At 44.1% G+C, this 72,089-nt stretch overlaps 1 protein-coding gene and 1 long non-coding RNA gene across 2 annotated transcripts; one reads left to right on the forward strand and one right to left on the reverse strand.

Moving 5' to 3' along the window:
• Positions 1 to 4,994: 4,994 nt before the first annotated feature.
• On the forward strand, positions 4,995 to 18,084 carry RCN1 (reticulocalbin 1). The gene is made up of 6 exons (XM_006937183.4): positions 4,995 to 5,366; positions 9,761 to 9,954; positions 10,961 to 11,139; positions 12,862 to 12,922; positions 15,633 to 15,832; positions 16,940 to 18,084. Exons 1-6 carry the CDS (start codon positions 5,113 to 5,115, stop codon positions 17,045 to 17,047), a joined length of 996 nt encoding a protein of 331 aa, XP_006937245.2. The 5' UTR covers positions 4,995 to 5,112; the 3' UTR covers positions 17,048 to 18,084.
• Positions 17,713 to 21,717, reverse strand: LOC123380559. The gene is made up of 2 exons (XR_006586490.1): positions 21,662 to 21,717; positions 17,713 to 19,142 (listed from the first exon to the last, which is right to left on the reverse strand). It is a non-coding gene; the product is annotated as an uncharacterized LOC123380559 (long non-coding RNA).
• Between the last annotated feature and the right edge of the window lie 50,372 nt (positions 21,718 to 72,089).

Here is a 72,089-nt window from a genome sequence, read left to right on the forward strand (position 1 = left end):
TCATAATCCTTGCCAAAGTTTTTTGGGATCAGTATTTGAGGTGGTTCTGACCCCAGGAGACACCTAGCTGTCTCTTTTCTGGGTTCTCTCTGGTAAATTTGCTGGCTTGTGATTTCATGTGTGTTCTTGTTACTAATTAGCATCCTTTCTTTTCAACTTAAAGAAGGCCCTTTACCATTTCTTATAAGGCCAGTTTACTGGTGAGCTCCTTTAGTTTTTGTTTGTCTGAAAAACACTGTATCTCTCCTTCACTTCTGAATGATAACTTCCAAATTCTCATTTGGAAGTTTTTTTGGCTTGCTGTTTGTTTGTTTGTTTGTTTGTTTGTTTGTTTGTTTGTTTTCCAGCACTCCGTTCTGGCCTGCTACTTCCCTGCTGGAAAATATGCTGATAATCTTATGAGGATTCCCCTGTAACATGTTGTTTTTATGTCGCTACTTTTAATATCCTCTTCTTGTCTTTAACTTCGGACATTTTGATTGTAATGTGTCTTAGTGTGGGTCTCTTTGGGTTCTTCTTATTTGGAATTCTCTGGGCTTCCTGGGTCTGGACATCTATGTCTTTCCCCAAGTTAGGGAAGCTTCAACCATTATTTCTTCAAATCAGATTTCTGTCCCTTTTTCTCTCTCTTCTCCTTCTGGGAGACCGATAATGAAAATGTTACTCTATTTGACATTGTTCCTAAAGTCTCTTAAGGGATCTCCACTCTTTTCTACTCTTTTTTCTTTCTTTCTTTTTGCTGCTCTGTTTGGGTGAATTCCACTGCTCTGTCTTTGAGTTGACTGATTCTTTCTTCTACTTCATCTAGTCTGCCGTTGACCCCTCTAGTGTGTATTTCAGTTCATCTATTGTATTCTTGAGCTTTGTGGCATCTGTTTGGTACTTTCTTACATTTTCCAGCTCTTTGTTGAAGTTCTCACTGTGATCATCCACTCTTCCCCCATTTGGTGAGCATCTTTATGACCATTACTTTGCATTCTTTATCAGAGATAAGTATAAATTCCTTACCTCCACTTCACTACAGCTTTTTCTGAGTTTTTAGTTTGTTCTTTCATTTGGAACCTATACTTCTGTTTTCTTCATTTTGCCGGATTCCCTGTGTTGGTTTCTATCTAGTAGATGAAACAGTCCCCTCTCCCAGTCTACACAAGGAGTAGCCTTGTGTAGGAGATGAACCTTGTCACTCAAGCCTGCCTCAGTTCTTTGTTGTCTTTTAAACCTTTGTGCATGTCCAAGGAGGCTATTATATATTTAATGGCTCCCAGTGGTTGAGGATGTACCAAGACTTGTCAGTGTCTCAAAGGGGTAAGATCTCAGCAGTTAGATTCAGACTTACTGGAAACCAAACCCTCAGGCAACAGCTTTTAAAAGTATGCAAATATAGGGGCACTGGGTGGCTCAGTCGGTTAAGCCTCTGACTTCAGCTCAGGTCATGGTCTCACGGTTTGTGAGTTTGAGCCCCGCATCGGGCTTTGTGCTGACAGCTCAGAGCCTGGAGCCTGCTTCGGATTCTGTCTCCCTCTCTCTCTGCCCCTTCCCCGCTTGCACCCCCCCCCTCAAAAAAAAGTGAATAAACATTAAAAAACATTTTTTAAAAAGTGTGCAAATATATATAGTCCTGTGGGATCACCAGCATAAGCCCTACTGGCCACCAGAGCCAAGCAATGTAAATGTGTCCCCTGGCAACAGCCACCAAAATGGGGCACCGGACATGGGCACCCTCCAGGAAGACACTGGCACTTTGGATTGCAACAGAAGGTGAGACTAAAGATAGAGCCTACCCTCAGAGTTCTCTGGAAAGGATCGCAGTTAGCACCTAGATGCCTGTTTAATTAGAACGTTGCCCCTAAAGTCTCAGTCTGATGATGATTAGCTAATACGCCTCTTTCACAGAAAGACTGAGCTTCTGGGTCTGTCTCCTCTTGCTCTTTCTTCCCTGGGGTGTCAGCTGGTTAAGAACTCTGTCTCCTTTGTTCATAGTCCTGTGGGACCCACTAGCGTAAGTCCTGCTGGCCACCAGAGCTAGGTGATGTAAAAGTGCCCCCCAGCAGTAGCCACAAAAATTGGTGCACCAGATAGGGCCTATGATGGTGACACCAATTATTATGGTTCCATGGGACAAGGGTTGCAAGCTCCCTGGTCTTCAGAGCCACATGATCAAGAGAGTCCCAGGCTACAGCCACAAAACTCAGGGCACCACATGTGTATAAAATCTCCCTTCTGGGAGATTCTGGTGCTCTGGGATGCTTTCATATAAAAAGGTGAACCCCCTTCACTTAAAGTCTGGGTGCAACCAGCCATTCCTGAGCTGGACCCAGAAGCTGATGAGCCTGAGCCCTTGAGCCCTTGAAGAGCAGTTTCTCAGCTTACTCCCAGTCTTGTGGGTCTTGGGATACGAGCCCCATTGGTTTTCAAAGTTAAATGTTTTGCAGGCTTGTCTCTCAAGTGTATGTTGTAAAACTTGGGATGCCTGATGTGGGGCTCACTGTGGGTGAGCTGTTTTCTTTTGTTGTTGTTGTTGTTTTTTACTTTAAATAAATTAAGTTTTTGAAATGGTAAAGAAAACCTAAACTCCAAATAAATAAGGTCTTTTAACAAGTAGTGGGGGATGGGAAGAATAGTTATTTTGACATTTTAGTTTCCATCAAAAGAAACAGAAAAAGTGTATGCCATCCCAGGGGAAATTATATAAGCTCTTCCGGGTTTACAGCAGTGCTGGAATTCTCTGGTGATTCTCACAGGAGCCAAGATTACCTCTGGAACAATCTAACTATTGGAAAGCACTAGTGTCTGGCAGAAAGCCAACTAGGATAGGGCAAAGGATGTGCTGTCCTCAATCCTGAGAGTCTGGATCAATCCCAGGGGCCCAGCCTGCCTGTGGCAAAGCTGTGAATAAGCAAAGCAAAGACTATCTCCAATCCCCACCCACTTTCCTATTCCCTTCCTAATCCTCCTCCTCTTGATCTTTCTGTGCCTCCTCCCACTCCTCTTTCTCCCCCCTACTCAATTCACATCCTGCTTGTGTGATGAGCACTGAAGGTACAAAGCCACCTACTCAGGGCCCTTGCATTTTAATAAGGAGCTCTTATACACCCAGGGTAACGTTTCTCTATTGCTAGAAATTCAAGCCTCTGTACCGGCGGTGGGAAATACATCAGTCTCAAGCACCACACTTCCTGTCCCACGAAAAGTCAGCTCAGGTTTGGTGAGGCACCGAGGACTACATCCCTGCATCTCACTGCGGGCAGATGGGGATGTACAGCATCACCAGGATAATACCTCAACCTCCTCTGCTCTGTGCCAGCTCACACAGAACCTTGTTCTCCCCTCATATATCCACACCCCTGCTGTCTGGCTTAACCCACCTACCTTCAGTCTCTGTTTAGATGTCCCTTTCTCTAGGAGGCTTTCCCCAGTGGATCCCCAAATCTGGGTTCTGTCCCTCTGATGTACCCCCAGAATACTGAATGCCTTCCCCCGCAGCACTTATCACACTGATTTGCTACTTGGTAAACCAGTACCCATCACAGCCCTGACATTTAACAGGTGCTTAGTTTATTGAATGCATGAATGAATGAATGATCTATTCACAAACCCTGTAGCTGCAGAGACCATGAAGGTCTTATCCTGCATCGTACCCTCATCACCCAGGCCAGTAATTAGGCCATGATGGGCATACAATAATTATTCATTAATTGATTGAAAGAAGTCCTCATAAAAAAGGTACTTGGATCTATGCCAATAATGTCCTGGCATCCTTCTTACAAGAGCAAGAGGCACAGCCCAGTGACCTTTTCTAGACTATCAGGATGGGGAGACAGAACAAGATAAAGGAAATGCTCCAGGAGTACCTCTGTCCAGGGGGCTCCTCTCTTCGACCACAGGTTTAATTTTCTAGGGATGCTGAACCTGAGGCACAAGAGTAGGCCTTCAGACAATCCATGAACATCCTGCAACTTTAATCAAACATTCATGTCAGTAATTATATGCACATTTTCCTGGAAGGAGGCCCTTGGTTTTCAATGAGTCTCAAAAGGCTATGACACAGAGTCATTGCTCTAGACCTGTACCATCCAGCATGACAACCACTGGCCACATGTAGCTATTTAAGTTTGAACATAAATTAAAATTTCAAAACCTTAGTTACACTCGGTACATATCAAGTGTCTCAATACCCACTATTGGACAGCCCAGAGATAGAACATTTTATGGCTGCAGAAAGTTCTACAGAACTTCTCTATATTGGTAGCATTACCCAGCATTCAATGTATAGGCAAGATTTGTTTGAATTGCGCAGTGTTTTTGTAAAATGAGTTACCGTGGTTCAGAAATGGAAACATGGACCTCTGAAATCCTGATTTCGCGGGGGAGGTAACGGACTATCTGCCAGGTTGGGGCCTGCACTCCTGGCAGCTGGCATATACAGGACCGCTCAGTTTAGCCGGCCCCTCGTCATATCTACTTGTTGGGCCCTCCCCAACATTTGGGTTTGCGCCCTCGTTTCTAGTGGACCTCAGCCACCCAGGTTTCTTTCCAGCCTCTTGTGTTTGTACCAGACTCCAAGTTTGGGTAAGTGGGGATGAATCTGGTTTAAGAGCGCATCTTGGGGTTGAGGTCTAGGGCTGGGGTACAGGCGCCCAGCTGGAAGTTGGGGAGGGGCAGCGCCTCGTTCCTTTCAATTCTCCATAACTGGAAGAAGAGAAAGGGAATTTTATCCTGAACATCTGTTGCTTGACAAAGAACTTCCCCGTCTTCCTAGGAGCCCGGAGTCCCCAGCCCAGTACGCCTGGGCCCGCCCCTCGCGACGAGATCGCGGGGAGGGGCCGAGGAGAAACCCGAGCCCCGCGCCCACCGCCCGGGCTGGCGACGTGGCTCGGCCTCCCCGGCCTCCCCCCCTCCCCGCGGCCCGGCGGCCAATGGGCGCGTGAGCCGGGCTGCCCGAAGCTTCCCTGCCCGCGGCCCGGGGCGCGCCCCTTCGCTCTGGCGCGGGGCGGGCCCGTCCCCTCCCCCGCCGCTGCCGCCGCCGCCGCCGCGCTGGGAGCCCCCACTCCCCAGTCGCCGTCCTCGTCGCTCGCTCCGTGCCTCCCCGCGGGCCGCTCTCCCGTCCTGACGATGGCGCGTGGCGGCCGCGACCGCATCCTGGGGCTCGCCCTGGGGCTGCTGCTGGCGCTGGCGCTGGCGCCCGGGGCGCTGCGGGCCAAACCCACCGTGCGCAAGGAGCGCGTGGTGCGGCCCGACTCGGAGCTGGGCGAGCGGCCGGCCGAGGACAACCAGAGCTTCCAGTACGACCACGAGGCCTTCCTGGGCAAAGAGGACTCCAAGACCTTCGACCAGCTCACCTCGGAAGAGAGCAAGGAGAGGCTGGGGTGAGGCCGCGGTCCGGGCCGCGCTGGGGGGCGTCGCAGGTGCCCGCGGGGACACCCCGGCGGGAGCCACGCGGGACGCGCGCCGCAAAGCAAAGCGAAAGCGAAATCGGGCGCGCGGGCGGAGGGCGGGGTCCGGCGGGTGCTGCGGCGGCCCGGCTCGCGCTGAATTGCCCGCGGGCCGGGGACCAAAGCGTGGGGACAGCCGCCGCGCCCGGGCGGCGGGGAGGCAGGAACGTGGCAGCGGCAGCGGGAGCCAGGGCGGCGAGGGCCCGCCCCCTCCCCTCGGTTGCATCAGAAGGGAGGGGAGAGTGGGTACAAAAGAAGAGTTTGTGCACAGTGGCCTTTTAGTGACACGAGTTCTTCCCCACCTTCCCAGTTTCCCTCTTCTCCCCCAATTCCCCGGGGTGGAGGCTTTGTGACACTGCTAAGAAGGTCTGCAGGATGAACACAAATGGATCAAAGCTGAAGGAGCAGATGAAGGAGAGGGTGGATTCCTGGCGGGTGTTCTTGGGCCGCGGCAGGGGTGTTCTTGCCTCCTGCCTAATAGTAGAGATAGTAGAAGTGGGGATATACAAACCTTGGTGAGAAGATAGGGACATTAGGGGATAGGGAGTGGGAAGTGGGAATGCAAACCGGTCCCCCAGTTTCTCTTTCCAGCAGATGTCTGCGGAGGCACCCAGTCCCTTGGCAACTGAGGGCAAAAAGCTGGAGGGTGTGGTGGCAGATTGTGAATTTCACAGTTGAAGGCATTTGAATCAGGAACCAAACCTGGAAAACAAAACTTAGGTACATCTCAGTGCACCCTCTCCGGGTCCCCTGGGGACACACTTGGTCATTGTGCAGAGGTATCTGGGAACCCTTCCATAGAGGAATCAGCAGCCATGGCCTGGTCCTAAGTGGAGGCTGGGCGGGGGAGGGTCCCAGTAGCCCTGCCTACTGGGCACCAGGCCTCCTGGAACCTGCTTCCTGGGAGTGGAGGATCTTTCTGTCCTGATACATGAAAAAGAACAGCCATCCCTGTGCTGAAGGGGGCCACCAAAGGCCAATGTGGTTGGTTAAGATATGAGGCTAAATTATACCTATTGTGTGGGTGCACCATCTGCCCGCCCTGATAAAAAGATCTTTGGACTTCAAAGTCACCTCCAAACAATCACCTTTTATTTTGCCGAGAAGTACTTTTCTCTTCTTGTTCGGGACTTCACAATGGGGGCCATTGATGAGTTCAGTCTATTGTATTAGCTTTGAAGCACTTGGAAACTGATTTATTCTGGGACCCTGAGAGGCAGCACTGTCACCTACGAGGAGGAGGGGAGGTTTTGGGATTTGGAGTAGGGAACTCTGCAGTTTGCAGTCCTAACAGCTTCCAGTTTAATGCCTTTATCATGACCATAAGCCTAGTGGTGAGAGCTAGTGCTGGTGAAGTTGCTCTGCATTTGGCCCTGGTAGGGACACCTTAACTTCGTTCATGTATTCATGCAACAAACATTTCCATGGCTATTGTGTGCCAGGCACCGTGTTAGATGCTTGGCAGATACAAAGATAAAACCTTATGCTCTAGGCCTCAAAGTACTTATAATTAAAAGTAGAGGAGGGGAGCCTGGGTGGCTCAGTCGGTTAAGCAGCCGACTTGGGCTCAGGTCATGATCTCGCGCTTCGTGAGTTTGAGCCCCGCGTCGGGCTCTGTGCTGACAGCTCGGAGCCTGGAGCCTGCTTCCGACTCTGTCTCCCTCTCTCTCTGCCCCTCCCCCGCTCACACTCTGTCTCTCTTTCCTTCAAAAATAAACATTAAAAAAATTTTTTTTTAATAAATAAAAGTAGAGGAGAGAAATACAAGCAGACACTAATGTGTAATTGCTATGATGGCGGCAGGTAAAAACCACAGTGACCACACTCGGGAAAAGGAGCCCCTAGGGCTTCAGGTTGGAGAGCGGGGCTTAGGGGTTTGGGGACGTCACCTGATCAGAGATTGCGGGATGGCTCAGAGGTCGCCAGGTGCACAAGCAGAGGAAGGCATTCCTGAAAACAGCCTGCTTATAAAAGTTTTGAAACCTGTTCTGGGGGATGAAGGCTGTTGGGACAGTAAAGGGACAGGGCAGAAGTGGGAGGTGGGAGGGGACCTAAGAGCAGAGCAGGAAGGATCTCTTTGAGGTAGAGATTAGGCGTTATCCTGTACGTAATCAAAATGTCACCATCCCCAAAACTTGTTGGTAATGTCAGACAGGCAGGAGGACAGAGAACATAACTGAGGCGCAGGTGGAGAGACCAGGGGCAGGGGAGTGGCCACGAGTGCCTTAACCAGGCACAGCTAGTCCCGAGGGCAGGAGACTGTGAATCCAGGCACGTGGGAAGTAGAACAGTCAGTGCTTGCTCTGGACTTAACGTGGGGTGGGGAAGTGGTCTCTGGGGGGACATCTGGTCTCTGGCCTGAGCTACCAGGCAGTGGACACACACTCACCTGTAAGGTAAATCCAGGCTAGAAGGTGGGTGGAAGGTTGGGACGTGATGGAACATGAAAAGCCACCTTTCTGCCCACAGCTCCTGGTGCAGCAGTCCCCTCTGCCCAACCCCCCCCCCCCCAGGCTTGGGCTGGATCCAGGCAGTCACCACCTGACCTTAGATTCTGAAAATGTGACAGTTCTAGAGCTTCTGGAGACAGCTAGGCCAAGGGGCTTGCAGAGCGGAGGCCCACAGGCCACACACAGTCACAAACATGCTATGAGCTCTTAGAAAAAATGTAAATTACTTGCCCACATTTAAACTGAGCGATTTCACATAAAGACCCTGATTTCTGGTTTCTCTTGACACCGTGGACTTCTATTCCCATGTGGCATTCATCGTCTGGAGCAGAGATGGGCATCTCCAGGTTGCCCGAGGCTCCACCTGGAGTCTTGGCTCACTTCTGTTACTTCTGTTACCTGCTGGGTGTTCGCTGAGTTCTCCATCCACCTGTGATCTAGACTGCTGCCCTTAGTGAGGCTGGGCACACATTCTCTCCTGTATTTCCCACAACATCCCTTGTAAAGCAGGTGTTCCAATTTATAGTCAGGCAAACTGAGATCCAGAAAGGCTGTGAATCCCTAGAAGGAAGCCTGAGGATACTTGAGGCTTAGTCTGTTAGCTCTGGGACCTGTTAAGATGGCAAATGAGGGGACACAGGAAAGCTGTTTGTAGCACTCACACTTTCCTGAGGAAGAGGGAAACGGGCTCCCCAGGTTCAGGTAGGAGACAGTAACTTTATACAAACTAATAAATTCCTTCCCCATTTCTAATTAATGAAAGAGTAACTGTCAGTTAGAACTTCTGTTGACAGTAAGAAAGTTTTCCCGCTGAGTTGATAGACTGCAGCTCTAAGCAAAGAAATAAATCCCTAAGTAGCCTGGCTGACCGCATCCCAGGTAAATGGACTACTGGAACTTTCTTAAGCATTGGAAATGGCTTGTGGGTGTCCTTGAAGTTCCCCACAGGGACTGCATCTCTAGCTTGGGACCCTCTGGCCTAGAGACGGACACTGGTGAGTTCCCAGCCTGAAGTTTACTTTGGACCAGGGTTTGGGGGTACCTCAGTAGAGTCCAGAGGGCAGTCGCTGGACCCCGGGCTAGCTGTGGAGCAGGAGACCCCCCCCTGGACATAGGTATCTTCGCCCAAAGGGCAGGGTGTAGGCTCCTGCAGCTGGCTCGGCTGGTCAGGCTTCTTGAATAGTTTTCATGATGTGAAGGCTCTTTCATCCCTGACGTTTTATGCTTTGGCCAACAAGATCTGGTCTTCTAAGTGTCGAGTATGAGTCCAAAGTGGCGATATTTTAAAAAGGAAGAAGAAGAAGAAAAAGAAAAGAACTCGCTTATCTTCTGGTTCACCTAGAATTTTCCTTTTTTTCAAATTTTATTTTATTTTATTTTATTTTATTTTATTTTATTTTGCATTAGATCTAGCGCCAGAAGACATGGGTTCTTACCCTGTCATACTAAATACTAGCTGTGTGATCTTGGAAAAGTCGTCTCATTTCTCTCAGCCTCTGTTTCCATCACTGTAACACAAGGGAGTTGGACTGCATCTGGAGAAGACTGTTGGGTTTCATCTCACAATCAACTCTGATCAATTGGTGGTGTCCACCTGCACAGTGCTGTGTTGAGAAGGATTCAGAGGCACGCCTGGGTTTATCAGGACAGAGGGCATGGTCCGCTGGTAGTGTCTGCCATTGGCAATGGGGGGAGGACGCATATTACCCTCAGAAAAGATGAACTTTAAGATCCTTTCCAGCACAATTGGATCATTGCTTTTATTTCACTTGCTTATGCATTTTAGATTCTGCGGTGTTTGATCTTTTTCTGCATCAGGATCACACAAGCCTTGATAATAGCCTTGTGGGTTGTTTTTTTTTTTTTTTTAAACTACAGGAAGATTGTTGACCGAATTGACAGTGATGGGGATGGCTTTGTTACTACTGAGGAGCTGAAAACTTGGATCAAGCGAGTGCAGAGAAGATACATCTACGATAATGTCGCTAAAGTCTGGAAGGATTATGATCGGGACAAAGATGATAAAATTTCCTGGGAAGAATACAAACAAGCCACCTATGGTTACTACCTAGGTAAGAGGTGCTGCCTGAGCATTTGCACAGCTGGGGCCCACATAACAAGCTCCTTGCGGGAGCCTCTCCTCTCTCAACACATCTACTGCCTCCGGGAGATGTCACAACCCCCTAAGTAGAGCCTGCTTGTATAACATCCTCCTCTGCTTACTAAGAATGTACAGAGCTCCTTACCCTGAGTGAAGCTGTGGGTGGTGAGTAGCGGGAGGGGTCCCGGGTCCAATAAAAAGTGACTTAGGTTGCTGCCCAATCTGAGCTTACAATCTCAGAGGCACAAAGAACAAAGAGAACAGAGCAGAGATGAAGTGTGCCTGTGCTACAGTCTCAAAATGCTGCCAAGTTTCAGACAGCAAGGACCGAGTGAGCTGAAGCAGTCAGGGAAGGTTTCCTGGTGGAGGGTGGTCTGGGAGCTGGGCCTTGAAAAATGGATATATATTTGGAGAGATAGAGGCAAGTGGGGAAGGTGGGTCCATTGGAGGAGCAAAGGTGCAGCAGTGAATTCAGCAGTGGGTAGGGTTTGGATGTAAGACATGCTTGTTTGTGAAGGTAGAGGGATGTGTGCAAAGCGTAGAGTGCAGCCCCACTGGGTATGTGGTAGAGAGAGCTAGGAGATAAGTCTCAGGAGAGCTGGTGGAGCACACACTCGTGGTTACATTAAGGGAGATTATGAAGGCCAGACAGAAATGTCTAGACAGAATATTGCAGGTACTAGGGAGCCTGTGCGTGTTCTAGGTCAAAGAATGATATTATGAGAGCAGAGTTCTGCGAAGAAAAGCCTAAAGCCAGCACTCCTAACCACTTGCTATAATGCCCCCAATAAGCCGTTGGGGCCTGGATTATAGGAGGGATGAAGGGACAGATGCTAAAGGTAAAATGCTTCAAAGAACTCAATTGGTCAGGACCTTTTTTGTCCTGTGTGTACCATTTGGGTATGAAGGATGACTGATCTGGAAGGAAATGGTTTCCTTAGCAGCCCAGTTTAAATGTTTCTGCACACATCTTGCAGGAAACCCTGAAGAGTTTCAAGATCCTTTAGATCATAACACCTTTAAAAAGATGCTGCCACGTGATGAGAGAAGGTTCAAGGCTGCAGACCTCGATGGTGACCAGATAGCCACTCGGGAGGAGTTCACCGCCTTTTTGCACCCTGAGGAGTTTGAGCATATGAAGGAAATTGTGGTTTTGGTAAGATAAAGAGCCCGGACTGGGAAAAGACCAGAGCAAAATCTGTACCAAAGTCTTGTCCCTTCTTCTAAAGAAAGAGCATTCTTCATTCAACCTGCGGGGAATTGGAGAAGAACTCTGAAGTAGAATACAATGGAATACTTGTCTACCACTGTGAGTCAGGGCAGGCTAGCTGCTGTAACAAACAGCCCCAATCCTAGCCATGTAAAACAGAGCTTATTTTTGCTTATACCAAGTCCAGTGCAGATGGCCTGAGTCAGGTGGGTCTTCTGGGCACTTCTCCAAGTACTTTCAGGCTACTTACATCTTACACTCTGCCATCCTGTGGCATCAAGGTCATCCTGGCAACAACCAGCTGGGAGACAAAGGAAAAGATAGGGAATGAGGAGAAGGCAACAGTCTACCCTTACTATTCTGGCCAGGAAATGAATCATCTTCCCTTTTACCTTCCACGGACTGCTTCTAGATATGACAAGGCAGGGAAATACAGATGTGTGCCCGAAAAGAGCAGAAGGGTTTTGTGAGCAACTAGCTAGTCTCTGTCCATTTTGCACCCTTGAAGGAACTGGGAAAAGACTCTGAAATGGAATGCATGGTTGTTAAAACATATAGAAACTTAAAATAAAACTGTAGCTGGAAGGACACTCCTCTTCGGGCTGGGTCTTTGGAGGATGAATGAGTCTGACCCTAGGCTTTGAGAGATGCTTATAAGGCCTCTCTGAGTGTAGGTGCTTTCCATAGTGGCTGGCAGGGTCCCAAATGTCTTCATTTGCCATGACAGTAAAATAAATGCCATCATCTCTTTCCTGGGCAGATATGCCAGGCCAGTTCTGACTGCTTTGATGCTGGGAAACAAGTGGCTAAAGTTTTTGTTCATAATCGGCTCTGGACTATGTTTTAGTTTTCCAGCTGGTAGGTGGGATCCACTCTTGCTTTATTCTTCCTTCTCATGGCCACCAAGACACTAAGGACTGGGCAGTGGCTCTAAGAAACATTTCTTTTTACCACCCAACATCCATTTAGCCACACCTAACTTGCCAGAGGCAGATGAAGATGAGGGAATTGTCCACAAGAAGATTATGTGCCTCTGGATTGACGCTCTGCTCTTGGGTGGCTATTTTCTTTAACCCAGGATATGCCTGTGAGTTGCTGTGACAATGGACAGTAAATTCATTTAATTACTCACCCTCACAATAAACCTAATTAAGAAGTCTGATGGACTAAACATAGAACATATACATTCGAAAGTCAGATACACTTTTATTTTTTAGTTGCTCACTGTTTCGTATTTTTATGACACCAACCCAGCCTTCATAGTCCAGTTAGCACTGGAATCTATTTTTTTGTGATTATCTAGGCTGGTGGTTCCCGAGCTGGGTTCCTCACAGGTACCCCCGAGGATGATTTGGCTGGATGATGGAGATAGTTGGCCTGGCATGGCTTCTTGATAAAATCAGAGTCCCTCTGGGCTTATACAGACATTTTCATGTGAAGAGAGTGTTGTGCTGTTACAATTATGGGATGGGGGAGGAGGAACCCAAGCCACTGCCTATTGTTTTACAGATAAGAAACTTAACGCCTGGGGAGGAAAAGAGATGAGCCAAAAGTTTCCAAGCATTTTCAGGCCAGAAAAGCCAGAGAAAGGAGGACAGTAGGTAGAATTCTCAGACTTACTTAGAGCACATAGCCATCTTGCATTCTCTGTTCCCCTCTGCTTCCTAGGAAACTCTGGAGGACATCGACAAGAATGGGGATGGGTTTCTGGATCAGGACGAGTATATTGGTGAGTGTGGCCTGGGGTCTTGTTCTTCTGTCCCAACTGGGCAACACTCTTCCACCCACATGTCTAGCTGCTTTGGTCAGACGTCTCTTTTAGCAACAGCTGCAAGCCTGAAGTTGCCATTGTTGTGCCTTCCCACCGGGGAGGGCCTTGTCATTACCAGTCCCTAGTGGTACAACCTCAGGGAGGCATTTATGAGAATTCACACAGCGGCCAAGAGCGGGCCCACGGCTCTGAGAGGTGCCCTCCTCCACACTGTGTAGTTTTACCTTTGCAGAGTGAACGTGGGGATCCGACGGATTTACAGTTAGGCTAGAGCAGACTGACCCTGAAGGACCCTGAAAGACACACTGTGGGTCAGTCTGTGGGATCTAAGAGCACTAGGTAGATGGAGCTGTGTTGAACACCCAGGCATCTGCAGAAAGGTGCCCCTTCTTAAAGAGGTACATCCTTTTACGGAGCGCACGGTTGCCCCTTGATTAGCCATTGTGTGCCTCTGGGTTTTGATCCTTTGATTGGGAGTACCGAACCTAGCATTTTGTGCTGATGGGCTCCCCTTCAAGCATCAGGAAGTGTGTTGTCAGGCGCCCGAGCACTGGTGGAGTGGGGCTCCGATTAATGCCCCCGGGTCAGAAGTCACCTGGCTGGCTAGAGCCCTCCCGAGCAGCCTGTAGGTCTCCAGGCATAAAGGACTGGGGCAGGCAACATGGCAGCTTCCACTCGACCCTTGTCACTGCCACTTCAGGGCTCTGCTACTTGGTTCCAACAGCAGGCTACCTTGTGGTGGTGGCTCTTCTCCCAAGTGTCAATAAAGTAAAGGCTGGAAAATCATTTGAGGGATGGGATGCATATCATTTTTGTACTCCTATTTAATAGAGGCAGTTAATTATCTTTCAGCATAAAACAGGAGCCCGAGTCGCCATCAGTCTCTAGTCTGTGGTTGTATCACTTTGCCACCCCAGGCACAGGAACAAGTGCCTTCGGTAATGGAGAGCAAAGTTTCTTCTAATCATTAGAAATTATATCTGATCTGCAGGACCGAACACTGTTCTTCGTCGGCCTGTGGTAACAGACAGGTGGCTCTCACTACAGTAATTAAAGTGATCTTGGTGGCTCTACCTTTGTGGGATGACACATGCTGACAGGCTACTCGTCCGTGCAAGCCGCAGAGCCGTCCTCCGGCCCGGTGCGTGCGCGAGGGACAGTTCAGAGCTGCGGACGCCTCACCTTGACAGTGGTGATGGAATTAGACAGAAAAGGCTGACGGATTGAAACAAGCAATGTAGCACTTTTGATTAAGTGTGTGCTCTTCCTGGCCCTCCTGAACTCTGCATTGAAACGGTGCAAAGTCAGGGGCAAAACTCCGAGTGGCTTTGCCTAAAAGAAACATTCCATTCTTCACACTGGGCAGGGAGGGAGGTGGGGGGCATTGTGCTTGAAAATCCAGTTCTGAGCAGCTCACAGTCAGAGAGGCCTGACGTGTGGACTTGTCCTGCAAGTGACTTCATTGATGGAGAAGCCTTCTTTTCAGGTGGGAGGAAGTGGAAAACCAGTGGTGATGTGGTGCACTGGGAACAGCACTGCACTTGGGAGCCCTGGCTTCTCCACTTACTAGCTGTGTGACCCAGTGGGAGTCGTGTAATCATGAAAAGCCTCAGCTTCCTCATCCATAAAATGGGAATACATAGCGCCCAGGCTTGTAGGATTAGACGATGCCCAAGTTAGCTAATAAATGTGACAACTCTTTCTCAAAAACAGTCTGCAGATTTCCAGTGTGGGTCCAACGTGTGCTGAAACAAGAGTCTTGCTTCTCTTTTCCCTTGATTCACTACCTGCTCTCTCTACCTCCTGACATTTCCAACTTGGGTTTCCATCAAAGAGAAAACTGCCCACAGAGTAGCTGTGTTGTCCAAGAAGATCTAGTGACTTAGCAAACAATGCATATGAACATTGCCTTCTTTTTTCTTTCCCTGCCATTTTGTATAATAAGGATAATAATCCATCTGATATAATTGTTATAAGGGTGAAATAAAATGATCCGTGCAAAAGCCCCTTGGGAATGATACCAGCAACGAAAGGAATAAGCGGTAAAGGCCATGGGTTGGAAGCAGAGTGCTCCTGCTCCTACATTGTCTTGAGCTCATGCTAGCTGTGGGTCCTTGGAGTAAGGCTGTGCCTCAGTGTTTTCATCTATAAAGTGGGAATAATAATAATACCTAATTCATAAGATTGTTAAGAAAATTAAATGAAAAAAGTGTATGTAAAATATTTTTTATATAATACCTGGACTGTCGAAAGTGCTTGATGTTGGTCCTTATTGGTTTTTCACTTAGATAGTGCCAATTTGGGTTGTAGAGTGTATTTATAGAGAGTATCCTATGTAATCTTCATAATAACTCTTGTGGTATTTAAATATTACCTCCATGTTATAGACAAGACAATTTAGGACTCAGTCACTGAATTAAGTAACTTAATCCCAGTCACTGAACTCACTGGATTCATCTTCTGATTCCTAAACTCCGTTCTTTCTATTCTGCCAAGCAGCTTTCACAGTGGATAAATCATTCTGTCATTATCCCCAAGAAACTGCCCACGAGACTTCTGGGTTAGGTCTCTTGATTGGTCATCATCCTTCCAAAAACTCAGGAGGTCAGGTTTTCCTTGACTTACCTTCCCACTTGTCCTCGTAACTAAGAACAACCTTCCCTTCTAGCGGATATGTTTTCCCACGAGGAGAACGGCCCTGAGCCTGACTGGGTTGTGTCAGAACGGGAGCAGTTTAATGAGTTCCGGGATCTGAACAAGGACGGGAAGTTGGACAAAGATGAGATTCGCCACTGGATCCTCCCTCAGGACTATGACCATGCTCAGGCCGAGGCCAGGCACCTGGTGTATGAGTCAGACAAAAACAAGGTATTTCACGTTGTTCTGGAATCGTTCCTTGAAGGGAGACAGTTTACATAAGATTGGTTCTGTTTGCTTCTTTAGTGATAGCATTTGGCCCGTGGCCCAAGCAGCCGTGTCATTCTTGACCTACATTACAGACTTGTAAACTTCAGCCAGACCTTGATTTTTAAAATTTTTTTTTAATGTTTATTTATTTTTGAGAGAGAGAGAGTGAGTGGGGGAGGAGCAGAGAGAGAGGGAGACACAGAATCCAAAGCAGACTCCAGGCTCCAAGCTGTCAGCACAGAGCCGGACGCAGGGCTCAAACTCAGGAACTGTGAGATCAGTGACCTGAGCCAAAGTCAGACGCTTAACTGACTGAGCCACCCAGGCGCCCCTAGCCAAGACCTTGGTAACCCACGGTGAACTCAATTGGCCCAGACATTCCTAGATAGTCTGCTATGGGCCACACACTTAATTCACTGCCGTCTCCTAGGACTGCAGAACCGGTAACTTTGTTTGCTGTGGGCAGGGCAGGGATTTAAGAGATATACCCTGAGTTGCCCTAGGACAGGTTTGTTCATTCAGCCAGTCACTCAGCAGATAATTTACCAAACATCTGTCATGTGTCAGACGCAAGGATGCCATCCCGTTACATCCCAGGCATCTTCAAGCATGCACTTACTGCTGGCTCTGATGCCGAGCACTTCAATACCTGTTGGTAAATATCCAAGTAAACAAACAAGATTTAGAAAGAAGTCCTGTGTCTTCCAGTTGGATCACTGTTGCAAGTTCTTGGGACGCAGTAGAGTTTTGCAGTCAGGCTATAAAAGGGGAATGGAATTCTTTGGGGCCTGTTTGGAGAATGTCAGCACTGTGTGTAGACATAACTGGATTCTAGCTTCTGAATTCCTCGAGGACTTGGCCTGATGTATTTTAGCACAGGTTTTAAGCCAGGGGGCTGTTTTTGCAGGGCAGTGTGACGGTGACTGCTGGAGGTACCTAGCAGCTTCTTCATTATGACCTGTAATATTTTAGATGTTGAAAACCCATGAAATAACATGAGCTTCATGCTGAACTATTACTCAGAGTTACCAGAGCTGCTGTGACAGAGGTCTTTCCTCTCTCTTGCAGGATGAAAAGCTAACTAAAGAGGAGATATTAGACAACTGGAACATGTTTGTCGGAAGCCAAGCTACCAATTATGGGGAGGATCTCACAAAAAATCATGATGAGCTTTGATACATACAGCAGACTCTGGGAGGCTTTCTTTTCATGTCTGGGATGGTTGCTACAGTTGTCTCATTCACAAAAAAAGCAAATTTATAACCTCAGATTGGGGTTAAAGTTGTTTTTCACTCAGTATTTACTGGAAAATCATTATTGCTATTCTTTCAGTGAGACTTCTCTCCAAACACATTAAAACCTGGGTAAATTGCTTTGGGGATACTTGCTAAAACATGATTTTTTAGCTTTTTCCATTAAACGTAGACTAAAGGGGAAGAAAATTTGAAAGAGCCCCTATATTCAGAAGTTGGGTGGGTTGGGGGCAATATATGAAGCGACTGCTATGTTATTTTAACCGCACGTTTTTTGCATTTGCCACTGTTCAACGGCTGGTGAGAGAAAGTTCTGATGAAACTACAGTGGTGTCCTCCTGTGTAGGCTTATTTCAGAGCACGTCTAATATTCCAGATTCTTTCTTCTTGACTTTGTACTCTGAGCTGTCACTGTAAATGGTATATGAAACCTCCGTGCATTTTTCTGCACGGACCTGCTAATGTGCACAACAAATCCCTATCTTTGTGCTTTTTGTTTTTACATTAAGAAGCAATCAAGAAAGATAATGTGAAAAAGAAAGGAATTTTAGAGGTAGGGAAAACATGAATGCCAGGCATTCAAAGAGCTATAGGAAAATGATAAACACTTTATTTTACTTGAGAACATTTTCTTGACATGTAAATGAGGTAGGTCTGATCTTTGAAAAAGTGAATAGAAATACCATCCATTTCCTCGCTGATCACCAGTAGGAATGAGGCTGTGGGGTCCTGGGGAAGTGCAGTGTGCGGAGCTTGAGCTCTGGAACCCGCGCCGTCTGGTCCCCGTGAAGCTGCGACCCTTGGATCTGCCCCCCCGGGACTATACACCGTGGAACGAGGACACGATGATGTTCCAGGCCATTGGCTGAACTGGTAGAAACAACTTTTACAGGTTGACATTTCACCTTGTAAGTAGCAAGTGAACAAAATAAAGGATCCCGCTGAGGATTTTCTACTGTGTCTGTGGTGTTTGACCTCACATGTTCTATTTGTGACATTCTTATTCATATTGAATTAACAGTGGGATGGGATTACATGAGGAAGATTATAAAGGTTCTGGGTTTTAATCCGATTGCTACAATGTTTGGCATATACTCATTATTTAATCAGTCCGTACGTCTTTCTCTGCTTGTAAGGGCATCTGCAAGTCATTATAAGTGTTAGGTCTCTCTGAGGTTACAAGGCTCTACAGGGTCTGGTTCCTTCCTGTCTCAGCATCTCCCTACCACTCTCTCCTGCACCTCCCATAATCAGCACCACTCACTTCCTGGTCTTTGCACACACCAAATTAATTCCCAGGTTAGGCCCTTTATACTTGCCCCCTCGCCCTCCGATTCAGAACACCCCTCTCCCATGTCCTCAGGGAATTCAACTGGTACATCCTAATTGGGGCCTTCCAGACTCCATCATTTATAGTGGTCACATCTGAGTCCCTGTTTATATTTTGTCTCATTTGCCCATCTTATTTTCTTCTCGGTACGTGTTACCATTTATGCTATTGTTTCCTAGGGTTGATGTACAAATGCCCACAAAGAGGGAGGCTTACAACAACAGAAACTTAGTTTCTCACGGTTCTAGAGGCCGGAGTCTGAAATGAAGGTGTCGGCAGGGCCAGGCTCCCTCGGGGGGATATAGGGCAGAATCCTTCCTTGCTGCTTCCAGAGTCTAGTGGCCCCGCACGTTCCTTGGTTGTGGCTGTATCACTCCACTCTCTGCCTCCCATTTTATGGCCTTTTCTTCCTCTCTGTGTCTCTTCTGTGTGACTTGGAAAGTCACTTGTCGTTGGATTTAGTGACCACCTTGATAATCCAGGATGATCTTCTCTCAAGATCCTTACTTACATCTGCAAAGACCCATTTTTCCAAGGAAGATCACATTCACAGGTTCCGGGGGTTAGGAGGTAGACATAGCTTTTGGGGGGCTGCCTTCAGCCAACTGCACCATTTGATATGTTCTTGTTTGTATGCTGTCTTTCGCGCTCTAGGATGTGAGAGCAATGGTCTGGTCCATCTTAGTTGCTGAATGAATGAGAGGTAGTTAGCTTTCATCAAAGAGGATATTCTTCAGGGGGAAAAAATTGTGTAAATTATTTAAAAAATTAGCTAACATTTGCTGAATGAGAAGTTCAGTAATTCGCCTGACTCCACTAAGTGGCAGGGCTAGAACTCAGATCCAGGTGTTCCTGGCTACAAAATGTCCACTGGTGAGTGCTAAGTTTTACTGCTCCAACCTTTGGTTCTGATATATGTTCCCTTTATTTCTTTGCTCACCCACGGTGTATGATTATATGGTCAGGAAATGAGAATTAACTCCTCTTACCCAGAAATAAGCTGACACCTTTTTTTTTTAAAGCAATGAAAACCTGTCTTTTGAAAAATGAGAAAATAATATCTTGTAACCTAATTAGAAGCATAACACTTGTAAAAGGTGCTAACATTATTTTTCCCCCAAAAGGGAATACTGGTTGATTTATTAAGTTATGCATAGTAAAATGTTAAATATATTTTGAGCACTAAATTTTTCCTTTCAAGTCAGTGCACATAAGAAGAGAACCCTCACAGAGACTAGTGCTTCTGGGGCTGAATTTAACACTATTTAAGGAAAGAAAACCTTAGCTAGGGGACATAACTGTTAACATGGTGATTTGTAAAGCCTTAGATTTCTAATAGGGTCTGACTGTTTCAAGGAAAACATATTTTGTTTCTAGGTAATATTTCAAGTCGGATTATGGACAAATGCTACAAAATTGATCTGTAATGGGAAATACTGTAATGTCACAAAGCATTATTTATATGCTTAATGTGACTGAAAGCATTAATTGCTAGGAGCCAAAATCTGTCCAAGCAAAACATGAACACACATTTCGTACCTCTTGTCTCTTATGTAGGTTTTTGAATGAATTCGAGTGTAACAAAAATGTGGTTAGAGCAGCAACATCTGAAGGTTTTCTTCACCTGCTTGGATTATTGTAGTTGTTTCTTGTTAGCAAAGGCATGAATCGTATCTGCTTAGAGGTGCCCAGCAAATCGTAGCTGCATGGCTACCTGTTAGCCACCCAGGCAAAAACATCTTGTGGAGGTAAGTGGTGAATGGCCGACTGGATGTTTTTAAGTCTTTCTAGACGGATTTTGTTACCTTTATGATAAAATCCGTCTTCCTCCAAGTATACACAGCTAAGATTTGCCTCTCTCTGGAGTCTTAAAACAAGTTTCTAGTGCTAGAATTTCCCACTAAAAACCAGTGAGGGCGGTAATGTTCGCTGCTTTGGCTCAAACTGAAGTATTAAAAATTTGAGCCGTGGAAAGACTCTCATTAGAACTTAAACTCCTGGATTTACATGAACGTGGAGCTATTTCCACAGAACCTATGTGCACTCTCAATTCTGGTCAGTTCCAGAGTCCGAGGCTGGCTAAACACACCCTAGGAATGATGCATCCCACCATCCCATGTGTTTTCAGTACCTCTATCATTTTTCTTCCATAAAATGGAAAACAGCGTGCAAGTCCCCACGGAGGCACAGAAAAGAACGGGAGTGTGAGGACTGGCTACTCTCCTATCTTGGAGGTGCTTGTATAGCAGAAGCACATAAGCATTTCTTTTCTCCTACACTAATAGCCAGCCACTGTGTCAAGTTCTTACATACATTTCTCCTGGAACCCTCACAACAACCTGTGAGGCTGGTACTTGTAAGAAAGAGGGATAAGCCGCGTCATGCTGCGGTTAACAAACAACCCTACCGTCTCAGCGGCTTAAAGCAACACAGGTTTGTTTCTTTTGCAAAGTCCACTCTAGGCCAATGGTGCACGGCGGCTGTGGTGTGGGGGCACCGCAGTGTGAGAGTCAAACACAGGCAAGCAAACGTGGTGACCCCTGACAGTACCCCAGGTCAGATCACGTTCTTCTAGAAGTGGCAGAGCCAGGATACACATCCAGGCTTCTCTAATGGGGGGCCTGCCCTCTTAATCACCCCACCATGTTGTCCTCCATTAAAGTGTCTCTTGGTGAATATGCCGCTAATTTTAAAAACTGGTGGCAATGCATGGTGTCATTTGAAAATTCAGGACCCCTGGGATGAGAGGCAGAGTTGGCGGCAAGGAAAGACAGGTCTAAAGCCGTGGCTGGATTGAATTCTAGCTCTGTACACAGAAGTTCTATGATCTCAGCCAAGTCACCTTCCTCCTGAAAAGCCTGTTTTGACTGCACAACATGGACAATAATGACAACAACAATAATACCCAGCTCTCAGAGTAATCACAAAGATGAGGTGCAATAATGTACATGCAAGAACCACATGGACACTGAAAATTTTTCCTAACAACCTTTCTGAGCGGGTCAAATGTTAGTGGTCAGAGACGTCATGCCTACAGATGCTGGTTAATAGTCTTTCCTTCGTGCATGAAGTGTTCCTAAAGCTTCAAGATCCATCTACTAGTGGAGGAAACTGGATCAAATGACAAAGGAATCACATTCAGCACTGTTTTCATCATGGTGAGGGAGTTCCAAAGCTCTGTGTATGTGGCAAAGATTTGGAACTTACTTCAAAAGCAGATCAAAAGAGGGGCGCCTGGGTGGCTCAGTCGGTTAAGCGTCTGACTTTGGCTCAGGTCATGATCTCTGCCTGTGAGTTGGAGCCCCGTGTGGGGTTCTGTGCTGAGGGCTCAGAGCCTGGAGGCTGCTTCGGATTCTGTTTCTCTCTCTCTCTGCCCCTCCCTTGCTCATGCTCGGTCTCTCTAAAATAAAATAATAAAATTAAATAAAATTAAAGTAAATTAAAAAGCAGATCAAGAGAGTCTGCATAAAAAACCTCCAGGGACCCAACTGCAAAAGGTCACACGGGGTCATGTTTTCAGATGGGGAAACTGAAGCTCAGAAAGATTAAGCTTGTAGCTTGCCCTTCCTCGGGACTGAGACAGAGGTTAGACTAGAACCTCTCTCTCCCCTTACTCCAGCTGTTCACTTTAAAGCCTCAACGATTTCATCTGAAAAACGGCGAGAATAATCCCAACCTTCTAGAAGAGGAATAAGGATTGGTCAAGGAAATGCCTGCAAAGCACTTTGTGAAGGCAGTGCTCCCTCAGTAAATGGTAACCACGTTTATTGTTACACCTAAGGAGAGTCCTTTCGGCATCAAACATTGTATTTATTTGTGGTTACTTTTAGGCTTCAACCATGGCATTAGTGAAGGAGGTTGTGTTTTTATCAGAACATCGTCAGAGGCTTGTTTGCTGTTTTAAATATACGAAAGAAAGGTGTTGTTGTTTTATAAAGGTCACATCTTTAAAAAAAAAAAAAAAGATGTCACATGATTATTAACTGTAAGAAGCTGAGGAGATTTATCAGATCAGTGATCCCAAACCAGGGAAGTATGTGGCTGTGCTAAGATACTGGTGATAAAGTTGTACATAGAAAGCACAGACGGGTGACTGAGAGTCTGCTGGACCCCCCACTGGAGGACACTCAATTACTTCCACTCTGCAAACTTCCTTTTCCTCTTCTGAAAAAGGCAGTGAGAGTGGTACCTGCCCCATTGGCTGAGAGGGCTCAGGGAGACTCTGTAAAGCCCTCTGCCTCTGGCCGGACACAAGCAGATGCTTGATCAGTGAAGCCAGGTGACGCTTGTTATAAAAGCTTGTAAGAAGCTGACAGTCATTTCAAGGGTTAAAAAATATGCTAAGGAATCAAAAGAAATCGTCTAGAGAATAATCTGAAGTTTATTTTCTGACAGGCAACGTCCTACCTACAGAGGATTCACACTGAAGCTGGGCTCACTAGCCTCAGAAGGCCCCTCCTGAAGTCTTCTGGAAGGCCCGTTGGCTTGCGGGGGGCTGGAGTCACAAAGACATGGACGGAAGACCCGTTAGTACAGGCCAAAGAGTCAAAATGGACCAGCTTGGGGTGGCCAGAGAAAAAACCATCCCTGAGGTCCCAGTGATTTACAGAAGGCAGCTCCTTGGTGGCCTTAGGTGGAAACAGAGCAAGGTGGTAATTCACGCTGGAGTGACCCACTTTCTCCGCAGCCAAAGCAGCCACCGGGACCTGAGGAAAGCTGATGGGTTTGTGGGAAGTGCACTGATTGGTCACCATGAACCCCACCATGGGGGACGTGAGCAAGCTGGTTCTCAGGCCGCAGTATCTAGAAGGTTGAATCACAACGCTTATTCCGGGGCACTAGGACCCTCTCTCCCAGCCCAAGGATGTGTGTTTCAGAGTAAAGGGCTCTAGCGTCAAAGGGCCACCACTGGCTAGCTGTGTTACCCGGCCAAGCTATTTCACTTTGCACCTCAATTTACCCAACACGAGAAAGTTCATAACCGTAATACCAACCCCATGGGCTAACAGGGAGAATTAACGATGTGTGCCATTTAACACAGTGTGCCATTTAATACACGAACAGTTCCTGGACCTAGTAAGCTCTCATTAAACATGAGCTATTATTAGCATTATCATTTCCATCTTATCCTTAATTCTGATTGTGAATAGCCAAGTACTTTTGTGTTAAATTGAGAGAGAAAACTCATTTGTTATAGTTAGTGTGTCTCTTATCTCTGCTATTAGATTATAATCTCTTCAAAGGACAGTGGTTATGTCTTGTTTATTTTCTAAGTTTGTTGACTAGAAATGAGGTTGCATTTGAGATAGATTTGGTGGTTGAACAGAATGGGAAATAAAAGCATAATGCTGAGTTACAGTCCCCCCACCTCCACCCCCTGTCACCTCAGAGGCCTATTTATGACCTAAACATTTTCACTGCACTTACTGTCTTCTTTCCTTGAGAGAATTAACATTGAACATGAGAATTCATTGTAAGGGAACAATCAGGGGTTGTATAAAGGCTTGACTACAAAGTCGCTCACTGAATCCCTGTTCACAGAAAGAAGCTACCCAGGGAGGGTCTCCACCCAGGGAGGGCACGGTGAGTGCCTGTGTCCAGCCCCCCTGGGCACCTGACGATGTCACCCATTGTGACATTAGATAACGTTCATTTGCTGACATGGAAAACTGTTCCGTGAGAAAGATCAGGTTACAGAACAGTATGTACCATTTGATCTCATTGGTTGTACAAGACCTATCACTGGATGTACTTATTGCCTAGAAAAAACTTTGAAAGGATAGACTCCAAAATGTTTCCAGGAGTCCTGTAGCTGTGGAATTTTGGATAACTTTTTTCTTCTTTTTGTTTGTATGAATTCCCCAGAATGAACATGATTTGCCTTTGAAATAAGAAAAAAAATTATTTAAAAAATGTCTGAATATGATTTTTTTTTTAAGCACTGGAGTGTTGAACAGCTTGGAGAAGCAAAACTCCTTCTGCCCATTAGGATCCTCCCCCCTGAATGCCTGAGTGGCTCAGTCGGTTAAGCGTAGGACTTCGGCTCAAGTCATGATCTCACAGTTCATGGGTTCAAGCCCCGCGTCGGGCTCTCTGCTGACAGCTCAGAGCCTGGAGCCTGCTGCAGATTCTGTGACTCCCTTTCTCTCTCTGCCCCTCCCCTGCTCATGCTCTGTCTCTCTCTGTGTCTCAGAAAATAAATAAACGTTAAAAAAATTAAAAAAAAAAAAAAGGATCATCCCCCTGGCTACCCTCGCAGAGGAGGCTTCCCCAAGAACACTGGAAAGGGAAACAGAACACATGGAAAGAAAAGCCTTTGCTCTTCAGCGTGATTCCAAGATCCAGTGAAGATCTAATTCTTGCATTTTCATTCCCATGCTTCTTTCTTGCTACTGCTTTCCTATTTCTCTGCCACCGTTTTCATTCTTTTAGGACACTGACAGTAAAGAAATAGTGCCTCTTCCCACGGGGAGAGCAGTATTTCATGAGCTCCCTGTACCTCCAAACCCAGCCACCATACTTTAAATAACTGAAATGCAGAGGTACTCTGAAACAAGGTCATCTATGGGCACCTGGTCACCAGGGCTGTGCTGGGGGGGTTTACATTTTATATTCAGTCTTCGAAACAACCCTGTAAGGCAGGTCTCATTTTCCCCATTTTACAAGAAAGAAAGTCAAGTGGAGAAGCTAAGTAAATTTCCCAAAGGCATGTGTGCAGTAAGTGGTGGCTGGAGCCCAAACTTCAGGCTCTGTCAGGCCAAAGTGCATACTTCCTCCTCCATGCTGGCTTACTAAGGTGGTAAAGCCAAAATCTACTTTTGAGTCCAGTGCATGAATTGCACATTTTAAGTGTTTCTATGACTTTAAGCATTACGTTTTCTTGAGGCGCCTGGGTGGCTCAAATGGTTAAGTGTCCCACTTTGGCTCAGGTCACGATCTCGCAGTTCTTGGGTTCGAGCCCCGCATCAGGCTCTCTGCTGACAGCTCAGAGCTGGGAGCCTGCTTCAGATTCTGTGTCTCCCTCTCTCTCTGCCCCTCCCCGGTTCTCTCTCTCTCAAAAATCAATAAACATTGAAACAAAAAATGAATTACATTTTCTTTAAGTGTTTGTCACGAGTCAGCTTTATCATGTTTGGACAACAGAGCTCCTGTTTATAAGTTCATAACCTAAGCTGATTTGGTTGGTGGTAACAACACGGTCCTCAGTGTGAAATTTTTCTATTATTATTTTTTTTAAGGTTTTAACTTTTATCAGTGTTTATATACATGTACATACTCTAAAAAGTCAAGTTGTTGCTCACGACTTATTCCAAAAAATAGTTCTCTGACTGGTTATGCTCTGGGTGATAGTCCATATCCAGAAGTTCTTAGAGTGAATTCATTCTTTCAGCAACCTCCACAGCACATCTACTGTTTGTCAGGTCCCTGAGGATAGGACACTGAAGACGAGAACTCCTGCCCCTGTAACTTCTCAATGTCAGGAGACTAGGGTGGGGGATGGGACGTGGCAAGCTTCATCTTCCCTTTGGCAAGAAGGAGGTACCAGTTGTGTTCATTTCTGGGTCTCCTTCCATCTTTCCTCCTCCTTTTTCTCTCCCTTTCTTCCTTTCCTCGGCACACACTGTGTGTTACTCTGCCCCAAGCATGTGCTAGGCATTCAAAGAGAGCAGTGAACAAGGCAGATGGTGACCGTCCCTGCACTCCCTCGTGCAGCCTGGCCCTAGAGAGGATGCGATCCTGATGCAGCTCAGCAAGGGTTGTGCCCAGGGCAGGGGGGGGGGGAGGTGCGGGGGTGGCTCTGCAAGCTCCTAGCAGGGGGCCTGATTTGATCTTGGTGTCAGGGAAGAATTTCTCAGGAAGTGACAGCTAGATGGGACACGAAGAACAATAGAAACAATTCAACTGAAGACTAAGAGGAATAAAAGGTGCCTGGGCGGCTCAGTCCATTAAGCGTCTGATGTCAGCTCAGGTCATGACCTCACAGTTCCTGAGTTTGAGCCCCACGTCAGGCTCTGTGCTGACAGCTCAGAGCCTGGAGCCTACTTTGGATTCTGTGTCTCCCTCTCTGGCTCTCCTCCCTCACCTCACCCCTCACACTCTGTCTCTCTCTCTCTCTCTCTCTCTCTCTCTCTCTCTCAAAAATAAATAAACATTTAAAAAATTAAAAAAACACACACACACAAAGAGTAAGGGGAAGAGTCCTCCAGGAGAAGGAATGGCATACATGAGGGCCCGGAGGCCAGAGATAGTAGGGCACATCCAGAGACAACACAAGCCCCACATGGCCAGAACACAGAGTGCCAGAGGAGGCTGGGGAGGAGGTCAGAGCCAGACTGGGGAGGATCTTGCTAGGGAATTTGGATTTTATCCTGGGCCAATGGGAAGCCAATAAATGGGCTGTACACAAGGCAGAGGCAAGATCAAGTTCATTTAGTTAAATGAGTACTGTGACTTTGAATTGAGCAATGGGTTAGATGGAAACAATAATGTCTGCAGGAGAATAATCAGGCAACTACCACAGTCCTGGCAGATGATGATGTTGGGGATGGAAGTCCCCTTGGGTTTACCCGCTACGGGGCTCTCCAACACTGGTGTGTCTCAGAATGCCCTTGGGAGCCCCTGAAACATCCAGATCCCCAGTATCATCCCAGACCTCCCAAATCAATCTGCATCAAGCTAGGATGGCGACAGTGAGATGCAGCAAATGGAACGGAATCAAAAGAGATTTTGCACAAGATCTGATGACAAGTCAGGGTGAAGGAGACGAAAGGGCCCAGGATAGCTCCCAGTCTTGGGCACTTTCTGGTGATTTTATTTGTGGAAAGAGGGACTGTGGAGAGGCTGGGGGGTGAAGGGGAGGAAAGTACTGGGCTCTGTTTTGAATACTGTAGGTTGAGTTGAGGTGCCCACAAGACTCTGGGAGGAGGTGCACAGTAAGAATAATAATATCACTAATGTTTACTCGGCCCTGCACTACGTGCCAGGTCTTCCATTAAGTACACAACTGGATTCTGTCTCCACGAGGCATGTGGATATATGGGCCTGATGCTCAGAAGAGGTTCGGGCTGGAAACAGGAGCTGAGACACTGCATTAAATCTAAACTCACGGTCTAGACAGGTAATGTAAAGGATTGAAGCCGGATGGGTGTAACACACTCGGGTGTGGTGGGCCTATGGTGAGCCAGAAAGTAAATACCCAGTCTGACCCCACATAAATTCAGACCTTAAAAAAGTACTGGGCAGACCAAATAAAATTCATGTGTGGCCAGACCAGATTTGTCTTTCTGGCCCCCAGTTTGTGTCCTCTGCGAGACATGGTAATTAAGCTGTGGGAGAGGGAGGGGTTGCCTAGGAGAGAACATACAACGGGGTAAACTCACACATGAAAAACTGGCTTTGACTAAACTCCCAATTGGTGATTTCTTGGGGGCAGCAAGAGACTGATGAAGTGTCTGATTCTGATGCTGCCTAATCACTGTGTGAGACGAATGCCTACCACGTGTGCTTCCATATCCCTGACTGGGTAAACTTTAGAATACAGGGATATTGAGGATGGAAGTCCCCTTGGGTTTACCCAGTACAGGGCTCTCCAATGCTGGTGTGGCTCAGAATGTCCCAGGGAACCCGTGAAACATCCAGATCCCCAGTATTGTCCCGAATCAATCTGCAATGAGGGTTCCAGGCATCTGGATTTTGACAAGCTCCCAGGTGATTCCCATGCACACACATGGCGTAGGAGTTGTATCTCTAGGCCTACCACTTTGGATGAGGAGAGAGCTCACCGGCATGCAGCTAGAAAGGGACATGGCCTGCCTATGCTCTACTGGTCACCCTAGCCCTTCCTGGGAGTCCATTAACCCCCCACACCCAGACTAAGTCCCAGCCCAGGGTTGGGGACCAATGGGTCTTTGGTGTATTCATGGCTCAGGATCAGATCAGCAATGCTCCTACCCTGACTTTGTACCCAATTCTAATAACTAGATTCAGTCTCACCTCACTCCCCTCTTCCTAAGCTCCTGCCTCCTTCCTTGAGTCCATAACTAGGTTCTACCTTGACCCCTGTGCTGAAGCCCTGCATTGGTATCTCCCCAGGCTCTGGGCGCCCCTGAAGCGGGAGATGAACGCACCTGAGGAGCATGGTGCTTCTGGGTCTGTGTCAGAAGCTCTTCTGCCATCTGAGCCCTGGAGAGAAGCATCTTTCAGATGGTAGGAGGCCAGTGGGCATATGGCACAGGCACACCTTTCAAGGGATGAGGCTATTTTTGTCACTCACTATAAATAGCAGAATAGGCCATAGCATGTGGTCAGTTACCTGGAATGCCAGAGTAGGATTCTGGCAAAAAGTCTCTCCCACACTCCCGAAACTAAGAATAAGCACAAGCTTGGCAGCATGTGCCCATGACCATGCCAAGTCCTCAAGGAGTATCACATGGGCAGCAGAAGGGGATGTCAGCTCTTGGGAATCTGTACAAGGAGGGAAAATAGCCTGGGTGGTGTTAGTAGGTTATGGTTACAAGGAGAAACACATGCATTTAGAAATATAGACATGGGAGAAACACCTTAAATGTGACCACGTATAAAATTAAAAGACTAAGATGATAAAACTAACACTTAGGAATGAAGCGTGTGTCTTTCTGTAAACAATTTATCTTCAGGCAAGCCTACTTGGATAGCACCTTTACAGGATGATTTTGGACTACAGGGCTAATTGAAATTAATTGTATGCAAGTCCCTGTATCAGCCATTCCTACCGATAGTGGCTGGCATACGGAATACTGGTTAAGAGCTAACATCTTTATTTTTATTGTCTTTAGACCTGGGTTTGAATCATGGCCCTGCTGCTGTGTCAGTGAGTCACTCGATGTCCCAGAGCCTCTGCTTTTCTCGTCTCTAAAATGGAGATAACAGGGGCGCTTGGGTGACTCAGTCAGTTGAGTGTCCGACTCTCGATCTCAGCTCAGGTCATGATCTCACGGTTCGTGAGTTCAAGCCCTCTGTCAGGCTGTGTGCTGATGGTACGGAGCGTGCTTGGGATTCTCTCCTTCTCTCTGCCCCTCCCCTGCTTGTGCTTGCTCTCTCTCTCTCTCTCTCAAATAAACTTTAAAAATAAAAATAAAAAATAAAATAGAGATAACAACAGAGTCCTGAGGGTACTTTTATGGCAATTAAATAAGGTGATGCATATTTTCTACATCTTGGCTGATTTCTGGAACTTGAAGTTTTTTGTTGTTATTGCTGCTTTTTTAGTTTTGGAACTTTGTAAACAGTTTTGGCCTGTAGGGATGGAGACTTACATTTGTCTTTGGGCCAAATTTTTCCCTTATTTTGGGAAGACTCTTTGTGTTAGGACCCTGGTAACCAACTGGTGATCTACCAGGGGGCCTATCGATAAAGACCCCTGCATTGTTCCTTCCGGCAGCTTCACAGCAGGGAACATGAGAACCAGCCAAGTAGCAAGAAGGAAAGCACAGGTTGGATGAGGTCTAGAGACTGCTACAACTTTAGGGACTTCAAGGAAGAGCCAAAGCATGCTTCGAAGGGGAGAGAGGACAGGTCCCGCAACTGAGCCAGCGTAAGTTTGAACCAATGTAATTGTCATAGTAAATCCAGTAAAACTGAACTAATGTTTATTGCATTGTTATAACAGACAGGAATTTACTCAAGAGGCACAAAGTCTTGCTTGGTGTCTTTGTGGCAGTGACACAAGTGCACCCATTGGCGGTGCTAATTCTCCTCAATGGAAACTGGTAAATCAATCTAGACTTCATCTTAAGTTTTCCTGACTTAACCACACCTCGGGGGTTGGTGCTGGTGACATGGCAGTGATTGGGTCCCTTCTCTAGCAGAGCTTCCACTTAAAGAGACACAATAATGAATATGTTGATACAAACTGTAGGTGAGCATTCAGCAGGAGAGGGACACGGCTGTATGAGATGCTATAACAAAGAAGCCTCCCCCAGGTGGAGGCAGGTGGGAGTGCAGAGCCTCTAAGGAACTGAAGGGAAGCCAGGGAGGCCAGTGAGGTCCCACCACAGGGCTAGACGGGAGAATGGCAGTGGGTGATGTGGAATAGGAAGGTTGGGCCCATCCGTGTACAAACTGCATTATAGCCCAATAGAGTGAGGAAATACTGTGGAGGTTTAAAGGGGAGGCAGGGTCATGGTCACCTCTGCATTTCAAGTGTAGCCCCGTTGGGAACGGACAGGGACAGACAAGAGTTTGTGAAGAGGTACCAGTGAGGAGATGAGGAGATGATGAGAACGAGGCTAGGTGACAGTGGTGGGATGAAAACTCGTGGCTCCAGAGATATTCAGGGAGGGGCTCAAAGGACCAAAACCTGGGCCTTGCTGGCCAGTTGGCTTCCAGCCTCCCACAAAGGTCAATGTTTGATAGTAACAGCCCTACAGCAAAAGCAGGGCCTCCTTCAACTACTTTCTAATCTTTGGGGCTATTTTCCCACTTTTTAGCTGAGTATAAATTCAGGTCCAGGTGGGGCTCAGTCAGTTAAGCATCCAACTCTTGACTTCGGCTCCCTCAGGTGATGATCCTGCGGTTAATGGGATCACCTGAGCCCCATTTTGGGCTCCCATGCAGATCCTGCTTGGGATTCTCTCTCTCCCTCTCTCTCTGCCCCTCCTCTGATTGCATGTGCACTCTCTTTCTCAAAATAAATAAATAAACATTTTTTAAAATTTAGGTCCAGGTTTTTCAAGTACTTCAGGAAGAATATTATTCCAAACCTAAAGGAAATGACCATGCAAATAAATTCATTTGCAAAGTTTTAAGCCGTTTTGCTTCCCAAAGGGCTGAAAGGGATATTTTGAACAACAATGACCTGAAGAATACTGAGTTTTTCCTTTGGTTAGTTTCTTGTGCTTTTTTAGCACACACTGGCTTTGTTTTAAAGGATAAATGATGGGCATAGATAACAAGAAAGATCCCTTAGAACTAAGGTCAAGGAAGACATGAGACTAAGCAAATATCTAAACAAGACTTTACCCCAAGCTATGTTTATCTTGCTACTTGGTAATATGGACAAAAATAAAAATAAATGTGATATTTCTAAACCAGGTTGTCTATATCCAAATATAAGAAACTGATGTAATGAGCTGGTGATAGCTCACATTAGGGAAATGCCCAGACGCTCTGGACTCAGATCATCACCACTGCAATTTCCACAGCGTATGCATTGGGTCCCCAAACCGAGCAAAACTAACGACAATCATCTGCTGTCAGAGCAGAACAATTTCTTCGCTACAGTGTTCTCGCAGGAGGTTCATTCTGGTAAATCAGTGTCAAAATGACAAGAAAATCCAACATGTCTCAAGAGGTACAACATATAACAAGCAAAAATCTCCAAATCTATGTTCAGAAACTGAACGTTAAAGGGCCTGATGAAAAATTCAAGACAAAGTGAAGGGCTTGTAACAGATTCATTAAAACATTTTGAATAAAAACAAGAAGACCGTGACATTATGCTCAATTAACAGGAAAACAACAATCTTAAAGGGTAAATGTGGCAGACGATGATCTGATTTTTTTGGACATCCAGAAGCCGAATCAACCATTAGAGATGACTCTGCAAGAGAGACTAGGGTAGGGAGAAACTTTTAATTTGCACACTAATGATACGGTAGCTGTCATGCCTTTGTCTTCACTGGGGTCGCTCTCGCAGTGAGAGATTTCAAAGAAAGCATCTCTGAAGAGTTACTTTTCCATCTTCTAAGCCCTCACATTCAGCAGGCCAGGGGTGTAGTGATCACTCAAGCACCTGCTGAGAATGACTGAGAGTGGAAGGGAAGAAGGTGAGTGATGCTTCCCCTCACCCCCACTGCCCACAACACTCAGTGAGGTCCCCAAAATCCAGCATCTCACAATTAGTCATGGAAATGTGCAGGAGACTGGGAGGAGCAGCAGTTGAAAAACCTATCTTAAATCCACCAGGTAGCAGAAAACACTTAGAACCCAAGGAGAGCAATCTAGAACCCATGCAGAGCAATCTAAGTATACCAGAAAAGACTCACTGCGGGCTCTATCTAGAGAAGGCATAGTTACAGGAGACAGAGGACAGAAGATGCAGAATTTTTCTTTTTATTTATTTATTATTTTTTTAATTATTTTTTTAAGTTTCTTTATTTTGAGAAAGAGAGAGCACGAATGGGGGAGGGACGGAGAGAGGGGGAGAGAGAGAATCCCAAGCAGACTCCACGCTGTCAGCGCAGAGCCTGACGAGGGGCTCGATCTCATGAATAGTGAGACCATGACCTGAGCCAAAATCAAGGGTCAGACAGTTAACTGACTGAGCCAGTCAGGCACCCTGATTGTTTGTTTGTTTGTTTTTAATCACCACAGGGTGATGTTGGAAGCGGACAGAACGTCAAGCTTCTGCTCTGGAAAGAGGATAATGCAGGGACCCCAGCTCCGGGGGCCCTCATCAGTCCATGCATGCGTGTGGTTTTAAAGCTTTTTTTGTCACTTGTTTCTTCATAATACTTAGTAATTAATTTTATGGCACAATTAATGAATGCACAGTGTAGAAGAAACAGAAAATATAGCTAAACACAAAGAAGAAAATGTAAATTACCCTTTATTCCCTAACCCAGAAATGACCAGAATCAACATTTTGGCACACGTCTTTCCAGACTGTTTTTTAGAAATGGAGATTTTTGTGTTGTTTTGAATAAAAACAAGATTGTACTGCAACATGCTCTCTTCAATCAATTATATATCATACACTTATTTCCACATCAATAAATATAGTTCTTTTTTTAAAGTTTATTTATTTATTGTAAAACAGAGAGAGGAAGAGAGAGAGCACAAGCAGGGAGGAGCAGAAAGAGAGGGAATCCCAAGCAGGCTCCATGCCTAGCATGAAGCCGGATGAGGGACTTGATTCCATGACCCTGAGAGCATAACCTGGGCCGATACCAAGAGATGGACGCTAAACCAACTGAGCCACCCAGGTGCCCCTCAATAAATATATTTATCATTATTTTAAATCACTGCCAAGTATGACCTCATAACATTTATTGAATCAATCCCCTGACAATTTTAAAGACTTTTTAGTCTTGAAGTACTTTACTGCTTAATGAAAAGTCTGCAAGAATAGTACAAAGGATTCCTGTACATATATTTTTAAAGTGTTTAATGTTTATTTGAGAGAGAGACAGAGACAGAGAGAGAGAGAAAGAGAGAAACAGAATGTGGGCAGGGGAGGGACAGAGAGAGAGGGAGATACAGAATGTGAAGCAGGCTCCAGGCTCTGAGCTGTCAGCACAGAGCCCCACGCAGGGCTCAAACTCACAAACCATGAGATCATGACCTGAACCGAAGTGAGAAGCTCAACCCACTGAGCCACCCAGGCACCCCTCCTGTATATCTTTTATACAGAATCAAACATTTGTAACACTTTGCTACCTGTGCGTTTTCACTAACTTCTATTACTTCTGAACTATTTGAGAGTGCGTCATACATAGCATGGCACCTTCCCTCCAAATACACAGTTCTGGGTGTAGTTCCTAAAAACAAGGATAATCTCTTCCATAAATTATCACACTCAGGAAAAGAAATACTTTTTATAATCTACAGTCTATATTCCAAATTTACCAGTTGTCCCTTGAAGAAGAAGAAGAAGAAGAAGAAGAAGAAGAAGAAGAAGGAGAAGGAGGAGGGGGAGGAGGGGGAGGGAGAGGAGGAGAAGAAGGGGGAGCGGGAGCAGAAGAAGAAAGAAACTTTTTTTCTGGTGCAGAACCTGACCCAGGCTCATGTATGGCATTTAGTTGTTATCCCAACCGGTGACAGTCCTTTAATCTGTGCTTATCTTTTATGACATTGATATTTTATGAAGAATACAGGCCAGTTATTGTATAGCATGACCCCTGATTTGGGTCTGTCCGGTGACTCCTCATGGTTAGCTTGAGCTTACATGTTTTTGCTGGATGCTATGGACCCTTCTCAGGTATCACATCCAGAGGCCCATGCTGTCCATTTGCCTTTTCTCAGCAATGTTAATTTTGATCACTTGATTAAGGTATTTATTGTCCAGTCTTTCTACTGTATAGTTTTTTCCCCTTGTCAATTTTTTTATCATGGTAAAATATACACAACATGAAATTTACCATTTTAACCATTTTTAGGTGTACAATTCAATAGCAGTAAATATATTCACATTCTTGTGAATATATTCATACATTCACATTCTACTCTATAGTTTTTATTTTTCCTTGTAACAATTTTTTTGTGCAGAAATATTGAGATCATCTTAGTCTCATTCTCAGATACTGTCCTTAATAACCTTTCCATTCATCTCTTACCTCCCTATTTAGTATCCACCAATGATTCGTGCCAAGACAAAAGTGTAAGGCCTTATACTAACTCCAGGCTTCCCCTTTGCCTTTCCCTCAGTCCTGAGAAATGGGTGGAAACTTCCATAGTCACTGGCTCTGAACCTAGGTGAGGAAATACTCACTTGGATGATTTCTAAGAGCCATTGCTGCACTGAACCATTACAATTCTTCATAAAAATAGTCATCCCTTGTCTGGTATCATGTTTAGATCTTCAAATAACTGTTGGTTCTACTCTGAGCCAGACTCTAGGCTAGATGTCAAGAAATAAAAATGCATAGGGGCGCCTGGGTGGTGCAGTCGGTTAAGCATCCGACTTCAGCCAGGTCACAATCTCGCGGTCAGTGAGTTCGAGCCCTGCATCAGGCTCTGGGCTGATGGCTCGGAGCCTGGAGCCTGTTTCTGATTCTGTGTCTCCCTCTCTCTCTGCCCCTCCCCCGTTCATGCTCTGTCTCTCTCTGTCCCAAAAATAAATAAAAAACGTTGAAAAAAAAATTAAAAAAAAATGCATAAAGCAACACTGCCTTTTATTGAGCTGCTTACATTTTGATGGGAGAGGCACAAATGGTACTTACCGTGCAATGTGGTAAAGGCCACATGACACTCTGGGCATGGAGGTAGCTCCTAGAGCACAGTATGAACAGAGAAGTAGCAAGTCTCACAGCTAGAGTCAAGACTCATGGAGGTGAGCAAGATGTGTTTGTGGGGACTCAGGGAGTCAAGGGGTAGGGAGGGAGTGGGTTCCTGCACGTAAAATATCAGCAGGGAGCAGGGGAGACGAGGCTAGAGTGGCGTCAGGGCCGGAGCATGGAGTGCCTGGATGCAAATCAGAGAGCTTAGACTTGACCCTGAAGATAATACAGGGTAAGCAGAAGATAACACAACCAACAAGGTTTGATGGATCACCCTGAAGGCAGCAGAGAGGTCAGGTCAGAGGGCAGCAAACCCAGAAGCAGCAATTAGTCTAGATGGGAAAAGAGCCTGGACTAATGAGGAAAATAGGGGTAAGGGTCGTGAGGAGACACCTGATTCAAGAAATACCTAGAAGTACCTGAGTGTGGCAATGATGGTGAAGAAAGAATCAGGGTTGACTTTCAAGTTGAAAAGTTTGAAAGTTGAAAAAGTTTCCAACATTTCACAGAAAAAAAAACCATGAGCAATATTATTTATCTCAAGATGAATCTCTAGAACAACCTTGTCACATAGATAGGACCAATAACTATGATCCCCATTTTATAGATTATTAAACTGAGATGTGGAAAGTCAAAATGACTTGTCAAAGGTCACACAACTATTCAATGGCACAGCAGATACCAAGCGCATGTGCAAAAAAATGATATAAAATTATTCAAAATCCTGGAACTGGAGAACCATATGCAAAACAAAAAATATGAACTTGGATCCATATCTCACATCATATACAAAAATTAAAAAATGGACCACAGATTCAAATTTAAGAGCTGAAGTTTAAAAGTCATACAGAAGAAAACACAGGAGAAAGTCTTTGTGGTCACGAGTTTAACAAATATTTTCTTAAACGGGACGCAAAATGTACGAGCTATCAAGAAAAAAATCAATAAACTGGACTTCACTAAAATTAATATCTTTTGCTCTTCAAAACTCACTAATACAGAAAATGAACAGGCAAGCCACAGACTAGGAGATGTTGGACAAACCCTCCCACAAAGGGCTTCAATCTAGAATATAAAGCACACTGACCACTCAACAATAGGAAGACACACACTATACTTTTAAAATGTGCAGAAGATTTGAACAGATGCTCCACCAAGAAGACACATGAATGGCAATAAACACATGAAAAGATGTTCAATATCATTAGTCGTTAGGGAAATGAAACTGATGGAAATGTAAAATGATACAACTGCTTGGGAAAATAATTTGTCAGTTTCCCGAAGGAAAAAAAAAAAAGTAAAAAGTACACCTACCATGTGACTCAGCCATTCCACTCTTAGGTATTTACCCAAGAGACATAAAAGTATACGTGCACATAAATTCTTGTAGATGAATATTGTAGCAGCTTTATTTATAATAGCTGGAAACAACCCAAATGTCGGTCCACAAGTCCACAAAGTGTAGAACATTCATACGGTAGAAGACCAGTCATCAATAAAAAGGAATGAACACACAACAATGTGGATGAAACTCAAAATAATTACGCTGAGTGAAGGAACCCAGGCAAAGAAGAGGACATTCTGTATGGTTCCACTCACGTAAATTTCCGGAATACGCAAACTAATCTCTAGTGGAAGAAAGTAGATCAGTGGATACCTGGGGGTGGGGAGGATCAGGAAACTTCGGGGTGATATTCGTTATCTCAATGGCAGTAATCGTTTCACAAGTGTGGAAACTCATCAAATTGTATGCTTTAAATGTGTGTAGCTTAGTTTATGTCAATAATACCTCAGTAAAGCCATTTAAAAAAATAATAACAATGGAGGGACATATACCAATATCTTTAGCAATAGCAAATATACCAAAATATTAACAAAATCAGGCTCTGATTATGGGATTATGAATGATGACCCCTTTATTTTTTATCTTTTTCTGAATTTTCCAAATTGCCCAAAATGATCATGATATATCATCAAAATCAAAAAAGCTAGTTTTGAGGAAAAAGAAAGAATTGGGTGTACAGGGACATTTGGGGAAAACAGTCTGTGCTTATGAACCTTAAGACCATTGGTTACAAAAATCAAAGACATGACATTTTCAAATGACAAATATCCTCTATTCTTTCCAAATCTATGGTAGGCCAGAGCAGACTATGAGGCGGTTTTATATGTTCCACAAGAACAAAAATATCTAAATCTAAAGCAACCTATGGAGAAGGCACCACATTAACACAGGGTCTCATTCAGCTGGACTGTTCAGCTTAAATGTTTTTCGAATACATGAGTGGGAGACAGATGCAGGGAACAAGGAAAAGAAAGAGACCATGCTAGAGATCAACAGAAGATGAATTTTTATGTGATGCCATTACCCATCATTTCTAGAGTTCACTCAGGAGTATAAGGTTTAAGGAATAATCCAACATAATTAGCAAGTAGTCTACACTGTATATCCTTAAAAAGAATACACGCTGTAAAGTACAAGCTAGACCATGGAAAATGCTATTCCACATCTGACCAAATATGGTGAAGAATCATTTATCTGGGTTTCCACTCTCGGAAATATTTGCTAAATCTGTCTGTTACTGGGCTTAGGATTCAATTCTGGATTTTTATTAATAGTGAAAATAACAATGTTTTAAAAGCTTTCAGGGAATGCATTTCACTTACTTAGATGGTAAACAATTTTTTAAAGCCCTTGGTGCATTAATCATTTAGATATCAAGTATTGAGTCTTATCAGGTCATTTTTTATGTCCATTTACTCAACAAAAAGTCACTGTTAGCAACTGTGCTATGTCCTAGGAGATAAAGAAGCAAATACAACCCATGCCCTTGAGGAGTTCTTAATCCAAAAACTAGGAAATCTATAAACAGTTGCCATACAAAGTGTCTGTGGCTTGGGAGGATAAGAAAGAAGTCAGAGAAGCTATTGAGAGGTGGTAACATTGAAGCAGGGTCTTGAAGGCTATGCACAAGTTCTCTGCTTAGGAAAAGAGACACCTTCTTGGCAGAGAGGCCAGCACAAGGCAGGGAGGCACAACAAAGCTTAATTTGGTGAATGGTGAGAGCTTCAGTGAGGGTTAGGAATAGGGTCCCCTTGAAGGTGACAGGACTTGAATATGAAGCTCCTTTATCCCGTGCTGGAGAGGCTCAGGCTTTATCCTACAGGGAATGAGCACGTGTGTTGGTTACAGCTTTGCATCTTAACAGAAAGGAATTCATGTAAAAGAGAGAGAGATGGTCCCGTGTCTTTAGAGACTTCAAGGTCCGCATGCAGTCAGGCCTAGAACGGGGCTAGAATTGAGGGCTGGAAAGCTAGAGGAACTCCCCTCTACCTTTTGTCTTATTTTTTTATTTCTCTCCTCACATCTATTTGATATTAGCCAGGATTCTTTTGGCCATAAGTGACAGAAATATAACTCAAAACAATCCAAGCCCAAAAGGGAATTTATTGGAAAGGCTAGGCATATGCTTCGACACAAATGCATCTTAAAAGACATTTGGTATGTGAAATCAGCTACTCACAAAAGGACAAACATTGTAGGATTCCATTTATATGAGGTACCTAGATCTGTCAACTCCACAGAGACAGAAAGTAGAATGGTAACTTCCAGGGGCTGAGGGGATGGTGGGGAGTTGCTGTTTAATGGTTTCAGTTTGGGAAGATGAAAAAGGTCTAGACAGATGGTGGTGATGGTCACCCAACAATGAGAATGTACTTAATGCTACTGAACTACATTTAAAAGTGGTTTAAATGGTAAATTTTATGTTCTATAAGTTAACACAATAAAAGTGGGGAGGGGGCACCTAGGTGGCTCAGTCGGTTAAGCATCTGACTCTTGGCCTTGGCTCAGGTCATGATCTCATAGTTCATGAGTTCAAGTCCCGCATCCGTGCTTGGGATTCTCTCCCTCCCTCCCTCTCTCTCTCTCTGCCCCTCCCCCGCTCACTCTCCCTGTCTCTCTCTCAAAATAAATAAATAAACTTAAAAAAAAACAACAACTGGGGACTCTAGGAGTAAACACAAGTTCAGACACTGCTAGATGCAGGAGGTCGAGAGACATCATCGGGATCCTGATACTCTGTTTCACTCTCCTTTCTTCTGTGCTGGCTTCATTTTCAAAAGTGGAAGCAAAGATGGCCACTCTCAGGGGCGCCTGGGTGGCTCAGTCGGTTAAGTGTCCGACTTCGGCTCAGGTCATGATCTCGAGGTTTGTGAGTTTGAGCCCCGCTTTGGGCTCTGTGCTGAAAGCTCGGAGCCTGGAGCCTGCTTTGGATTCTGTGTCTCCCTCTCTATCTGCCCCTCTTCCACTCACACTCTGTTTCTCTCTCTCTCTCTCTCTCAAAAATAAATAAACAATAAAAAAAATTAAAAAAGATGACCACTCTCAACTGAAATTATCTGTGGAGCTAATGCCACACCCAGAAAAGAGCCTCTCATCTGAATGTTCCAGCAGTTCAGGGGGTGACTTGGCATGGGGCCATGGACTGCTTCTGAACCAATCACTGTAGCCAAGGAGTAGAGTACTCTGATTGGCCAAGCCTGGGTCATGTGTCCAAGCAAACATTGCCATCCCCAGCCCAAGTTCTGCTTTCTCTTTGGCCAAGAACTTTCAGCCTCAATTCAAAACCCCTGGGCGAATCTGACTAGTGCCGCTTGTCCAATTAACTGTGATGGCGAGAATGGGGATAGTCATAGGGATAATATGGCAGCTATAGGCCCATTTTTGTGCATATAGGGGTAAGTTACAAGGGTTACTGAGCAAGACAGATACTTCAAGAGGTGTCTTTTACAAAAGATAATAGACAATCTTTACAGGAAAGTGGTGTAGGCAGTGTGTATGAAAATAGTTCTGGCAGCTAAACATAGGATAGGTTGGAGCAGGAGAATTTGATGACAAGAGGGTGAATCATAGGGCTGCTGCAGAAAGATGACTCTGAAATGTCTAGCTTAGGAGAATGGAAATATAGTGATACTGTCCACCAAGAATGAAACTATAAAAGGAATATTTGGTTTGGGGTGGGGTAGGAAGGAAAGGATGATGAGTTTAGCTTCGGAAGTATTTCCTTCAGATGCCTATGGAACAGCCCGGTGGGGAGGCTCAGCAGGCAGTGGAAAATAGAGTCCTGGAACCCAAGAAGGAGCGTGTAGCTGGGGCCAGAGATGTGGGAATTGCTGGTATACAGATGGGTGTTCAAGTCATAAAGCATCTGGGATTGCTCATGGAGAGCACTGAGTATAGGCAGAAAAGAGAACAGAGGGCAACACCCTGACAGATGCCCTCAGAGCCCTGCCTGTGGCTGCTCAGCGCTCACTGTTTCCAGCTGTGCCAACGGCATCTTCCTAAAGCTCTCTTTCCCAGGGTTTGCTTTCAGGTTGAGCTTGCTTCAGGCCAGAAATGCCAGGGTTAATCGCCCTCAGCCAGTGACAGGTGGGAGGCAGAGCGTAACTAGCCCAGCTTCCTCACTCCAGTGTGTCCCACCCCATCTCCCAGAGGTCTCCCTGGGATGAGCCCTTGTTGCCCATGGAAGTCACCTCCTCCTTCCTATCTGCCCTGGCTCCCTTCACGTCACACTCTCACTTGTCTAGTCTACTTGCTTGTCCTAGCATCACCTCCCAAATTAGCCACTTCCACCCAAACTCACTTCAAGGTATGCTTCTAGGGGAACCCAACCTAAGACACAGGCACACAAAGAAGAAAGCTCCAAGAAGAATAAGACTGGGGGGGGGGGGTCCAGGCACTGTGAGGAAATCTAGGAGACAAATGGTTTCCTAGGAGCAAGGAAGGAGAGAATGAGAGGCGAGGTAGGGCTCCACTGGAAATACTTGAATAGTGACAGATCCAGGAGGAGGGGGCTGTTCCCAAACATCAAAGCCAAATGTACCTGAATCTCTACATCTCCATGTTAGAGATGAGAAAACTGAGGCTTGTCTAGAGTCACATAACTAGAGGATTGATAGCCATGAAATGCAAGTCTATTTGACTCCAAAGCCCATCCATTGAGACTGCCTCATGAAGAAACCATGTATTTTGGTCAGAAGAACATAGGGAGTTTGTGAATGAGCCTTGGTTTGGAAATGGGCTAAAAGATGCTTGGGGAAATTCCAAATGAGTCGATACCTAGGGGAAGATCAGGCAGGCAGGCCTATGAGAAGGGAAGGGAAAGCTGTGACGGAGGCACATGCACAGGTGCAGATTCGAGAGGTGGCTGACAGGGAGCACTTGGACACAGAGGTGGGGGTGGGGAGCTTCCTGTGTGCTGCAACAGACAGCCCATTTCACCTCATCAATGATAGTTTGTAATGATGAAGAAATTGTGAGTGCAAGCATCTATGATCCAATTAAATGGTTTTGTGATAGGAAATGGAGCATACTTTTCAAGTGGTATCCAGTCAGAGATTAATAGGAGGCGCTGGACCGTGGCCGGAAATAGTGCTAGTGGATGGTAAGGTACATTGCATCTGTGCTGAGGTTACAGCTTAGGAGGTAAGGAAGGAAGGCAGTGGCAGGGGGACTCAGAGCCCATGCCTACTTTCTGGAAGAGCGTGAGTAGCAGCAAATAGAACATCACTGTGGCAGCACCACTCCTACATGGGGCCCTTCGTGGCCTCCAGTAGCCAAAAGGCCGTGGCTGGAAGGGTGGTCCCTGGGACCTAAACCTCACCCAAGTACCTGCCTAGAGAAAACTGAGCCTCTTTTCCTCAAGGCTCTTCCAGTTACAAGTGATAGAAAGCTCAAAAGGCTTAAGCAGAAAAGGAGAATTTATTGGCTCATGTAACTGGGAAGCTTAGGAGTAGCCTAGGACGCTAGGGATTGGAGTCTTGTTCTCAGAAATTAGCCCTGTCCCGCCTTCCTTTTTTAACTCTGTTTCTGTTTGCTCCTGCAGACATGTCCTCCTGCAGCAAGGCTGCATCAGCCCAGCCTCACACTCATCCAGAAGGGAGCAAGCTCCAGCCTGCCAATATCTGAATATAAATCCTCACTGGTCCACCTTCACTCATGTGCCCATCTCTGGTCCAGTCAGTGAGGCCAGGCAGGTGGGTATCATGACAGCCCAGGCCTTGGTGTGGTGCTGAATTGGCAGCTTCGCCAGAACCACATGGAAGAATGAGGCACTTCTCACCAAGTAAGGGGGTGCTGTTACCTAAAGGAGGAAAGGGATGCTGGATAAATAGAAGCTGAATCCCTTAATTAGCAGAACTTGCCAGGGGATTCTCAGACCCAGAGCAATGGCTAATATCAAGGCCACACTATTATGAGGCCAGGGCTTTAGTGTCTTGACAAGACAGTGAAGAGGGAAGAGTCAACTACTGTGTGAAGGACAGTTGGTGGTGGTCCACACACTGCCTCATCTAGTTTTCGTAACTATTATCATCTTCATTTTACAGATGGGGAAACAGAGGATCAGAAAGTGAAGCAATTGTCCAAAGTCATTCAGCTAGTAAGTGTCAGAGCTGGTAAATGGAGGCACAGGTCTTCTTCATCCTCTGGCGGTGAGGAAAATGTTGTTTCCTGGTCCCCTTTCTTATCAAACTTCGCTGTCAGAGCCCTACACATATATCTTGTGACCCTTCAACCAGATTTTCTTTGGGCTGTTTCCAAAGCTCAAGATGTGAAAGATGTCTCCGTTTTCATCTCTGGTTTTAGGAGGGTGGGACATGCCATGTCGGTGTCCCTGAACAGACACAGAAAGCAGTAAGAAAAAGGGGAAGGATGGTGTTGCTTACACTGCCAAAGTGGTCACTAGGTCCCTGACTGAATTAACCAGCACTCAGCCTGGCTGTCAAGCCTCCCCTGTTCTTATACCTCGTGTAACAAATAGCACGGATGTGGCACAGTTAGCACATCAAGTGAAAAGTAAGAGATTGTAGTGAGTCCCAACGTGTCCCTAGTTCCTGCCTCTGATACTTTCTCGCTATATGACCTCTAACAAATAATCTCCATTAGCCTCAGTTTTCTCATCTGGAAAATGGGTTCACACCTGTTTTAAAGATGCGGTATCCTCATTCTAGTTGTTTTGCCCATAACTTCTGTCCCTTTTGGCCATGGTGGATGAGTGGTATCTTTCTGACCCAAGGGAAGAAAAATCACTAGCTGATAAGAGACTACTGATGTTCTACAGAGAATTTCAACTAAAAACAGTAAGGCTGCTGCCAAACCAGTGGTGGGTGCCTCAGGTGAAAGGCCCTGGGTGAGTGGGGTGGGCACAGCTATTTGGGCCGAAGCGCCAAAGAGATGAGCAGAGGAAGCCAGTCAAGAAAGAGAGCTTTGATAAGAGAGAAGTAGAACGAGAACACTGGCACGGCTCCTGAATGGTAGCATAACATGGGAGAGCTGCCCTTGGCTCCCTCCTCTTTGGATTGAGTGACATCCCTATTGCTACTTCATCTGAAGTTTCCATTCCTTATAGCAAACCGGTATAGATCACAGCACTGACAGGAGCAAAGAAGCGGGTGAGAGTTCTGTGTTTCTGACACATAGTAGGCGCCCGTAACTTTAGTACAGTTTTTCCCCTGGACTTAATTGAGGGAGATTAAACTCATTCACACTAGCCCCGTGTGACTACCGCCAGGTCTGTATTTGGGTCATCTTCCCTTCTATTCCAAAAACCATGGTCAAACTAACTCTGCAAGATATACTGCACAATTAGTGTGCACCTCTTAGCCTTGGCTAATTACCTCTTTTATCAATTAAAAATATTTTCCCATTAAGCCAAGGAGTTGAGAGGGAGAAAGGAGTCTCCTCTATTTCTAAAGCCTCTGAAAATCCAGCAAGATAATGTCACTGATTTGGTTAATTTCAGGTGCACATCGGGCCATTCAACCTAGGTGAATTTAATGACTCAGGACAGGCCGGGCGATGAATGTCCCTGTAAATCATTTATAATTGCAAGCATAAAAATTAAAAATCAGTCTGAAGAGCAAGATAACGTAATGCTAATGACGGAGGGCAGTAATCTGAAGATAGAGGTTCCCCGCTTTAATCAGGCCCATTCGGATGACGGAGCACTAAGCCTCTAGGGGATTGTTCTGGAAACAAAAGACTGGGAACCTACTTCAGTCTTTAATGACTCACCATGATAAAAGAAATTAACTGAATTTTCATATTATAATTATAAAACTTAATAGGGAATTTTTTCCCCTTCATACTTTTTATTTTTCTCCTAGTCGAGATAAACCAACATACAGTCTATTCTCCTTACGAGGATGACTTTAAAAGGCCAGTTATGTTCAGCTATGTCATGTTGAAAGTCCAGTTAATAAATTATGTCCAGGAAGAGGAGTTGCCGTTGCTATAATGGAAACAGTTTCTAGAGGTCTTAAGAAACTAGAAAATTCTTTGCCTTATTTTCAGTGTTTCTGTAATATACCTCCAAGTCAGTAATATACCTCCAAGTCAGTCAGAATCAACAATGGGGTGAGGAACAAAATATCACATCTGTCCCTTGGAATACTCTCAAATCACCAGTTAAACACCCTCCTTCCCTCACCTTTTCTGCCTGGTGGATACCTAATCATATTTCCAAGTCTTGCATTCAGGTGGAACTTCTTCCAGAAAGCCTTCTCTGACCATCATCCCTCCTTCCCCTTTTCCCCACTCTTTTCATCACTCTCTTCTGGGTTTCCTCTGAATCTGGTACACAAACTCAACCCTGGACTTATCACACTTGTTATAACATACAATACAGTAAGACTGCATTCTCTCCTATAAAACTATAATTTCTTTGCGAGGAGACTGTCTGGAAACCATGACCAGTTGACTCTGAACACTTGGCACATCATAGGCATTCAATAAATATTTGTCAGCTGACTGAGATTGACCTTAACTGCAGGCTAACCTAGGACAGACAAGTGACAGAAAAGTCAAGAAAACACCTTTAAGCACTGATGAATAAAAATTACAAAGAGAGATAAGGGGGGAGGGAAATGTGTTTTAGTTTTTAGTAGATAAGCTTCTGTAAATAGACACACACGCACACACACAAATTCTTGCTCTTGATAATAAAAACAAAAAGTGGGTATTTTACCCGGAGGTTTCAAATATTTCCAATAGTCCTTGATAAAATTACAGTCTTGGGGGGAACTGAATGGTTCAATCAGTAAAGCATCTGACTTCGGCTCAAGTCATGATCTCGTGGTTTGTGGGTTCGAGCCTCACGTTAGGCTCTGTGCTGACAGTGCACAGCCTACTTAGGATTGTCTCTCTCTCCTTCTGTCTCTGCCCCTTCCCCACTCACACTTTGTCTCTCACACAAAATAAGTAAATAAACTTAAAAAACTTTTTTAAATAAAATTACGGTCTTTTCCCAAGCAGCTGGGATGATATCACTCCATATAATTTCTTCTCTGCATGAGTTGTATATAGTCCTATTGTGAGGTGAATGAGTAAGGAATTACCTGCGAGCAAAAGAAACTGACTTCAATCAACTTAAGGGAAAGGAGACATATTTTGTTAAGGGAAAGGGCATATTTTGTTATTAGGATGTAGAAGTGTGTCAGCAAAGGCAGAAGAAGGCACCTGGCCATCTAGGCATCAGGAGGAATGGAACTGAGAACTGGGACATTACCCCATCCACAGGAACTCTCTCTTTCTCTAATGGATCATATTCCCTCAGTCTCTTTCTCCCTCTCTACCAACCTAGTGTGTGTCAGAATCACCTGGAGGACTTGTTAAAATGCAGATTGCTGGGCTCCTCTCCAGAGTGCCCAAATCAGTAGGTCTGAGGAAGGGCCTGAGAATTTGCATTTTCAACCAGTTCCCAGGCAATGCTGCTGCTGGTCTGAGCACCAACTTAGAGAACCACTGCTCTATACTGGTCAGTGCACAGGCAGGAAGATGGCCACTAGAGCTGCTACATTGGCAGGTCACAGCTCTAGCCACCAGGAGAGACTCACTCTGGTGCCATCGCCAATTTCCTGGGAGACAGAACTGACTGGCTAGGTTGCAGTGAGATGTCTACCCTGGGCTCTCAGCTATGGCCAGACACATAGCCGATTGTGGACATGGGGGGCAATTCCCAGGAAGGAGTTGCCGGTCAGACAACCCAGGGGGACTGACACCAACATGAAGAAGTCTTTCGTTTTTACTGGACCAGTAGAAGCCTGGGTGCCTTTATCACAAGAAAATCTCAAGATTCAGGAAACTCACTCTCAACTGAAATAAAACTTGGAGTTGCTCCCACCTCTGCAAACAATCGCCCCTTGTCAATGTAGAGAGTCAGGAAGGAAGTGAGACTTCCATCGGGCTGTGTGAGACACTCCAGCAGAGGGTGGAAGAGCTTGATCTAGAGCATTTTCTTTTTTAAAAAATGTTTACTTATTTATTTATTTTGAGACAGAGAGACAGAGAGAGACAGAGAACAAGCAGGGGAGGGGCAGAGGGAGAGAGAGAGAGAGAGAGAGAGAGAAGCCCAAGCAACCTCTGCACTGTCAGCACAGAGCCCAATGTGGGGCTCAAACTCACAAACCTGGAGATCATCATTATCTAAGCCTAAACCAACAGTCAGGTGCTTAAGTGACTGAGCCACCAAGGCGCCCCTAGAACAGTGGTTCCTAACCAGGAAAGACTTTGCCACCCAGGGACATTTGGTAATTTTGGAGACAGTTTTGTTTTTCACAACCCGGGCTGGGGGGATGAGGTGATTATGACAGCTAATGGGTAAAGGCCAGAGATGTACTGAACATCCTATAAGGCACAGGACAGCCCCCACAACAAAGAATTTTCTGACTCAAAACGTCAATAGGGTCAAGGTTGAGAAATCCTGTCTAGAGCCTACAGGATCCACAAAAACAACAAACAAAGACACAAACAAACAGAAACGTACAGCCTTTATACCCACAAAAGGGGCAGCCATGCTCCCACTGGCTGAATACCAGTCCCACCTGCTCAGATTGGGGTACTACACTGCTGCTTGCTGGCTGAGTGAACTTGGATAAGCCACAACACCTCTCAGCTTCAATTTCCACATACATAAAATGAGATAACAGTGGTGTTGGAGGGAATTCAATGACTTAATAGTTGTAAATAATTTAGTCCCATTCCTGGTACATAAGTACTCCTTATATGGTTGTTACATATCAATACTCTTATTCTTATTAATTTGTGAATGGAAATAAATCTATTAACAGATTTCTCAACAGAAAGTTTGCAGGCCAAGAGAAAGTGAGATGATATATTCAAAATACTAAAAGAAAAACAATGTTAACCAAGAATATCATACCTGGCAAAGCTGCCCTTCAGAAATGAAGAGAAAGATTTTCCCCTAAAAACAAAAGCTAAGGGAGTTCATCACCACTAGACCTGACTTACAAGAAATGCTAAAGGGTGTGCTTCAAGCTGAAGTAAAAGGGTGCTAATTAACATTGTATAGAGAGAGCCCAAATCACGCTCTGTACTGACAGCTCAGAGACTGGAGCCTGCTTCAGAGTCTGTGTCTCCCCCCTCTCTCTCTCTCTGCCTTTCTCCCACTCACTCTCTCTCTCTCTTTCAAAAATAAATAAACATTTTTAAAAAGCAAAAGTATAAAGTTTTTGTATGCTATGGAAGTTAACATGTTATCAGCTTAAAATAAAATATTTTAAATATAAGATAATTTATGTAAGCCTCCTGGTGACAATAACAACAACAAAAACCTGTAGCAGATACACAAAAGATTATGCTAAAAAGGTTAAAGCATACCACCACATTAAAAAAAAAATCCTCAAACCACAAAGAAAGGCAGCAAGAAAGGAAGGTGCAAATGATCCTACAAATCACTTAACAAAATGGCAATAGTATGTTCTTGCCTATTCATAATCACTTTAAAAGTAAGTGGATTAAATTCTCCAACCAAAATACACAAATTGTTGGATAGGTAAAAAACAAGATCTAATAATATGCTACCTATAGAGACTCACTTTAGCTTTAAGGACATACAAAGACAGAGAGTAAAAAGATGGAAAAAGATATTTCAAGCAGATGGTAACCTAAAGAAATCAGTGGTACCAATACTTCCATCAGAAAAAAATAGACTTTAAGCTAAAAATGATAAAAAGAGACAAGAAAGTCATTACATAATGATAAAGGGGTCAATCCATCAAGAATATATAACAATTCTACATATTTATATGCCTCCAACATCAGCACACCTAAATATGTAAACCAAATACAGAACTAAAAGGAAAAATAAAGAGTAATACAATAACAGTTAAGTACTTTAATACCCCATTCTCAGCAGCAGACAGATTATCCAGAGTCAGTAAGAAACGATGGATCTGAACAACACTATAGACCAAATGGACCTATCACACATATATAGAACATTCCACCCAACAACAGCAGAATACACATTCTCCTCAAGTATATATGGAATATCTTTTAGGATAGATCATGTTGTTGGGCTACAAAACAAGTCTCATCAAATTTGAGAAGACAGGAACTATATCAAGTTATCTTTTCTGGCCACATAGTATGAAATTAGAAATTGGTAACAGGAGGAAAGTGAGAAAATTTGCAAATACATGGAAACACACTTCTGAACAACCAATGGATCAAAGAAGAATAAAAAAGAAAAAAAAAATACCTGAATAAAAAAAATAAAAAAAAAATACCTGAGACAAATGAAAATGAAAACTCAACCTATCAAAATTTGTGGGATACAGCAAAAGCAGTTCTAAGAGGGAAGTTTAAATTAAAAGAAAGATCTCAAATAAACATCTCCAGGAACTAGAACAAGAGCAAACTAGGCCCCAAATTAGCAGAAGGAAGGAAGTAACAAAGATTGGAACAAAAGTAATTGAAATAGAGAACAGGAAACAAAGGGAAAAGATTAACAACACAAATGAGAACTAATAAAGGGATTCAGTAAAGTTGCAAGGTATGAAAATTAACATACAAAATCAGTTGAGTTTGTATAGACTAACAAGGAACTATCAGAAGAAGAAATAAGGAAAACAATCAAAAACGATAAAATAATTAGCAATACACTTAACCGAGAAGATGAAAGATCAACACTGAAAATTATCAGCATTGATAAAATAAATGGAAGAAGACACAAGTAAATGGAAAAACATACTGCATTCATGGATTGGAAGGGTTAATATTATTACAGTTTCGTATTACCCAAAGCCATCTCAATGCAATCCTTCTCAAAATGGTTTCATGTATATAAACAACAGAGTACAAGCAACAAAAACCAAACATAAACAAGTAGGACTACATCGAACTAAAAAAAAAAATCAACAAAATGAAAAGAGAAGCTGGAAAATATTTGCAAACCACATATCTAATAAGGACTTAATACCCAAAATATATAAAAAACTACAACTCAATAGCAAAACAAACAGGAAAAAAAAACCCTAAAAAGCAAAAACCCAAACAACTGATTTAAAAATGGGCAAAGGATCTGAGTAGACATTTTTCCAAAGAAGACAGATACGTACATGAAAAGGTGCTCAACATCACTAATCATCAGAGAAATGCAAATTAAAACCATACTGAGATTTTACCTTATACCTAAGAGAATGGCTATTATCAAAAAGATAAGAAATAACAAGTGCTGGTGAGGATATGGAGAAAAGAAAACCCTTGTGCACTTTTGGAGGAAATGTAAATTGGTATTGGTGTAGCCACCAAGGAAAACAATATGGAGGTTCCTCAAAAAAAAAAAAAAAAAAAAAAAAAAAAAAAAAAAAATATATATATATATATATATATATATATATATATATATATATATAACTACTATATGATCCAGCAATTCCACTTTGGGTATTGATCTGAAGGCAATTAAAACACTAACTTGAAAAGATAAATGTATCCCCATGTTCACTGCAGCATTATTTACAATAGCTGAGATATGCAGACAATCTAAGTCTTTATCTATCCATGAAGGGATAAAGAAAATGTAGTACACATATGCAGTGGAATGTTATTTGGCCATAAAAAAGGCAATTTTGCCATTTGCAACAACCCTCAAGGTTAATCCATGTTGTCACATGGGGATGCATTTATCTTTTCAAGTTAGTGTAAGTGATATCAGTCAGAGAGAGAAAAATGAACACCATATGATCTCATGTATATATGAAATCTAAAAAAACTGAACTCCTAGGAACAGAAAGCAGATTGATGGCTGCCAGAGGAGAAAAGCAGGAAAAATGGGTGAAGGTGGTCAAAGGACACTAAGTTCTAATGATAAGATGAGTAAGTTCTGGAGACATAATGTACATAACTGTGACTATAGTTTACAATATTATATATATATGGAAGTTGCTAATAGCGTAGATCTTTGTTTGTTTTAAATGTTTATTTGAAGAGAAAGAGAGAGTCGGAGAGGGGCAGAGAGAGACGGAGAGAGAGAATCCCAAGCAGGCTCAGTGCTGTCAGCATGGAGCCTGACACAGGGCTCAAACTCACAAACCGTGAGATCATAAACTGAGCTGAAACTGAGTGTCTGCTCCCCAACTGAGCCACCCAAGCACCCTGCTAACAGTATAGATCTTAAAAGTTCTCACCACACACCAAAAATTATAACTGTGAGGTGATAGATGTGTTAAATAATCTGTGATAATCGTTTAGCAATATATACAAATATACAAATGCACACCTTCAAGTTACACGATGTTATTTGCCAATTCTGTATCAATAAAGGTGGAAAAATCCAATATTAAAAAAAGAAGGTTAAGCTTTTCCAAAAACGAATAAATGGGGTGGGAGGAGGCTCTCATTTTTTTAGAAAGGAGACACTAGACCTTGTGAGCGGCATCATTCTGCATTCTCTCTCCATCTCATAGCAAAGTGTTCTTATGTTGGCACTTTTCATACTGAATTAGGGAAAGTGAATATTAATCTGAGCTGATACTAATCACCCATGACAGAAAATTCCCACTCTGATCAAACTTTCATAACATATTAGGAGTAAAAAGCCCTCTCTCCTGCCTCTCACAGGTCAATCTCCACGCTGCCTATAAGCGTATGGTAGTAACAAGCATCTGTCCATCTGCAAAAGGCTCCTTAACATAGGTCGGTGACAATGTGAAAATTGAGACTACAACTGAAACATTACATGGCCCAGTGACAAGGCCAGCCTCCATTAAAGTGGACAGTAGGATCCAGTGTTCCCTTGATTCTCCAGAATGCCAGCATAAAGCTCTGCCCACAACGATGCCACATTGGGAGAATATTAAATATAGGAACTTTTGAGCTGAAAAGACCTTAGGTGTCTTCTAATCAAATTCTCTCACTTTTGAGCTATCAGTTCAGGAAAGAGGCTACTGGAATTTATCTCACCACAAGACATTAAATCTTCTGCAGGAACTGGACATTAACCAGAGCAGAGAAATAATCTGAAAGTCTTTGCCTTCTAATGCAATTTTTGATAGATAGTCCTTTAAAATTTGGGGCCCAAATCTAGCTGGGCTTTGTGGTGTTTTATTTTTACGTAGTCTTGATCCAATATGGTAGTCTTTGTCATTTAATGGGTTACATTTCTTGTGATTACTGAGTTGTTTATGCCTTCATATTTTGTTTTTTCCATTAGCTAATCCATTTTCCTGGCTTATCTCCTTTCTTTTTCTGGCTTCTTTTAGATTGACAATTTTTTTTTTTAATTTTTTCATGTTTATTCATGTTTGAAAGACATAGAGAGAGCACAAGCAGGGGTGGGGCAGAGAGAGAGAGGGATACAGAATCTCAAGCAGGCTTCAGGCTCTGAGCTGTCAGCAACTCACAAACTGCGAGATCATGACCTGAGCCAAAGTCAGACGCTCAACTGACTGAGCCACTCAGGCGCCCCATAGATTGACAAAATTTTTAATAATTCCTCTTGTCTATTCAGTGGCTTAAAACCAATAGATTGTATTGTTATTCTTCTACTGGTTATCCTCAATATTTTAGCCTACCCACTTAGTTGTATATTTGTACAACAAAGTCTCAAATTATTCAGTATTTCTATCTTCATCCCAAATGTGACACAGATATTATCATGTGAAAATGACTATATGGCCCTGAAGACTGAAATATTTACTATCTGGCCCTTTCAGAAAAAATTTGCAGAACCCTGCTCTAGAGGAATAGCTTTGTGGGGTAGAAAAATTTTAGGTCAATGGTTATTGTCACTCAACACTTTGAACATATTATTTTAGTGTCTGCTGGCCTTTACTATTGCTTACAAGAAGTTAGAGTTTTTGTATTACAGTTTTACTATGATGTATCTAGATGTGAGTTTTTCTTTATATTTACTGCTTGGAATTTGGTCATGCACTTTGAACCTAAAGAGGTCATGTCTTCAGTTTCTTTTCAGATACTATTTCTGTACCAATTCCTATATTGTAGTCCTTGGTCTATCCTCCATGTCTGTTAACTTTTTTAAAAACCTTACTGATTTGTTTTATTAAAATGTTCTCCCTCTTCATCTACATTTTGAATTATCTCAGTGCTATCTTCCAATTCATGAATTCTGTCTTCAGCTGTTATAATCTAGAGTTTGTCCTGTTACTTTTTTGATTCAGTGACTATAATATTTTATTTCCAATACTTCTTATTTGTTATTTATTGATTGCCTTTCATTGCTCCCCTTGTCTGACAGCTTTCCAATTATCTCCACAAAGTCCACCCCAAACAGATCTTTTATTTTTTTTATTTTTTAATTTTTATTTTCAGAGAGAGAGAGAGAGAGAGAGAGAGAGAGAGAGAAACATGTGTTGGGGAGGGGAAGAGAGAGAAGAGACAGAGGAGCCAAAGCAGGCTCTGTGCTGACAGCAGAGAGCCCAATTCAGGGCTTGAACTCACAAACCATGAGATCATGATCTGAGCTGAAGTCAGACACTTAACCAATTGAGCCAACCAGGTGCTCCCCAAACCATCTTTTAATGATATCTCAGAGCTCCTGTACCATGTGCTATTGCAAAAACATAGATTCAGTCATGAGGCAGGGGGCAACCTGGCTAAGTTCTTACTTGGGAGATTCTGTGTTCTCCAACCTCCATCACTTTATAATCCAGTGGTTTCAACTAGGGCTGATTTTCCCACAGGGGATATTTGGCAATGTCTGGAGTAGTTGTCATTGTCACAACAAAAGATGGGTGTTTGCTATTAGCAGCATCTGGTGGGTAAAGGCCAGGGATGTTGCTAAACATCCTACTGTTAGAGAACAACCCTATTACAAAGAATTATCTGGTACACAGTGTTATTAGCATTAGGGTGAGAAACGTTGGCACAGCCCCACGCAGTGGTCAGCACTTTTAGTCCCTTCCACGAAGGAGCCACAGCCTAGCTCCAGGCTAGCTCCACAGCCTAGCTAGCTAGGCTAGCCACTGAAGCAGCAGTGAATGTGGCCCAGTGAACACTATTAATCTTTTTTACCCCCAGAGGTGGACCTCCTAACCGTCCTTGTTGACTTCCAGACCCAGAGTCACCAAGCCCAAGGACTCCACCCCATTCATGTTGCACTTCTTGTCCACAGAATTATCTTATTTCTGAGCCTGGCCTTTTAAATCTTTTTGGTTTTCTACTTTAATATTTTATCTCTCATTACTATGGATTTGGAGCAGAGATATTGGGTCAAAGCATGAATCCACTCAGCCACCTTGACCCAAGCCAACTTCCTAATGGGGTAAGTCTACCTCAATCAACGAGTGTTTTTTTTTTGGGGGGGGGAGGGCTTTTCACATTTATTTGTTTGTTTGTTTGTTTGTTTTTGAATAAAGATATTAGATATATGAATATGCTCTAACACAACTCCTGATACGAGATAATACCTCTCAGATAGAATCTTCTCAGTTACTTTTTAGCAGCTAAAATAGGCCTTTCAACAGATCTCCATCTAAAAAGCTTACAGCTGGCAGGTAAAAAAGATACCCCTGGGGTGCCTGGGTGGCTCAGTCTTCAAGCATCAGACATCTTGGGTTAGGTTGGTCAGGTTCCACACTGACAGTGCAAAGCCTGCTTGGGACTCTCTCTGTGTCCCTCTCTCTCTGTTCCTCCCCCCACTTCGGCTTCCTCTCTGTCTCTCTGTCTCTCTGTCTCTCTGTCTCTCTCTCTCTCTCTCTCTCTCTTAAAATAAATGAATAAACTTAGGAGGGAAAAAAAAGGTACCCCTGATGAATGCCTGCACCTTTCACAGGAGCTTCTCCTACATTTATAAGATGCATGGGTTTTAGGGTGGAGATTTTTGAGGACTGCATTTCAAGAAACAGATTCCTCCCCGTGACATATGTTCCTGCTTCCTGTGTCTTGTTGATCCCGTGAGAACTGCTGTATGGAAAGGAGACAACTATGAAATGCCCATGGCAGGGGTCTACATCTCAGACGAGATTGTAGGAGCAGAGTGTGCAGAGGATTGATGACTTTATCACTATATAGTGACCTCCTCTGCCTCTTTTCACAGCAGACCCTAAGGTTTTCTGACACTGGACATTGTCATCCAACTCCCCCACTGGGGTCTGAGTGGGTCTGAGTGATTTAGGGGCAAGACCAGGGCTCAGGTACATGCCGCATTCCACACAGCTTCTGATTCAGATGCCGCACATCCCCTACAGCGTCTCCCCTCTAAGGAACGTCCAGCCCAGGCAGCGGTGCGTTTCCTAGAGATGTACAACGTCTACCCCCAGAACAGTATTTATCATGGGTCTGCTTCTCACTCTCTCTGGACACATTCAATTGCCTTCATGGGACACTTGGCCCAACTGACTTCTCTCTCTGAGGAAACTGAGTTTGAGTCATTAAGACATGGTCATTGCCCTGTGGGAAATCTAACCTTCTAGAAGGTCATGTGGAATTGGGAGCTGAAGACATCATGTTGGGTTCACAAAGATAAGGCCACGTGTACACAGGGCCAAATGTACGAGAGCACCCAACTGAGGGGCAAGTGAGCACCGAACCCAGCTTGCCACGCTGTGTGCCCGGGAAGGGGCACTTTCTCCTAATTTGCACAAAGTTGTCACATTGGCTAGCAGTGGCTCTTCTGTGCAAGTGGATGAGTGTGGACAGACACATGTGTTCTGCAAAGATAAGAATGAAGGAAATGAGCATCAGTGATGAGAGATATGTAGCCTCAGGGAGAAGGCAAGAGGGAGCCATTGCCTGGGCCCTGAAAGTACCAAGTGCTTTGTTCCAGTGTCTATAACAACCAGCTCTACTTCCTGCCCTTGGCTTGCAGGAGATGTCCTAGTGTCTTTCTGAGAAATCCCCTTAATTATCTTTAATGAGTGGACTTCTGTCTCTTGCAATTAAAAATATCCTGTTGTAAATATATATATACACATATACACACACACATACACACACACACACGTGTGTGTGTGTGTATGTGTGTGTGTGTGTGTGTATGTGTGTGTGTATACATATACACTGTTGTGACTAAGCTGCAGGAGGGCAGGGGCTGTATCCCATTCACTACTGCATGCTCAGAGCCTAGCACAGTGTTCTCACATAATAGTTGCTCAATAAAGATTTGCCAAATAATGAAACTATATATATGTGAGTTTATCTAAGTTTATTTGTCTATTTATTCTTAAGTAATCTCTACACCCACCGTGGGGCTTGAACTCACAACCCCGAGATCAGGAATCACATGCTCTTCCAACTGAGCCAGCCAGGCGCCCTAAAGTTTGCCAAATAAATGCCTGGATGAGAAAGTAGTGACATGAGTGGTTTAAGAAAGTGGCAGCATTTGAGACTCCTCACCAAGTGCACCTGGAACAACAGAAGGATGAAGGTTTCTTCAGGGAAGTTAAATCAGTAACATTTTTCACCCGAAGCCACTGCCAAAATTTCAAGAGTCTAAAGAAAACACAGTGTGAGCCCCAATATTCAGAGGGCTATGATGCCCACTTAGCAAAAAGAAAATTTACCTTTGTGGTGAAATAAAACTCCTGAAAATGTTTTGCAATTTAAAAGCTCAATACCTAAATTGAAAAAAATTTTAATCCTTTCTGGAATCACAGATATTACAGTTGATATGCTCTACAAAAGATCGGCCTATCTAGCACTATTGTTTGAGGCAGGAGCTCAGGGGCGCCTGGGTGGCTCAGTCCGTTAAGCCTCCGAATTTGGCTCAGGTCATGATCTTGAGATTCGTGTGTTTGAGCCCTGCGTCGGGTTCTGTGCTGACAGCTCAGAGCCTAGAGCCTGCTCCAGATTGTGTTTCCTCTCTCTTTGCCCCTCCCCCACATGCTCTCTCAAGCTCTCTCTCTCTCTCTCTCAAAAATAAACATTAAAAAAATGAAGCAGCAGCTCAGAGAGGTTCAATAGCTTGCACAAGGTCACACAGCAAACGTAGGGGAAGACAGCCTAGATCTCATGTCTTTGCCCTCTTCAGGCAGTGTTTCTAGTATACCAAACTGTCCTTGGCAAAGGAGGTTCTCTTCTCATTTCTCTGCTACTACAATTAAAAAGATACCTCTTATGCTACCCATTGAAACAGTTCCCATTTACTACTTTTGGTTCTTTTAACCCCGGTCAAATGGTTAGAGTAATGACTGCATTTATGCATTTATAAATTGAGCGCACATTTAAGAAACAACAACCCATCAAATATGTCAGCTTCATTGCAGCTAAAGTTTTAAATGATCAGGTTACCAAAAAAAAAAAAAGTGCAATTTTCTGCTGTATTATTGCCTGTGAAATATTACAAGTGCAAAATGTAATTACCTTAATGCTATTTTTGATATCATATCAGCAAATTATGCTGAGTCCCCACTGTGACACTTCTATCAGGGTAAGCATTATCCTGTTGTGAGTGTCGATCCCTGGGGAAAATGAAGTCGCTCAAACGGTTTGGATGCTTCAGCAATTAGCCACCCCGAGACTGCCTCGAAGGGCTGATTCTGAGCCACTTATGGAATGTTTAACCTGTAAACATCTAGGATATTTACCTCCTGTTTGTTTTTTTCCCAATGAAGCCCCAGAGAATCTTCTTTATGCAAGCAAAGGATTATTAAATGTAATAATAACTTTTCTCCCTCTATTTTCCTTCCTAATCAACAGCAAATCCCCTCTGCTATTAAAATGCACACCACGAAAACTGGAAAAAAGAGGTAATAAGTATATATCATGCTGAAGACTAATACCAAATGCCACGAGGAGAAAAAACACACACAATGTGATGTGTTGGAGGGTTAGCTATCTTCACGTTGAGCAAACAAAAATAATAACTTCCAGCAACCTCTGGAGGCCAGTGATTTGTTTTCTGAGCTTCAGAAGCTTTATCAGGAGATTAGAAAGGATACAAAACACACAAACACTCTTAAGCTTTGCAGAATAGCTTCATTTACTTTGGGTGTGAATACAGTGTGCTCAAGTCAGATCCGACTTACAGTGAAAACAAACAAACAAACAAACAAACAAACAAACTAGGCAAAAATGACCCTGGGCACACCTAAGGTACCAATATCATGCAGACTTGCAAACAATTCCTCTACCAGAGTGAAAGACTCTATCCTGATCTCACTCTTTTGGAGCTCTGTTAAAAATTAAACTGGAGAGAACTTGTGATATAAATGCAATAGTAAGTTGTCAATATAATTCAGACTTGTGATCGAATTTGGTACAAATTGAGGTTTTGAGGCTGGAGAGTATTCGTAAAGAACTATTTTCTCTGCAGGATAAAACCAACCTCTCAGAAAAGGAACGGTTGCCTCCAACTTGGCAGTCTTTTCAGGCTTAGCTGCAAAGATGAAAATATTAAGGTCAGTTACTAGATCCTGAGCATCTCTGCATTTTCAGTGTCTATTTTAGGTCGAAAATCACCCCTTAGGCTGCCATTCCATCTGGAAAATGTAATTAATAAATCATCAGCTCTCAGCTCTGCACACTGCCTTGTAAAGTGAAAGAAAGCACCAGGAAAGAGAAAGAAAGACGAAGATCTATTTCTTATGTATCAGCCCCTAATGCTGCCCTGCACGCTTTTCTTAAGTATCCCTGGGTCTCCGGGAAAACAAGTGCTTGGATTTACGTGGACAAACTTGGCCTTCTCCTCCAAACACACAGAACTGTCCCTGCCTTTTCTAAACACCTGATCTCCAAGCCTGGGTCTATCACCCATCTCAACCACAGGGCTGGAAAAGGGAGGGAGAGACTGAACTACCTCTCTAGTGGGGCTCCAGGGCTCGACCAAATGCCCCTCCTGTGATGACAGCCTCAAGAAAGCCCAGAGGGAAGGAGGAGACCTGGTTGGGAAGCTCCAGGAGCACCCTTAAATCAGAATTAGATTGAATAGGTTCAAACCCAGGCTCTACACAGCTATGTGAACTTGGGAAAGTGACTTCACCTTTCCAAACCTCAGTCCCACTCCAGAGTAAGCACCTGACTATTAACTGTTATTACTGTGATTTAATGAACTTATTTAGAAAAGAAGCAATAGCATCTCACCCTAAGGAAACACCTCCTGGTGGATTCTGATTCAGCAAGAAAAATCATCTCAGGAGGCTTGGTGGAAGCTGTTCAGCAAAGCAAGCAAGTATTTTTATTTACATTTTTAAGAGGAAACTGATGTACAGAGATGTAAATGGCCAGGCCAAGGTCAAAGTGGTAGTTCAGGCCCCTGGTTTAAAGTCTGCCCAAGACCTCAGGGTTCCACCCCCACAAGGGCTTCACTCTTTTCATCTAATCTGAATGTATCTCTTGTCACTCTTAGGCCAGAATGGCTGTTCTAATATTACTACATTAAGCCTGAAGGCTTACCTTTTTTTCTTGGTCCTTTTTAGCTGCGAATTTATAATATTTACTTGCTCTGCATGCAGTCATGATTACTGTCTGAATTTGACCATTGTGGGGTGTGTGTGTGTGTGTGTGTGTGTGTGTGTGTGTGTGTTTATACAATCACAACCCTCCACAGCTAACTGGAGTGTGATCTTATTTGGCTTCTGGGTTTCTGTACCTCCCTGCTTTAGAGCGCCAGGTATTTGGGACTAAATCCAGCCTGAAATGTTATGTGCTCTGTTTAGTGCTTTTATGATGATTCTCTTATTATCTGCATGGGCTTCAGTACTAATTGTACATCACAATGGGTGGAAGCAGGCTGCCTGCAAGCAAAACAGGGGTGAGGGGTTGGAACAAACTGCTATTCCATAGAATCCAGGCAAGAAAGGGCCAAAGAAAGAGCTGTCAAAAGGAAAAGAGAAAAGGGGACAACTTGACTTTGCAGTTCTCTGAAAACAGGGCCTTGTGATGCCCCAAGGGTTAAATTAACTCAGGGCATTTAGCAAAGTGTTCTACCAAGAAAATATCTAGAAGATTAAAATAAATGTTATTCCTAAAATCCTAGGAGGGTGTCCAAAATAAACCTGAATCTGCAAACTCTAGAATCCATATGGTTACATTCAAGGGATGTTTGAAAAGGGAAATACAACATTTAAATTATTAAAATAGTCCAAAGACTTTGATGATAGTTGGCATACTAATTTAAGTATGAAGATTAAAATAGTCAAAAAATAAATTCCCAACCCTGAGTTTGAAAAGAAATTTTAAAAATCATCCTTCTGGTATTTATGCTACTAAAAGAACTCACAGGAACATAAGATTATGCTTCCCCTCTACAAAAATATTTCCAACAGCTTAGAAATCACAATGGGCCCCCAAATCATGATCTCTGGTGAAAGACTCCATTTACGTTACATGTAGTTTGCAAGTTATTTTAAAAGACCACATATGGCACTATAATGCATCTACAGAAGTTTGATAAATTGCATATAGAAACCAAATTATGTGGCAGTTCCTGGCATTTTTATTAGCTTAAAAGTGATTTTAGCATTGACATTTTGCACAGTGTAATGAAACACAAATTATAATTAGCAAACATCTTGGTGTTCATTCTCAAATTTATCTTTTGCAATTCCCAGTTTTCTGACAACAGCTCAGCCACTGGAGATGAGAAGGACAACCATTACCAGCCTTAAAATTTTTTTTTCAACATTTATTTATTTTTGGGACAGAGAGAGACAGAGCATGAACAGGGGAGGGGCAGAGAGAGAGGGAGACACAGAATCAGAAACAGGCTCCAGGCTCTGAGCCATCAGCCCAGAGCCTGACGCGGGGCTCGAACTCATGGACTGCGAGATCGTGACCTGGCTGAAGTCGGACGCTTAACCGACTGCGCCACCCAGGCGCCCCGTACCAGCCTTAAACTGAACTTCCCCATCAGTCTCTAGGATTTCAGCTCCTTCCACATTTCATATGGAGCTGGTTGGGACCATTTTAGCCTAAGCTTCAGGCCTCTTCACTCCCTGGCGACCCTTTCAAGGCCCTGGATTTAATTTTATGTTTGTAGTTTTGCATTCTCTTTTGTAAACAGGTCTTCCCAAATATATATATTTCAAGCCCCATAAAAACTGCCCATTGGTAGAATGGATGAACCTTCTCTAAGCATCTCTGTTAAGTCACGGATCGCAAAATGCCAGCCCCTTCCGCAATCCCTTCCCAACCAGGCCGCACTTGCCTGATGTTATCGTGTCACATACAGACAACTGCAGAGCGGCTGATACCATAAATGACAGGGTCTGTGGGTGATTCTCTTGTACAATGTAGGCCAATTCTATTAGTAAAAGATGGTTTCTTTTGAGATTTTTCTTTTGTGAACAGAAGCTTGTTGTTGACTAGTCCCTGCTTTTCGTGTGCAATGAAAATTTACAGATATCTCTGGAGTGAACCTTAGCATTCCAAAGCCATGGTTTTGGCCAATTTTGAGCAAGCATAGTTCTTTTAAAATTTTCAGACTTGCAAAATGGTATATAGTTTGGCTTTTTGTCTAAACATTGGAAAATTTCCTAAAAGTTCCATTTCTAATTTTATTTTGATTTAAAATTTTAATTTATGTAAGCACAGCTCAATCCAAAATGTTTAGTAAGCTTCATAAAAATATCTAAAATATCTAATCTCTTTTTTACTTTATTCAAAATTTGCAGATTGCACAAAGTAGTTATGTCTCTAAACACTGTCTGGAGTCTTTTTAAATCACTATGTAACTGCATTGCACCTTAGAGCTTCTTATGTATATAGCAATAAGACAATGGGTGAGATCTAATTTTATTGATCACTTTCCTTTTTCCAGGTATTTGCTCGTATACAGCTAATGTAAGCCTCTGAGTAATTCTATGAGGTAAATGCCACTATCCTCTTTTTACAGTTGTGGAAACTGAGACTTGGGGAGGCAAAGTAACTAGTTCAAATCAAGTCATGTAACTAACTAGTAACTGAACAAGTGTGGAGTCCAATAAATTGCATTAACACGAGACAACTAAGTATTTGAATACACATAGAACCATTTTCATGGTACACATGAAGAGAGTCACTAAGAAGAGTGCAGAATTTGTCCCCAATTTGTAGTTCTCAAAAAATTAAAATGCACAATTTGACAATTCCACAACAAAGAAGGTGAGGGTTTAGGGAAGGTGAGAGCATCATCAAGGACCAATAAAGAGTGAAAAGTGAAGTCTCTCTATAGAGCAAACCTTTCCCAATTCTGGTCACACATTACTAGTGGGGTGGCAGGCAGAAATTGGGAAGAGTCATAGAAGATAATCCAAAATTTCCTTGAAAAAACAAATAAATGGGAGTCCTGAAAAATTCTTGGGCTGCTGAAAAAAACTGATGCAGGTTACCAAGTCTTGCATCCTGGAAAGTATGCTTGATGCTTGAAATTTCAGAAGGAAACAGACACTCCACAGCAACCAAGATCAGGAAGCAGGAGAGATCCTTCTTAGAGGCACTGGGCTTAGCACCAGAGCCTGTACTCCAAGGAGAAGAGAAGAGGTAATCGGGATGGAATCAAGACAGTATCTGTTTAGAAGTAAGTTAAGATGCTGAAGCTGTAAGTTGAAGATCAGGAAATAAGGTCATTTATTCCTCAAAGTAATGTCACTGAGATTTCTCCGTGGGATTCAGCGGACATGGAGGAGTGCCCACCCAGTTATAATGCTGGAGACTGACAGACTGAAATGGAAACGGCAGAGGCTGAAACACCAAATCAAGGAAGATGGACAGTCTTTGGCGAGAGAGGAATGGAACTTTAAAATGAATTTGGGGCAGAGGTTGATTTTAGGTCTTTTGGCATCGATAAAAAATGACAGCAGCACTCGATTTGATCTTGAGGATCAATGCCAATTCCTTATTAAACTGTCAATCTTTCTTAGTGTCAACCTTAAAGATTTTGATTCTGTGACTGTGCCAGTGAACCTGAAAGCTGCAAGTTTCAACAGACCTCCTTGAAAAGTAAACATCAGCCTCTCACCCAGAATTTCTGGAGCTTCTGGTGCCATTTGGTACTACTTTCACACTGATTTTCCTAATAAGCTACAACCAAACAACCAAACAGCTTACTTCATGAATAATTTGCAGAAAATGTCTAATCTTAAAACTACTTTTGAAATAATAGCTGGGGGGCGCCTGGGTGGTTCAGTCAGTTGAGCATCTGACTTCAGCTCAGGTCATGATCTCTCAGTTGACAAGTTCGAGCCCTGCGTCAAGCTCTGTGCTGACAGCTCAGAGCCTGGAGCCTGCTTTGGATTCCGTGTCTCCCTCTCTCTCTCTGCCCCTCCCCTGTTCATGCTCTGTCTCCCTCTGTCTCAAAAATAAATACAAACATTAAAAAATTTTTTTTGAATAATAGCTGGTACTAATTTCCCTGGGACCCCCAAACAACTAAAACCTATCACTCCCCAGCCCTACACCGTGGAAAATTGTGCAAATGGCCATGCTGGCAATTGGAAAAATTCTAAGACTTTGATAAATGTCAATAACTGTTCAAATATTTCTCCCTAAAGGATCATTCCTGTGTCATCAGCTCACTTGAGCTCTTTTGGGGCTGTGAAGAAGCCAGAAAAAGGATTCAAATCTGATTTCTCTTTTGGGGGTAGAATATAAGGAACTTAGCTTTGCAGCTCCCAGGAACATGTCGTGACTTGGGTCACTCATCTGTCTACACCGAACTTTAAAGTAGACTGATTCAGATAACCCAGGGAGTGAATCACTCACTTGCGCTCAACTACAATTCCAACCTTTATCAGCAGTCTATACCAAGTCATAGAATTCTGAATTTGGTCCTTCATCATCTTTATTTCAAATCTGGGCAAGGTAAGTGTTTTTACATGCAGGGTCTCCTTACTTCCATCCCAGTGAGGCAGTATTTCTCCAACAAGAACAAAAGATCAAGAATATTAAGGACAACATGGTCATCAGTGCAGATGTGTAAGTGTATATGTATATGTGTATGTGTATATGTAGGTATAGGTGTAGGTGTATAGAATATGTGTATGTGTATGTATATGTATACGTATATGTATATATAATGCATAAAAGCATTTGCTAGGTGCACTAAGTACTTTATCTGGAATCTTTGATTCCAGTGCCTGGCACTGTCCACACATGTCTGCCCATATAAGCCCATGGCCTTAACCACCCACTTGCCTTCTTTTAAAAATATATTACTTGAATGCCTGCTGTGCATCAAACATTGTGCCATGGCCAGGAGGTATAGTGATAAACTCTGCCTTTGAGAAGGACACAATCTGGTAGAGGGGACAAGACCATTAACAAATATATTAGCATATGATAATGCAAAAACTGAAGTAGATACAGGGTATAGAAAACATCCTTCTGTCCAGCAGGGGGGGAAGTGACTCTAGAAGTGACTCCCGGCATTGGGTCAATGGGTTTAGGCAAGTCCTGAAGATCATTCACTAAAGCAGCCTAGCAAGCACAAAGGGGAGGGGCATCTTTCTTCATCACTGGATCACTTTTTGGTTTCATTGGGGTAGTCCCACCAGGCATTACCTCAGAGATGTGCTGCTTGACAGGTAACTCCGATAAGCATCAGACCCAATTTTCTGGGGTTGTCCATGGAGCAAGCATCTTCACACACAGAGAGGCGGCCAGTCTCAGGCTTCTCCCTCTTATGTGGACATTTCACTCAGCTCCACCTCTGTGACCACCATGGCTCAACCTAACCCAGAGCAGGAGACCGAACTCAAGGGAGGCCAAAAGGCAGCATGTAGATCAGGCTTTGCTCAAGCACAGTAACACAGAGTAACCCACAGCCAGATGATCTGGATTAAGAGGTTTAGCTTTCTCTCATTGCCCACCGGGTCCCTTAAAACTCATTCCCACCTGCTTCTAATCTGCCTTTGTGTGGCAGAAGCCCCATTCCATATTCCTACTCCGGAAGTCTCGGGCATATCTAGAACCCTCTTTGTCTAAATCCAAAGAGATGGGCTCCCTTCTCTAGCTTTCAAGGTTTCTTTCTTTCCTGTCTGAGGCCTCCTCTTTCCTGGACTTCCACTCTAGGATGATCACCTGTCCTAAAAGGCAAAGAGATTTTGCCTTTTACTCTCAGGGATGTGACCTAACTCAGGATGTCACTACATCAGGTGGTCCAAGATCTACAGAAAAGCCACCAACAAAGTGGAAACACAGGATGCGAGAGTTTGCTGATGGCTGCTCTCAATGGCAGGTTTTAGTCATGATCCATCCACTTGAAAGCAACACAGAGAAGTTTCTCTGGCATACAAAGCAAATGAAATGTCTCTGAACTTGAGAGAAGCACTGTCCAATAGAAACATGGTGTGAGCCACATAGGTAACGTTAAATTTTCCACATTACCAGCCACGTTAATAAAAGTAAAAAGAGGGGCACCTTGGTGGCTCAGTAGGTGAAGTGTCCAACTCTTGGTTTTGGCTCAAGTCATGATCTCATGGTTTGTGAGTTCGAGCCCCACACTGGTCTCTATGCTAACAGCATAGAGCCTGCTTGGGATTCTCTCTCCTTCTCTCTGCCCCTCCCCAACTTGTGCACACTCTCTCTCTCAAAATAAATCAATAAATCAAACTTAAAAAATAAAAGTAAAAAGAAATGCATGAAATTAATTATTTTATTTAACCCAATATATCACATTATAGTTTCAACACATAATTAATACCAATAATCATGAGTGAGATACTTCAGTTTTTTTCATACTACATCTTCAAAGTCCCACGTACATTTAACATTTACAGCCCATCTCAATTCAAACTAGCCACATTCCTCAGTGGCCATTGGTGGCCACTGGCCACTGTATTGGGTGGTGTAGCTCCAGAGGCTTACAGTCTAGAGGAGCTGAAAGACACTCTTGCTCTCTCTATAACATAAAGTGATGTTCAGACTCAGTACCTGTCTCCTCCCTTACCCCAGGGATGGTGGCCCAAGACTTTCCAGGGTGAATTTCCTTATGATACCCTTTAACACTAACTACTCTGTGGACAGGCAATGAAACAGACCCAAAAGAGTGGAACATGGCCAGTGCACCCCAGACTGCCCATCCCCTGACAGTTATCACCCTGCCAGGGATTCCTGTGATGGCTACTTTTTAGAAGGGGTAAAAAGAGCCTGTTGATACTTCCACAGCTGAGCTATCCTACCTAGAAGCTTTCACAATTGCTGTCTTTGGCTACATTTCATTCCATGATCGATCTTTGACCAACTGATTTTAATGCATATGACACTTTGGATATTAATAAAGTCAGCGGTTAGGAACTCTTCAAGTTGCAAGTGACAGGAAAACTAACAGTGACAATTCAAGTGTCACTAAAAGTGACAATTCAAACTAACTCAAGCCAAAAATAGGCGAAGGGCACAAGTGCTTTATCAGTCCACCTAAGTAGGAGGCCCAGAGAGGGTAAGCTTCAGGTGAGGTGGCATCAATTTTGCCTAGGACCCAATTTCACCTAGGACCTGATTCACGGTCTCTCCAGTCTACATTCCTCCACAGTGACAAAATCTTCAAGCTTTACATAGTGGTCACCGGCAGCTCCAGAAAATCCCTTCAGGTCTCAAAGGGACTGAACAGCTGCCCACCTCACAACCAGCAGAAGAAAAACAGCCTCTTCACTGGCTCCCCACAAATCCTAGGAGTCACCCTCTTCCATTGGCCAGAACCAGGTCACATGTCCATGTCTGAATCAATAAATGCAAACGATCCCTGGATCCCTCAACTGTGCTTAGGCCAATCAGAGCCCATCCCAGGAGCTAGAGGAGGGGCTAATCCCTCCTGAGAAGAGAGAGGGGTGAAGTCCCCGAAGGAAAAATCAAGGTCCCTACATGTGAGAAGCTGAAGGTAGATAACGGAGAGGCCCTCCAACAAATATCTACCACAATCAACATGATGCGTCCAAGGTTGTTACTTTATTTTGCTTGACGGGTGGGGACTCAACCAGAGAATTGCTGAATTCTCTGGTAGCTTCAACTATGGCTCACTAAATTTCAGTCCTTCCAGAGAACTGTCACAACTACCGGATTTCTTTGGATGGAGAAAAATCTCTGTAGCACAAAGCTTTTAAAACAAGCCCCCATGTTGGATGGGTTTTTCCCAGAGTCCTCTATTGAAATCCTGACTATAATCCAGGGGTATTAAGACATAAATGCCTCATAAGAGTTAAAAACTACAGAAAGATCTTATGAACAAAGTTCAAGTGTTATCAGCTCGTACCCCAAGATTACACAAATAAGCCTGGTCAGGCATGAGGTTAGCAAATCTTTCAACAACTGTAAAAAGATTTAAGGAAGCCTGTGATGTCATATTTCTGTGACCGGCTCTTCAAACAATTTTTTCTCAAGCTCATAGCTTGCTGTGCTAGTTCCTTTTGGTGACAAGAAGGCAACATGCATATAAGGGAGGGAGGGGGAACTCCAGAAATAAGCAGCAAGGGATACACTTTGAAAAAGAATAATTCTTGGCACTAAAGTATCCTTTAGTATATTTCTGCTCCAGAGGGCTTTAAAAATATCACATTCATTTGAAAGATGGAACGCTCTTCCTAAGTTTATAATCTATAGCAATTACTGTAATTAATAATCAGTGACATCCATATGGGCAGGAACTGTGTCTGTTCTGTTCACCACCGTGTACCCAAGTCCTGGAACACAGTAGGCATTCAGTAAATATTCGATGCAGTGAAATCAGATTGAATTTATCTGGTAGAAGCCAACCTATTTTAATACACAGGCTTGGCCTGAAGATTATTTCACTATTCTAATGTAATTCCTCTAGGTGGTTGAGATTGAGGTGAGGCAGGGGGTGACGGTGGTCAGGGAGTGGTAACAAGCAGAATGCGTAAGGTGACCTAAAAGCAATCATTCCAACAATTCAACCTCAGATTGCTTGATGTGGGGACCCAGAGACGGAGATAATACAAGTTCATGGATGCTCAGGGCGAGAGGAGCACCCGTGTAGTGATAACATAATGTCATATATAACAGAAGGAAATGTAAAGTGTTATCGGCACAAAGACGAAGGGGCAACTAATTTTCCCTAGCAGGATCAGGGAGGATTACAAGAAAGAATTTTGGCTTACAACTATTCTTACCTGTAGGCTCCACAAAGACAATATTTAAGGTCTCCAGGGACTGAGAGGAGTGGGAGTAGGAGGTGGGAAAATCACAGGTGCCATGTAATCCCTAGAGCCTTTAAAAGTGTCTTCACAGATGAACGAGTCCTCCCTTTGTTGCCCCACGAACCTTTGTATATGCACCCATCACAGGCCCACGGGGTCCCAATCAGCTAGAACAAAGCCCCAGCTTTGGGACAACCCGGTGTCCCAGGAACTGAAGAGTTTAGCAGGGACGGACAGAAAGTACTTGCTTTGAAAAGAGGCAGTGGGTTGTTTCTACCACGCTATCTTGTTTCTGGTGAAATTTAATAAACAGTGGTTCAGAAGAACGGACCACATCCTCTCCACTAGATAGATCTGTTTTTGCCACATGGTTTTCAGTATTCCTAATGAACTGTTAACAAGCTGTCAATTAAATGCACAAATTAGGAGAGATGACACGAGAGGTTTCTACAACAGAGCATGCTCCCCGGCTGCAAACTACAGACTCTTCCAGAAAGGCCAAGGCCCTTGCATTTGGACTTTCCAGTGAACATCTTTGACCTGGATGGTGGAAATGTTGCAATTAGGTTCCAGTTTGGGGTGGAGTGGGGGTTAAGACATGAACTGAAAGTAAAATTATTTTTTTTTCTCACTCCAAGCGCCAAAAATCCTCTTGGCTTATAGCAAATCAAACAGTTAATTCTCTCCTGCAACTTGTAAACCTGTTTTACTTAAATGGGTGCTGACAGAAGACTTTATTCTGTGTGACTTTTATTGTCATTTCTTTTCCAGCCAATTGGTTCTGTAGGCTCTCTGCTGTTTATCAGGCCCCTCTTCAGGGAAAGAACTCCACACAAAGGAAGAAAACTGCAGAAACACACATCAAACTTTAAATGTAATTATCCCCGTTCTCTGCCTGTCGCTCCTTCCCAAGAGAGTCTCCTCCAAGTACATCTTATTGTTGGAGCCCTAAATCTCCCCGGCCTGGTTTATTGCCCAAGATGGGATGTTAAGGGAATGGCTGAGAGCATCAACAGGAGTGCTGAGGAGACCGAGGGCAGCTTAGCACATCCTGGGGGGCAGAGTGAAGCTCTCTCACACAAAAGGACATGAAAGGGTTTCTGCAGACCCGAAAGAGAAAGGAAACAAAAATCAGAAGGGCTCCTTCGGTGAGAATTGTCGGAAGGGTTCCTCACGCAGAAATGGGATAACAAAAAGACCAGTTACTGGTTAACGCAGAGAAAAGAGCCTGGACACACTGGGGAGAGGGGCGGCATCTTGATACAGTGAATGAAACGGCCCTGACGACACATTTGTCAAAGGAGTCCGTGGGAGGAATTCTGGAAAGGAGGCTGCCAGGGTGGGGGACACATGGAGCTGACAGGAAATGACTGTTCCCACTTCATACCCCAAAGTCAATCATTTCCCCCAGAAAGAATGGGAGCCTCTGCTGGTTGGGCCCAAAGACTTGCAGGGCTGATTCCCCACCAGCCTACACCCTCAGGGACTTGGTTTCCCCACCCACTGAAGGACTGGAATGGTGCTGACAATCCCTAAATGAAAAAAGATGCCTGGGTGTGGGGGGGGGGGGGGGGGGGGGGAGGGCTGGCAGGACTCTTCTTCCCAGAGCAGAGAGGGGAGGTGGGGAGGAGGGCTTAAGCCCCAGGTGGCCCCAGGGACCTTCTTCCCTTCCTGTGGCACTGCTGTCTCCTGCTGCCCTGTCTTTTACATCCCAGGTTCCTCCCTCAGTCTGGTGATGATGAACCAGACTCACCCAATCTGCCCCCCCCAAGCACTGACCCTCTTCCAGTCTTATCTTACGCCCTTACCCTACCTTGCTATACAGCACAGGGGTCCTGAATTTGGAATCTGAAGACCCAGGTTCATGCCCTATCTCTGCCATTCACTGTGTGACCGTGAATACATTTCTTGGACTCTCTGACTTTTGCTTCCTTTTCTGAAAACAGATCACAGAGAAAAAAAGCTGTTATGAGAGTCAAATGACAAAATGGAAAATTCTGTAAACCAGAAGGCAACAAACTAGAAGTTTAAAAATTCTTCTCCCTCTCTTTTTTTCCCTTTTAGCAGTGGCACTCTCTGTTCCAAAAGGTGTCTTAAGTGGAGCTCCAATGTGTTAAAGAGAGGAAAGACAGAGCGTTCTGGAAGAAGCAGGGGCAGAGCCCCACACCCTCTGCCATTCCTTCTACATCTGTTCTCGACTTCATAGTTTGGAAACCACCTGCCTCCATTAACAGTCACCATTAGTAACTGCTAATCAGAAAGCATTCTGGAAATAAAATCCATGCTATTACAGGTAACATGAATGGAACATAGCCCACTATGGCCTTCAGGTACTTATTCGCACTGATGGTTTTCAGTCAGACCTACAGGGGGGCAGACTTGCACCTCCTTGAGTATCAACCTCTTATCACAGCAGCCTGGCATCACTCATGCTTCCCCATGATGACGCCTACTTCATTCACCACATCCCCCTGCTCTCTCCTGTCTTACACTCATGGCTATTTACCCTTTAAAAGAGGTATCTTCTGTCCATTTTGTGACTCACCCCTACACACATAGGTGCACACACACACACAAACACACACACACTTCACAGCTAGATAAAAGTACAAATTTCTTAAAACCAGTCCAGGAAGAATGAGCTGCAGATACATTAACAAGAATGCTTTGGAGTCCCCTAACGATCCTTACCACCAAGCAAGTTTCCAAAAGTGACTACAAATCATTGACCCCGGCTGACTAATGTGTCTGTAGTCAAGCATGGAGCCTGCTGGACAGAGGAGGGTCTGGCAGGTTTGGGCGTGTCAGCAGAGCTCCCCTGATCAGCCGCACTCAGGCCCAGCTTTAATTCAAATAAGCGTTCGTGCAGGACGCAGCACCACCTCCCCCCCCCCCCCCTGCACTCTGCCTCTTTCATTAAGCAATTCTTCCCCCAGATCTAAATGCTAACTGTCTGGCAGGCTGCAGAGCCGCATTCCCTACCCCCAGCCCCTGAGAGGCCCAGAGGGAAAGTCAGCAGGCACAATTACAGCTTTCACGTGTCTTTCTGGAGAGAAGGCTTAAGTGTTATTTTATATATTTTCTCTGCACCATGTCAGTGATTTTTCTCGGGAAGCACAGCCTCAGGCGTCCCCCCCACCACAATGAAAATTTCATAGAAAACTTATCCAGACTAAGAAAGGCAACATTTTTTTTTTCTCCTGAGAGCTATGTGGGCTGCTTTCTGCCCCATGCTACTGTTATAAACACAGAGTCACAGTAAACTCACGAAGACAGGGGAGGGGTGTAAAAATAGGAACATGGAAGAGAAGAGGGGAATTAGAGACATCAGGAGAGGGCTCCTCACTAATAGGAAAGAAGAATAACAGATTGCTTTCTTTACAAACGAGAGAATCAGGCCTGCAAGGGGTCTTGCCTGCTTCCATTCCCAAACCAACGCTCCAGCCCGCGGGCATTCGTGGCTTTCTTGTGCCCTCTAGTGGACAAAGGTGGTCACTTTTTTTTTTTTTTTTTTTCCTTGAGTGACAGCCAGAGTCTCTTATGCACTTGTCGGCCTTCTTATTACATCATGAATTTTGATAAGCCCATTAGCCAGCCAGGCAGCCAGGAGGAGGATGTCTTTCTCACTTGATGACTACACAATGAGGAGTAATATATTTTAATTTAAACACCATAAACCTATTGAGTGCTTAATTAACTTTAACCGTCTTTAGGGGAATGAAGCCAATTTGAGGGGGTCAAAAGGAGTTGTTTCAATATCAAACAGTTTTACATAGTCAATCCATTCATTCGGCCTACAGCTACTGATTAACACACAAAATTAACATGTTAGTAAAAATTCATATTCAGGCCTCTAGGGAAATTAAGATGCGCATGCACAGGGCATGATTAGCACAGCTATTGTTTTCTCCCAACAATATAATTTAATGGGTTTTTAGAATTACAGAAAGAGAGACTTGGTGCTGGTTTGAATTGATTATTTACCACAATGCTTTGAAATATAGAAAGGATAGAAAACATCTCAAGCCAAAAAGGGCCAGCGAACAGAAGCGGATGGGCTCAGAGTGAGTGTATCTTACTAAGGAGCTTGGCCAGGATGAACTGATGGAGAGGCAGGCTGGGCACCACAACCAGACACGAGCCCAGGGCCAACAAGAGGAGTGGAGAGAGGCTTTTTGGATGCATGAAAAAGCACAGTAAGAGCTGTCTTCCCAGGGAGGAGGAAATCATTTCATTTAAGATTTAATCACACTACACACCCAGCCTATCTCCCAGAGGTATCTGAGGTATGTACATTATTCAAACACACATGAAAAGAATAAATA

This window comes from Felis catus, chromosome D1, assembly GCF_018350175.1.
Source record: "Felis catus isolate Fca126 chromosome D1, F.catus_Fca126_mat1.0, whole genome shotgun sequence".
Taxonomy (NCBI): domain Eukaryota; kingdom Metazoa; phylum Chordata; class Mammalia; order Carnivora; family Felidae; genus Felis; species Felis catus.

Coding starts and splice junctions, on each gene's coding strand:
- RCN1 (XM_006937183.4), top strand. CDS start 5,113: ATGGCGCGTGGCGGCCGCGACCGCATCCTGGGGCTCGCCCTGGGGCTG. Junction 5,367..9,760: donor GAGAGCAAGGAGAGGCTGGG/GTGAGGCCGCGG, acceptor TTTAAACTACAG/GAAGATTGTTGACCGAATTG. Junction 15,833..16,939: donor ATGAGTCAGACAAAAACAAG/GTATTTCACGTT, acceptor TCTCTCTTGCAG/GATGAAAAGCTAACTAAAGA.